The 72089-nt window shown below is 40.3% G+C and overlaps 3 protein-coding genes and 1 pseudogene across 3 annotated transcripts; 2 read left to right on the top strand and 2 right to left on the bottom strand.

Annotated features, from left to right (window-relative positions):
• Window positions 1–20047: 20047 nt before the first annotated feature.
• Window positions 20048–21001, top strand: TAS2R60 (taste 2 receptor member 60). Its single transcript, XM_028167118.2, is given in 1 exon segment — window positions 20048–21001. A coding segment is annotated over 1 exon segment (954 nt).
• Window positions 21002–47385: 26384 nt separating this feature from the next.
• Window positions 47386–51126, top strand: TAS2R41 (taste 2 receptor member 41). The gene is given in 2 exon segments (XM_028167117.1): window positions 47386–47457; window positions 50149–51126. Coding segments are annotated over 2 exon segments (1050 nt in total).
• Window positions 51127–57862: 6736 nt separating this feature from the next.
• On the bottom strand, window positions 57863–60639 carry LOC103000021 (olfactory receptor 2F1-like; annotated as a pseudogene).
• Window positions 60640–64596: 3957 nt separating this feature from the next.
• On the bottom strand, window positions 64597–67578 carry LOC102999746 (olfactory receptor 2F1-like). Its single transcript, XM_028167116.2, is given in 3 exon segments — window positions 64597–65210; window positions 65213–65542; window positions 67548–67578. Coding segments are annotated over 3 exon segments (975 nt in total).
• Window positions 67579–72089: the final 4511 nt, after the last annotated feature.

The following is a 72089-nucleotide window of genomic DNA, read 5'->3' as shown; positions in this document are numbered from 1 at the left end:
GAAGTTGTGGTGGGGGTTTCCTCTGCACTCTTTCCAGGTGGCCCTGGGACAGAACACTGATGCTCTTCTGGAGTCTTACGTGAACCAGGACCGTGCTGAGCACTGCACGCATGTTGCCATTTAACGTTTAGAGGAAACTTGTGTGGTGTGCTCGTTTATAGATGAGAAAGCTGAAAGCCAGGAAATTAACTAGCTCAGGCTAAGTGATGGTAAAGGTGACCTTCAAACCCCGTGGGCCTGACACCAGAACTCACACTCTAAATCACATTTAATGCTTGTCTGTGTAGACACCAGGAATCTTATGTCTGTGAAGAGTTTGTTAGTGACAGCTAGGTTCTGGGGACTCGGGGGTAAAAAATAAAGAAGCAGTAAAGAATGTCACCTAACTGGACGCCTGGAAGGCGGGGAACTCCCATCGGGGTTTGGAGAGAGTGAAGGTGTGTGACCTCTCATAGCACTCTGGTCTTGCCATCAGGGAAGTGTTCTCAGGTGCTCTGGTCCTGACCTATCTGTCTAAGGTGTGTCTAAGGTTGAAGGTTGAAGGAAAGAGCATGCTCCTCTGAGGCAGGAACATTCCCCTGGGCACCGCAGGGCGTGGTGGTGACCTGCGGACACGGGCAGCCACAGTGGGGAGCCCTGCACGGCTGTGTGGGGGTGTGGAGGCCCGGGGGGCTGGGCGTGGGGATCCACAGAGCGAGCAGGCTGGGGCACACACAGCCTAGTGCCACTGTGATGTGTCACCTGTCCTCCAGGCTGCTGGGGCTTGGGGAAAGGACTGTTCCATGCATTCAGATGGATCTGTTATGTTTAGAACATCTTCCTCCAAACTGGGTTGTCTAAATGTACTCTTCTACTGCTATAGCTGCCTTTCCAAAAGGTGATTCCAAGTTTTCTGTTGTATTTAATATGGACAGTAAGCCCAGCGAACTTCAGAGAGGGGGCCCTTTGTGCTGACCATAACCACAAATCATTATGACTTAGTCACATGGCACTGTGGGATCAGGTACCCACTTTCTTTCTCAGAGTACATTGAGCCCTTGATCCTATGGTGGTAGCAGAAGGCCCAGGGGTTCCCGGTAACCCTTCTGTGATGCTCCTATCTCCTTCCTGTCATGGGGCTGGGGTCTCCTCATGCTTCACTGAGTCTTGGTCTGGAACAGAGGGAGGGAGCCCAGTTTGGCTCAGTCCTGTCTTGACGGCTGCATGAAATTGGCCCTACTCTCCTGTGTGTAAAGCCCAAAAGCAAGGAGGCTTACGTAAGGGCCACCTTTATGGCTGATGGTGAAAATACAGCGCTGTTCCCTGGAGTGGCAGACCTTTGAATTGGAAAGCCCATTTCCCACTGGTGTCACGCTCAGTGGAGGGCTCCGCCTGGGCTAGGTGGGGACCCGGGTCAAAGTGTTTTCTATTCCAGTCTCCTGTGCAGGATGCAGGAATCCAGACGTGGCCGACTGTTGCGGAGGGACTGCAGATGGGGCTCAGAGAGCCTTCAGATTGCCTGGCACGGGTGAAGTTCCTCCAGCAGGAGAGCTGGCTCCAGGGGCAGTGGCCTAGCTATGCTCGGGCTGCTCTTGCAGACGGCCTCCCTGAAGTTCAAGCCAAGAACAAGGGAGTGACAACTGTGAGAACCCAAGCATAGCTTTTTTTTTCCAGCAGTTATTTTCAAAATTTTAATTTTAGCAGTTTTTAATTATGTAATGAATACCTGCATATATTCTCTGTACACATTTAAGCATTACAAATAAAGTGGAAATCCACTTTGGCTACCATTCCTGATTCCATCCCCTTGCTATAAGTTTTACAGACTTTCAGATGTTTCCTCCATGCAGTTTTTCCTCTCTATATATGTATATCATCATACATAGTGTGGTTTTGTGTGCATGTATTTTTATTTAATTGGTATTAGCTGTACATACCATATAAATTTCTCTGAAACAGCTTTCTTCACTCAACTATCTGTCTTAACGATTTTTCCATATGAGTATATGCAGATTTAGCTAATTCTTCTAAGTGTTGCAGAGTTTTCCACAATATAATGTATCATATTTTATTATAGATACTCTGTCTGGACCAATGACTCCTTTTTATAAAAACATCGGAGAATACCCCCATACTGTCCTGAAATGAAATTCATAAATAATACAAGTTACTTAAAATATGATTAAAAAATCAATATAATGTTCTAATTGTAATATAAGGATATAAAGAAAAAACATTTATAATAAATTAACATGTACTTTGATATATAAATGATTTGGGCACACTGCAGCAGATGACATCATCAAGTAGACAGATGCTTGTACCAATATAGACTCAAGTGAGTGCTACATTCCCAAATGCAGACAGATCTGGGTGTGATTTGTTGCTGAATTAAATACCCTGGATGACATTGCCATGGACTTCATGATTTTTCTGAGATGATGAACAACTCGTGGTAAAGATTCAAACTAAACAAAGTTCCCATGTGCCTCAGTTTATTTGGTGGTTCCATTCTTAGAAATCAACATATATTAAAACTGTGCAAAATTTGCTTTGTGTTTATATATAGTGGAGTTAAGTTCTTGGCTTAGATGTTTTTCACCGACAGTACTGTGGCAGGACACCCGGAGTCCTTGCTGGATGGGGAAAATTCTTCCTTGTGTGAGATACTTCATGGCCCCCAACCAGTAAATACCAGTGGTAACCCCAAAGATCATGACAATCAACACCTGCATAAATTTCCTAGATATCTCTTGGGGGGTGGCACTGAGAACTAATGATTTAATGAGGACATTTATGCTTTTATTTTTTTCTCTAGATTTTTTGCTATTATAAACAAAGTAGCAAAGAGTATCTTTATATTTGCCTTTTTACGTACATGTCAGAACAGGTCTTGGGGGCAAGATAGATCCCCAAACGATTTCAACTGAGTTGTCCTCACAGGTTGGCTGGGGTGTGAAGTATGACTTCTCTAGAGGATGGCTCTTTCTGTTCCACTTTTTTCTCCTTCCCAGTTAGCTCCCAGACCTGGATCAGAGCTGGTTCTGGTTCACTGGGAAAATTGAGAGCCATGGTCTCCCATCCATCTCCAGGCAGGCAGCTGTCCTCTGGGTCAGCTGCTCTTAACCTGCCCTTCTAATGGAGCTGGCACATTCATGATTTCCAAGAGCTCACCCCACTCTTCCCACGTATCAGGTTCAGAATAGGGCAAAATAATCAGAATTGTTATTATTAGACTGATTTTTGGATTAATGAGGTATCTTAATTGTGCATAGTGAAAATTATGAGTAGCTTTAAGGCATTGGAGAGATGGTGAAGTTGGACTTTTTCCCAGAGACTGATGAAAAAGAAGGAGGTAAAAAGTTTTCCCACAGCGACTGGGAAAGAGAGAAGAGTCAGAAACAGGCACTCTCAGGCTGGCAGAGAACTTTGAGGACATTTAGTCTGAGTCTTTGATGCCCATTCTACAAGAGAGACCCCTTTAGAAAGCATGGGATGAAGCAGGTGCTGCTGAATGTTCTGAGAGAAAGAAGCAGAATTTCAGAACTTTACAAAGAAGCTGTTACAAGATTTGAGATTTATTCATTAGCAAGAAACATAAAAGGCATTTTGTTTTTTAAATGAGGAAAGGTATTGGAGCAGGAATGTTGTGGGAATAAGTTTCCCTTCAGAAAAGGAAAACAATAGACAGAAAACTTGAGCTTGCATTTTGTTTCTTTTGCTTTGTCGGTACCATCTTTTGTGGGTTGTGCCTGTTTTACTCTGTAACTAATATACAGGCCTCAGCAATGGGGACAAAATATTTATATATATATATTGCTTGGTGACAGTTCACAAACTTGCCAAGTTTTTATTGTTAAGTTGTACACACCGAGGTTGAAAAAGAGGAGATTTAATCCTAGGTTACATGTTGAGAAAATGACAAATAAAACCAAGTCCAAGTCTTCTGAAACTTAATTACGTACCCTTTACAACAAACTGGCTCTAAGTTAATTTAAACTTGTAGAATGTTAAGATGAGCATTTATTTTTGTAAATTTCTTTGGAATGTCATATTTTCTTAGATTCTCCCTAATGTTTGCCTGCTTGGGCATATTTATTCATTGCCACCTGGTGGTAAATAAGAAATATTATGGGGAAGAGGAGAAACAGGGAGATGGCAAAAACATTTGTTAGTTTTTCCAAACAGCAATCTTGGTTCAGAAATTTGAGATTCAGACACTGAAAAAATGCAGGTAGGTAGAGCTGGTTTCTTCTGGCCCCACCGGGCAATGGAAAACCCTGTCAAGCCACGTGGCTTCCTGATTTTCCATCAAGGGTAAAGGCAGAGTTGCAGGAGCTTCTTGATATTTTCCTGCAGAAAAAAAACAAAGGCATAGGCAGTGTATCTAATAATAAAGAGCAAAATCTGGAGCACATATGGCATCCTTAAATAAGATTAAATGAGAAAATGCTATATGCAGACGTGGCATCCTTAAATAAGATTAAATGAGAAAATGCTATATGCAGACGTGCTTAGCCTAATGCCAGCCACAAATTAGATTTTCAATGAATGATGGTTCAATTTGAGATTATATTTATTTCCTAGAACTTTCTATTTAATAACTTGTGATTTTAAAAATTATTTCTCGCCTCTTATTTTTATTTTTTGCCCACATGGCTTGCAGGATCTTAGTTCCCAGACCAGGGATTGAACCCATGCTCTCGGCAATGAAAGCGCAGAGTCCTAACCACTGGACTGCCAGGGGATTCCTTTTCCTCTTACTTATATTGCCATGGTCTGATGGGCAAAAACTAACTACTCCGCCAGCCTACCTGCCTGGGAGGCCAGTGCTCATTCCCTACTGGTTCTACACTCACCCAGTGTTCCTGCCACCATTCTGCCATCCTTCCCTATGTTTACCCAGTTGGAAACTACCACTGCAGCCCACCGAAATCCCTCCATTTCCTTCATTTCTGGAGACGCAGACAAAATGATGGGAATTTTCTGTGGGGATTGTCAGGAGGAGCTGGAAAGTTGGGAATGCTTTTTTTTTTTTTTTCTTCCAGGTTTATTGAGATACAATTGATGCACAGCACTATATAAGTTTAGGGTATATAGCATAATGATTAGACATACTTATGTCATGAAATGGTTATCACAGTAAGTTTAGTAAACATCATTTCATATAGATACAAAATTAAAGAAATAGAAAAAATTATTTTCCTTGTGATGAGAACTCTTAGGATTTGCTCTCAACTTTCCTATATAACATATCACAGTGTTAATTGTATTCATTATGTTGTACTTTATATCCCTAGCACTTGTTGATCTTATAAGCGGAACTTTGTACCTTTTGACTGCTTCTGGTAACTACAAATCCTATCTCTTTTTCTATGAGTTTGTTTTTGAAGTATAATTGACTTATAACACTGTGTTAGTTCCTGGTACACAACATAGTGATTCATTATTTCTATACATTTCACAATGATCACCATGATAAGTCTAGTTACCATGTGTCACCACACAAAGATAATATATAATTATTGACTATATTCCCCACACTGTACATTTCATACCTGTGACTCATTTATTTTGTAATCGGAAGTTTGTACCTCTTAATCTCCCTCACCTGTCCTCCCCACCCTGCCCCGCTTCCCCTGGCAACCACCTGTTTGTTCTCTGTATCTGTGACTTTGTTTCTGTTTTGTTATGTTTGTTCATTTGTTTTATTTTTTAGATTTTATATACAAGTGAAATCATACAAGATTTATCTTTCTCTGACTGAGTTATTTCACTTAGCATAATGCCCTCTAGGCCCATCCATGTTGTTGCAAACGGCAACATTCTTTTTAATGGCGGAGTAATATCCCATTATATATATCACATCTTCTTTATCTATTCATCCTTTGATGGGCACCTTGGTTGCTCCCATATCTTGGCTATGTTCTTTTTTAACTCCTTCTCTTCTCCACTGAGTTTAAGAGGAAATCTGTGAACTTCCACATCATTGTGGCAGCACATTGGATGCTATGTTCTTTGTTTGCCTCTTTATTTTATCACCCAATTCCCACTAATAGTGGTATATAGGTCAGCACATTTTGGCCTCATCCCAAGAAGCGTTTCATAATCGGCTACCACCAACACTTCCTTCACCCCTTATGCCTCCAGGAAGCTGTATGATGCTGAGTGGCGGGGGTGACGGTGTTCAAGGGTCTGAGGAGGCACAAGATGGAGGGGTTGGAAGGAAAAAATCAGGAGAAAAATCACCATTTGAAAAATGGAAATCTTAGATTATGATTTTTTGAAGCAAAATGATTAAGCCATTTTAGAAACATGACTCATATTGACTTCTGCCCTTTCTTCCTCCAAATGATTATGAAAAACACATACTTGGAAGATTTTAATAAAATTATGAATAATATTAGATCATTATAATTCCTGTTTATGGAGGACAGCAGTCCAATACTTAATTGCAGAGGAAAATGAATCCGTGCTTCTACGAGGCACTGCCACTTACAAAAACCAAGGAAGAATAACTTGGATATCTTAGTTTATAGCCCTCTACTTGTTGCCTTTTCTCATTTTTCCTTAAAATTTAATCAAAGTTATATATGCATCTAGTTTAAAGAGCCAGATATTTCTACCAGTTTGTTTTGAAAAACAGTGGTTCTTGTTCCCATCTTCTTCCATTCCCCCTTTCCTAAGGCAACTACTTTCACTTCCTTTGATGTGTGCATGTGTGTGTGTGTGTTTCTGTCTTTGTCTCTAAATTATATGCTTGTATTGCTACTTTTGATTTTTCAGTCTCAGGCATTCATTCCACTATGGAATGTGAAAACTTAGTTCTTCCTCACTTCATTTCCATGGCAGACACTTTCATTCCACTTTTCAATATAGTTTAATTGTGATGTTGGCTAGATCAATATTCAGTATTTGAAATATTAGGACTGTGATATGATAAGAAATATACATTTGGTCCCTGCCTTCAGTTCCTGACACGAAACTCCTAAACCCTTGTAATTTCCTGAGTGTTAGGGGTAACAGGAACATCTTTTGTTCTACTATATGGTCTTTGATCCCAATTCCTGACAAAAGAGCTTCTAAGACTCTTGGCTTCTCTGGAGTGGTAGGAGTGCCTTTTTGTATGCTAATGAGATGATTGGGGGGCCCCAGCTTCAGGATGGGGGCAGGTCACCAGAAAGACCCAGGCTTGATTAGAAGGCTGGAACTTTCACCTCCACCACCAACCTTGGGGAGATGAGGGGTCTGAAGATTGAGTTAATCACCAGTGGTCAATGATTTAATTAATCATACCTACATAATAGAGCCTCCATAAAAACCCTAAACAAGGGGATTCAGAGGCCATTGGTGAACACATCCACATGCTGTAAGGGTGGGGAACTGCACTCAGAAGCCTTCTGCACCTTGTCTTGTTAAGAAGAAACAGGCCCCAAGTGGAGTCACTTGTGTTAAGGCCCCATATCAGCAAACCAAGACTTAAATACCTAACCTAATTGCAGTTATAACCTCTCCCAGAAACGTAAACTTTTCCAGTCAACCTTGAATTACCTGATCAGCAATAATGAGATAGTCCACTGGATGGGCCCCTTCTGTTCCCCTTAGGAGGGCAACTTTGCCTAAAAGAATGCATTTTTTTGCTAATACAGTAATTTCCTTTTTCCTCCTCCTCTCCACCTTTAAAAACTTTTCCATTTCTGTAGCTGAGTGGAGCTCCTTTCTATTGCTGGGATAGATGGCATGCTGCCTGATTCCTTCATTGTGCAATAAAGTCAATTAGATGTTAAATTTTACTACGATGAATTTTGTTTTGTAACAGCCCTATGTAGTTTTCCATCTAGCTGTTCATCTGAATCCTTTATAATAAACCCAAAAACCTAAGTTAATTGTTCCCCTGAGTTCTGTGAGTTGTTATAGCAAATTATTAAACCTAAGGTGGTGGTGTGGGAACCCCCAATTTATAGCTGATTGGTCAGAAGTACAGGTGACAAGTGGAAAGCAGTCTTGTGGGACTGAGCCCTTAACCTGTGAGTCTGCACTAGCTTCAAGTAGTCAGTGCCAGAATTCAACTGTAGGCCATCCGGTTGATGACTGGAGACTGGAGAATTTGTTGGTGTGAGACCCTCTCGCCATTTGGTGTCAGAGTCTTGTGAGTGGACAAACAAGTTTTCTTTTATTGAAAATGTAAATGTTATTCATGATGGAACCATTTATTAAACAATATTTTTTCCTTTCCTGTACGGATTTTTGCTTTCTGTTCAGTTAGTAATTGTTTTGTTTGCTTTTGCTCTCAAACTTTTTTTTTTTTTAATAAAACACTTCATTTCTTTTTTTTAATAACTTTTAAAAAATATTTATTTTATTTCTTTATTTGGCTCTGTCGGGTGTTACTTGTGGCACACAGGATCTTTGTTGCGGCATGCAGGATCTTTCATTGTGGTGCGCAGGGTTATCTCTAGTTGTGGCGTGCGGGCTCTAGGGTGTGCAGGCTCAGTGCCGCATGTGGGATCCGCATTGACCAGGGATCGAACCCGCAACCTGCATCCCCTGCATTGGAAGGCGGATTCTTAACCATTGGACCACCAGGGAAGTCCCTCAAGCTCTTTATCAGTGGTTTAAATCTTTCTCAACAATTTTGGTCTCATCAGGTATTCAAAGATTTTGTCTGAGAAAGTCTCTCCTGGAGCCTCTTGTCCTGCTTCTAAATGGACGTGTCCCCATGCTTGGTGCACCTCCCTTCATTTAGAGATCTGCCTTTTCAATCATCCTAGTGATTTGTTTGCGTCTCTCTTATCTTGGATCTTGTATTGTCTGTACCCCATGTCTTCCTTTATCATGGTGTACTCTCTAGCTTTGGAGGAGTAGTTCCCAGAGAAAGTATATAGAAAGTAAAGTATATAGAAGTATATAGAAAGTAAAGTATATAGAAAGTCTTTTATTGAGACTTGGCTTGGCTTGTCTGAATAGTCTTTATTTCCACCTTGCACTTGAGTATCCAGATAGAGGACCTAGGTTAGAGATAATTGTTAACATTGCCTTTTAGCTTCCAAAATTACTTTCAAGAAGACTAAAACCACTCAGTTTCTAATATTTTGCATTTGGTATCCTCCCTCTTTTCCCTCTGTAGAAGCATTGTAGGATCGTCTCTTTATGCTCAGTATTCTGAAATTTTATGATGATGTGCCAGATGCTTGGTGGATCCTTTTAACATGAAAATCCATATCCTCTAGTTCTGGGAATTTTTCTTCATTTATTTTGTTGATGCTTTTCTGCCCTCTATTTATTATATTTCTCTTTTTAGAATTTCTATTACTTGGGTGTTGGATATTGTGGACTGGTGTTCTCTGTTTTTTCACTACATTTTTTTTTGTTTTTGGCTGTATTTTCTGAGATACTTCATAAATTTTATCGTCCAACTTTTCTACTGAGTTTTAAATTTCAGATGTGCTTTTATTTACAAAGAGCTCCCCTTTTGAAAATTTTGAGTGTTGCTTTTAAACAACATTCTCTTATTTTATATAGTTTTGTCATTTTCTCCTAATTCTCTGGGAATATTGATATTGGAGGGTGGGGGGAAGATTTCTTTATCTTGCTTTGTTTTTTCCTCCAAGTAGCTGTTTTATTTCTTTGTTTTGGTCTTTTCTCAGATGTCCCAAACTCCTTGTTGTCTGCTGAGTGAGGGATGGAAAGGCTGCTTGGAAACCAAGCTCATGAATGGGACTTGTTGACCATAGGCTTCACTGTAGAGTGATTGACTGGGCCAATTATTTGAGGACTCTGATATCAGTGTCTTTAGAGGACTCTCTGATGTCTTCCTCTGGGAAAGTTCAAATTCTTGGAAAAAGGCTATTCTTACCTCCTGCCTGGAGGGTGAAGGCCTGGGTGCCAATGTTCTGGACTCGAAGTGAGGGGAAAGCATTTGTCCACCTAATTTCACAGTTTTCAATATACCTTTGCCTCAAATGTATTTAATATGCACCCAGCTCAAAGATCCTGTTTAACCCTCTCCAGAGGATACACCTCCAGTCTTTTCCTGGGGTAGGCAGGAGTGGTTGCTCAGTTATGCGAAAGGGGAGAAGTGATCTGGGAATCTGAACCTTAAACTGACTTTTTGCTAATTTTTACCATTTTTTCTTTGATAGTACCTGGTACCACAAATCCTGAGTAAAAGTCAGGTTATTTTTTGATTTTTCCTTCTGCCTGCACAGAGTTCAGTTTCCTGACCTCTGCTCTGTTTTTACCACTCTTCCATCTACATACTTTCCAGCCTCCCAAATGTTTGTGCTGTCATTGTGAATTGGTGCCTTGAAGATAATTTTTTAAAAATTCCTTTACAGTCAATTTAGAAGAGGTTTGGAAGGGAGTGAAAGAAGAAGCATTGACTCAATCTGTCTTTTTCCCTCTTGATAACTTTTGATCTAGGACAGTAGTTTCAAATTTGTTTTTTCAGTGGAGTTCTGTCTTTAACTTAGATCTTATGCAGAAGCTCAGTCTAGAAAGTAGATATAAACAGAGCTGCTTTGTGTGAAGAGAAGATGAGAAGCTGTGGTTCTACTTTCTCAGTTTTCCTTTGCCCCTTCACTACTAGCAGGAGCCCATGGAAGGCATGGCTTCTAAACCACAGATTTAGAAGTTGTTGAACATGATTTCTCTCTCCAGTAGACATTAGAGTGAACTTTATGGCAGTATGGAAGGAGCATTGATTTATTCTTTAAGAGATTAATTGTATTGCTTCTAATTTGTTTAAATGGTGCAAGACAGAGAAAGAACTATTTAAAAAATTTTTGATTTCAAATAAAATTGGACTCTGGACCTCCTTGCAGGCTAACCTTATCATCATAAAAATGCTATTTTTATTTGAAAGGAAACTGTATAAATTTACCTGAATATTAAAAAATGTTTAACTTGCTTATACATTTTGATAATTGAGGATGTTGGAAATTCCCAATTTAATTTTAGAGAGCTAAAATGCTGTTTTATATTGGATTGCTGTCAGATCCAATGTTTTATCCAAAATTATTTACTTAAATAGAAGAGTGAGAGGAAGTCTGTAGGGCCAAAATATTATTTAGAACTCATTCTGTATGAGCATCATTGAAACTGCATGATTTAGCTTCATATTTATGTGCAGTCTCTCCATTAAAAACATTGTTATTTCCTTCCTTCTCCACCTTTCTATGGCACAGACCATCAGTTACCTGATGAAACCATGGAAGAATATGGAAGTATTTGCACACTGCAGGTCACTCAAAGGTCCAGTGGGGAATGGACACCAAGATTTACAAACCTTGCCAAATAAAATGTGTATTTTCACATGTCTTTAAGATGACTCAGTGAATTTTTGAACGTAATAAGAAAAAATAAAACAAAACGAAGAAGCAAACTAATGAACGGAAACCAAAAAACTCCTTTACAAGTGTCGAGCACCAAAATGAAGGAAGTACAAACAGATCTTTTTGGAATCATACACTTGGAGTCTGGCTTTCTGCTGTTATGTGTTTGACACTAGCATCATTTCATAGAAGACTCAGGCATCATCTTAAAAAAATATTGCCAGTTGTGCTACAGAAAAGGATTTATATGTTTCATTTGCAAGCATGAGACACCTTTAGAAAGGAGAAACACGACCCAAACTCTTGTGAGAATCACCTGGTATTTTTGATTGCTTTTGTGTATTGAAAGGGCTCTTAACAACAACTCAAAGAGTTGCTCTGCCTGTGGCCTCTTTTGGAGGCAGATGATGAATGGGATGTTGACTAAAAACTATTCACAACCTAAAGGTTGAGGGTTATGTTTTATTTGGAGGGAATTTTTAGGTCTTCAAGCCCAGGAGGCAGCATCTCAAGGAACCCTGAGAAAACTGCTCCAAGGAGGCAAGGGGGGGGGGCTAGGGGGAGCAAGCAAGGATATATAGGAGCTTTGCAACAAAGGGCAGGTAGTCTGAACGTCAAAAATTATTGTTAATGAAAGAAAACCAGATATCCCAAGTTAAGGAATTTAGCACTTTTCTATGTATGGGAAGATGCAGGAGTCTGGGCTCACTGAAATCATTCCTTTGAGATGCACTTCAGCTGTCTGGGGCCAGTATCCTGTGTTTTCATATCCTGAGTTTCCTCAAGGCTCACCATGGGGAATGGCTGCAGTCTGATGGCTGCTGGATGGCAGGTATGCTTTTCCTTCCTGAGTTTCCTTAGTCGGCTTGTGGCTGCAATCGCTGTTGACAGTGACATCCTTTGTTTACTGTTATGGCAGGCAATATTCCATTTATTAGGGACATGGGACCTCTCTAAGACATGTCTAGTGGAGCACTGAGAGATGGATGAACAGGTGCCTGAGGAACGGTACTCTTTCAACCTTCTTATAGAAGAGTATCAAAATGGGAGAAAACATTCACTTTGTAGAGCCGTTAACTGTAGAAAAGGAAAAGTCTTGGGAAAGACTCTTTCTGGCAAAGCATATGTTTTGACGACTGTGCAAGTCACATGAAAGTTGCCTGTGAACACACAGGGAACACTTGGTTACATGTGACTACAACAGGGCGTGTGTACCATGGCCTCAACTTACTTCTTGATGACATCATGAAGCTGGCCTTTCACCAAAGGATTCTGAGAAGAGCCAAAATGTTGTGAAACCTGCAGAAACCACGCATTGCTGCTGTCTTTGAGAAGCCAGAGAAAACAGGCAAAGAACTAAATCATGTCACTGAAGCTGTGTTGCAGAACCATTGGTCAGATTGGATTATCTGCTCTTTGATAACCTTTTGAGAAAAATAAAGCAGCTCTTCAAGCTAGTGACATAACCTCTTTCTCCTGAGGTCTCCACTGTAAATAGTTAACCTTGGTTTTATTTATTTTAAATCTTTTACACATAGACTTCTCACCTTTGGAATCTTGAGTGAGACCATGTGAAGTGGGAAGCAAGGCTATTATCTGTGAATGGTCATGGGGGAGGACCCTGACTCCGGGATCTTCCTTGCTTCACCACCTTTACCTCTGTTTTCTTATACCCTCCTCTCTCTTTTCGTTTTCCCCCTTTTTGGTCTGTTTTCACGTTCACAGGCATTCCTGCCTTTTGCAACCCACTTTAGTTGGATCTTTCTTAATGGCTACCTGAGCCTGGGTTGGCTGATCTGAACCAGTGTCCCTTTGCATGGTCGGCAGTGGAGGCAAAATGTAACGTGTGAAATCACTTTATAAATGGCAAGGTGATGTTTTAACAGGTGGGTTGTTATTATCTTAAGCATTATTATAGGAAGTGGTTCATCCCACAGACAATAGTCCCTCCCTGGGGGCTTGTTCTGAGCTTTATTCTTAGCTCTTCTTATCGTCCCACCAACTCTTGCTTCCCCTGGCTCTTGTTGTGATGTCCACTCTGGATCTGATCTCCCTATTTCCATTCTCTGTCTTTCCCTTCTTCTCATTATGATGTATCTATTCTCTCTCATTTCCTCAGAGGCTTTTTGGGAAATGACTAATTTTGGTTTTCTAAGCACATTGAAGCTAAAGTGTTAATGGCTAACAGATTTGATGTTAACACATTAGGGAAACTCACTTTTTAAGTAGAGACTCCTTGAACTCCAATATGGAGCCTGCCAGTGAAATTTTTGGCAGCATGAGCAGTCACTGGAAGGGAAAGGGAGCCTTTTCTTAGTGCTTCCAAGACTTGTGCATATGTATGACTTCTTATTCCACTCATATGTAATACATGCAGGATATGGAATAAAATATTAACTTGGGACATGAAGGGTCAGGGAAGGTTTGTGGTTATGGGAGGCAAACAGGGATAAGGACTTTTTCTAACTTTTAAGGAAAAGTTAGACATAGTATAGTGAGAAATGTAGTGCAAAATATGAGTATTTTCAATCACCCTTGAAACCTCTATTCTGTTACCATTTTCCTACATCTGGCCCTAATGAAGAACAGGCAGATACAGGTTTGGCAAACAGAGGCAGGGTGTCATTGAGCTGGGAGGGATTTGCATGCCCGGGGAAATCACGGGGATCCTCTTTTCAAATCCTGGAGGACCGGCAGGGGTGGGGGTGGGGAGGTGGTGGTGTTTGCTTGTTGCTACGCTTTTGCCTGAATCCAAGGAAAGCCTCTGAATCTATAGTCTCAAGAGAGTGTGGCTTGTCTAGAGAGGCTGTGGATGTCCCCCAGCGCCCCGGAGGAGAAGCCGAGTCTGAGCAGAGCCTCCCTGGAGAAGATGCCCTCCTCACACATGTTGAACTCCATGGTCATCTTTTTCCTGGAGTTGTTGGCTGCCATGCTGCAGAATGGCTTCATAGTTACTGTGTTGATCAGGGAGTGGGTACGATGCCAGACACTGCTTGCAGGCGACATGATTGCAGCGTCCTCCTTGGCCGTCTCCTGGTTCTGTCTGCATGGGATGGCCCTCCAGGACAACCTCGTGGCCGCCTTTGATTTGGGTTCCAAAATTTACTATTTCAGCATCCCCTAGGACTTCATCAACTCTCTCACTTTCTGGCTTACTGCTTGGCTTGCTACATTCTACTGTGTGAAGATCTCATTCTTCTCTCACCCCATCTTCTTTGGGCTGAAGTGGAGGATTTCTCGGTCAGTGCCCAGGCTGCTGCTGGGCTCCCTGATCTTATCTGGTCTGGTAGTCATCCCATTAGACACTGGGAATACAATTCTTGTGCAGATGGTTGCTGCCCAGAGTTCCCATGGAAACAACACCCTGGCTGGTAGAATACAGACTGTCTCTTTGCACTTTTTTCTACCTCATGTAATTATTATGTGGTCAATTCCATTTCTCCCGTTCCTGGTGTCCACCCTCTCACTCGTGTTCTTGCTGTGCCGGCACTTGGGGCAGATGAGGGACCATAGACCTGGCCCCGAGTGATCCCAGCACCCTGGCTCACACCATGGCCCTGAAGTCACTTGCCTTCTCCCTCGTCTTCTACACGTCGTATTACCTGTGCCTGATTATTGTTGTTATAAACATCCTAACCCTCCGGAATCACTGGCGCTGGGCCTGGGAAGTGGTGACCTATGCAGGCACCTGTCTGCACTCCAGCATCTTGGTGCAAAGCAGCCCCGATCTGAGAAAGGCCCTGAAGAAGAGGCTTTGGAGAGGGGCAAGAGGGACAAGGAGCAGTTTTTCTCACCAGTGTCAGTAACAGCCGTCACCGGACAAGCCCATGAGTGGCAAGGACACACAAGGATTGGGTGCTGTCCTTCTCTCTTTTCATTTCCTCCTTTCTTCCCCACTCTTTCTGCACCCCATTAATTCTTTTTCCATCCCTCTCTGTTTCTGCCCTCCCTTCCACTGCTCCTCGTCTCTCGTCTGGGTCCCAAACCACCTTGGACTAGAATGGTGGCCTCATTTCCTCACAGGCCTCTTTCACTCTCTACACAAGCAGCCCTAATAGTATATTCTCCAAGCATCATTTTGGTCTGTATTCCCTTTACAGAGACCTGTAATGGTTGTCAGTTGTTCTGTGGTCAACCTAAAGTTTTTTTTGAATGGTGACATAGGTTGTCTCATACCATCCCACACCATCCCACACACATCAATTGCCCTCCTCAACCTTGCTGTGCTCTCAGAGCTCAGCCTCTCTACTTCAGCCCAGGAAAGCTGCTTTCTGTCTCCCCGCATGCTCTTCCCTGCAGCCTGTGGTCTTTTGGCCCATCTGGAACTTCCTTCTTTCCTTTCTCTGCTGTTTTTTGCCATTCCCTTCTTTTGTGCCCTGCTTAAGACCAGTTCCACCCATGGAGCTTTTTCTTTTGAACAATTGATGTCTGAGGGCATGTATGAGTTTTGTGCCACTATAGGACCTGCCCATGGTTTTGTGTGTTTGGTATATGTTGAATTAAAAGGAATTTTCTGATGTGGAAATGCTTTGGCCAACAGAGGATAGAAAAGGAAAGCAAAGGAAATTTGCTATAGTTTTTAATTTTGAGAATCTTACTCTTCCTGTCCGCTCATCCAGGAGGTGGACCCTGGATGCCGATGTCTAGGATGGTAGTCTCTAAATTAGGGTGTTTGCATCCCGGAGTGTGTGCAAAATGATCCATTGGATGTAGAAAGGAGAGCGTGACAATTTCCATTGCCATTTATTTTTATCTCATCCTTTTAATCCCTATTTCTGATATGTGTTTTATGATGTACATAATGTGTTAGTAGAGTATTACGAGCATATAATTAAAGTAAATAAACATGCATATGGTGGAATTCATGTTCATAATTTTTTTTTTTTAACTGATGGAGTTTACTATAAAAAAGTGTGGAGACCAAGAGACCAGAAGAGATTAGGAAAAACACCATACATGGTTAACAGATTTATATGTCTGAGCTAATCAAGATAGGAGTAATAAACAACAGAACAGAATCGAGTTTACAAAGGATTTTCAAATAAATAACTGCATTTATGATAAGTTGTCCAACAGTCTTGGGAGCTGAGACCCCAAAACATTATGTCATAATGCTAGCTGGAGGCTGAGCTACGGCAAGAAGAGCAAGAAAGAGGAACAGAGATGAGGTAACAGGGTGAGGAGTTTTCACTTGGAAGAAGAAGATTAGGGCTTTAAAAGAGGAGATTCCCAAATTGTAGGAGAGGAGCACAAGGGATTTCCCAAAGAGTAGAGAGAGGGTGAAGCTGGATAGAGGAAACTGTGGAAAGCTGGGACTATCATAAAGAAATTTTTTCTTTTTTCCTTTCTTTTTTTTTTTTGGCAGCAATATGAGTGAGCTGGGAGGGCAATAATAAATTGTGGGGACTGAATTTTGGGGCTTAAGCCACAAGAGGGATGGGTGGAGGCAGCAAAGGCAGGAGCATCAGGGATGTCACCTGGAAGACTGGCTTTCCCTTGGACAGAGCTCCAGAACTTTACTGAATGTCTTGGGTGGGAGGGGAATGGTAGTGCGACTCTCATGTCCTGCAACATTTTCATAGCCTTTTGATTTATGCCAGGGCTAGTGGGCTTATCTCAGGAGTTTTTAATTGGTTGATGTTCTCAACCTCCCTTTCCTAGGCTCTGGCTTATAAGAGCCCATAAACATTTGGTGGCTCCATCTTCACCAAAGACACAGCCTAATATCTCACCCTGACTTTCAGAGCCTTCTGGGATCTCTCGCCAGCCTGCCTTTTCAGCCTGATATGCCACCATTCCCTTATGGAAATCCTCTGCTGTAGTCAAACTTATCTATTTCCTGGACATAATCACACTTCCATCTCCTTTACTGGTGTCATCTCTCTGTCCTTTCAACATACAAGACAGCACCTTTGCTGTCCCCCAGTGAAGGGGCTGCTGATGTTACTGAATGCTTCTCAGAATTCTTGGGATGGAAATAGGATGACACATACATTTAGAACCACAGCCTGGGAGTGCTCCTTTTTTATCCTCCGAGAGAGAGAACTGAGCTAAGTTTCCCACACAGATAATGTACTCAGGATTCCTACCTCTACCACCCTCATGATCATACATACAAAGACTACCTGTGAAAATTTCAAAATTCTCGGACTTGGCTTCCACCAAATAAGAAACTCTGAGAAAGCAAAACGTAACAAACAAAAAGCGCAAACAACAAAAGAATCACCATAAAACATGTTCCATATTAAAATACAAATGATTGTTCACACTTTTGGATTAACTTAATCTGCACATAGTGTATGTCCAGTAAATGTTTGTGGTTTATGATTAGTGCATGAAAGCACTTTGAGGGCAGACACCTAGTTCATTGTTACAGCCCCAGCGCCTTTCACAGGGTCATTATGATATACAGGAGATGCTTATTAATTGTTGTTGGTCAAATTGAGGGTTAACAGCATATTTTTCCCATTATATGAGCCATCAAATATGTAGGAAGTAGATGGGAAAAGATATGAATTTTCCATATTGAGAACTTTGTGGCTGGCCAGACGCCAGAGCTACGAGCTCAAAGTTTGCTTTGTTGCTCCATGTTCCAGGAGCAAACAGCCAAATGTCAGCCAGAGGAACAAGGGCAGGGTAGAGAGCAGCTGGGAACTCTATCCCCTGGAGATTTGTATCTTCTGAGAAAGGCAGAGTGAATTAGTTTCCTTAGTTCACCTCTCCTTTCCCCAAGATCACCGTGTTCACTACAGCAAGGCTTCTGTGTTGGAAGGACAGTTCTATCTGGACCTTTGTCTCAGGTGAACTGGGAACTAGAAAGAGATGCTGAGAGTTCTGGATTCTATTCTGTCTTTGTGGGGTTCTATACATGGAAATAGTAGTCTATGGTGCTGGTCAGAAATGAGTGTTCTATAAAATACTCCCTCGCTCTCATGTTACTTGATCCTGAGCCTTCACTATTGCCCTAGCTGACCCAGAACCATTTCTGCTTGCCTTACTCTCTGTGACACATTAACCTGCTCACACGCACCTGAGTAAGTAAGCACTCACCTGATTGCTTTTTTTTTTTTTTTTGATTCTTTGAGCCTCATTCCTATTGAAAATGTGGCCTTTGCTTACTCCACCTTCCTCTAATTAAAGTAGATATCCAATATTTGGTGCCTTGGACCTCTGTTGCATCCCTGATGCTCTCCTGAATGTTCCTTGGACTACTTGTCCCTCCACAGGGTGGATATCATTATAATAACAATTGTCATCACCACCTTACTTATTTCTTATACAGGTGTAGAGATTTCTAGTTTCCACATATACATCCATATATGTGTGTATATATACATTCACATATATTTGTGATCCATATTTTATAGATGAAGAAAGAGGGGTTCAGAGAGGTTAAACGACTAGTCCAAAGATCCATAGATAGTGACTGTGACAAAACTCAAAACCTGGTCTTCTGACTTCAGCTGGGGATGAAGAAGATAGGAGTACAAGATGTGCTGCTAACCATGCAAAGATTTCTGGTCTTGGAGTCAGTTTGGGTCTTGGTCTTTTCTCCATATAACTGTGACTTTAGGTGGGAGTCTTAATCTATAACTTGAGACTTCATTTATTCATCTATAAAATTATTTAATGCCTTTTTTTGATGTTTCTAATGTTTAAAAAATTTTTTTTTTTATTGGGGTATAGTTGTTTTACAATGTTGTATTAGTTTCTACTGTACAGCGAAGTGGACTTCCATGTGCTATAGCAGGTTCTTATTGGTTATCTATTTTATACATACTAGTGTATATATGTCAATCCATTTAATGTCTTCTTTCACTCTGAAAACTGAGATTCTAGTCCTAGAATCTAGTCTTATCCTGTGAATTAGAACAGATGATACTTTTCACATCTTACGGATGGAGAAACTGAGGCACAGAGGGGCCTACTGACATACCCAGTAACTCACAGTGATGGTGGAACTAGGACTAACACTTGCCTTGATTCCTAGCCCAGAGTTCTTCCTGCCATAGCCCATTAGTGCTATAGCTATCATAGTAGGGTTTCCTATATGAAATGCCCTTTAAAGGTCACTAATAAAATATGGTTAAAAAATTCACTTGCTTGATTATGTATAATTGTCTGCTATGTTCTATTTGATGATAACAGTCACCACAAGTAATAGTATTTGAATTAACCTCTCTCAGTAGAGGTTTTGTTCAGTTTTCTGCCTGTCAAAGGGGTTTTCTAAGGCACTTGCTTCATAGGGTCATTGTGAGAACTAAAGACAATGAAGATCACTTAGAACAATGCCCAGAATATACCAACCAACCAAGGATGTGAGCTCTGACTGTTAGTAGCAGGTGTGCTCACTGGATTTCGTCACAGAGCAGCCAGTAGGTGTGTGGTCATATCTTAGGTGTCAGTTTAGAGAGGTATAAGCTCCCATGTAAGGGATGCCAAATGCAAGGGCTTGATATAGTATCCACACCAGTGTTCATATGGGCAGACAGTAGGCAGAGGAAGGACAGGCAAATTCATGGGCAGGCAGGGGGACTTTTGAAACTGAGCCTTAATGATATTTGCATCTATTCTGAGAAGAAGAAACCTCTTCACCCTCCTCAGATAGCCCACATCCTCTACTTTATCCTCTGTACGTAGGGAAGCTGGAGAGACCAGCATCATACAGGACCTTCCAGAGCCACCCTACAGGAATAGACTTTGAAGTCTTGGGACCCATCTTGTCTGCAGGAGAGATGAGTGGAGAGGACATGGTTCCAGGACCTCAGTTGGCTGATAAGAGAGCCTTTATCTTTGCTATCATTTTATTCCTTTTGTGCTTGGTGGCAGTGGTGGGTAATGGCTTAATCACCGTGGCACTGGGCATGGAGTGGTTGCTGCAGAGAACTTTGTCACCCTGCAATAAGTTATTGGTCAGCCTGGGAGCCTCTAGCTTCTGTCTGTGATGGGTGGTGATGAGTAAGAACGTTTATATTTTCCTGAATCCAATAGCCTTCCCATACAACCCTGTATTCCAGTTCCTAGCCTTTCAGTGGGACTTCTTGAATGCTGTCACGTTATGGTTCTCCACCTGGCTCAGTGTCTTCTACTGTGTGAAAATCGCAACCTTCACCCCCCCTGTCTTCCTCTGGCTAAAGCAGATGGTGTCTGCATTGGTTCCATGGATGCTGCTCAGCTCTGTGGGGCTCTCCAGCTTTAGCGCCATTCTATTTTTCATAGGCAACCAGAGAGTATAGCAGAACTATTTAAAGAGGGCTCTGCAATCTTGGAATGCCACTGGGAATGCTATGAGAACATATGAGAGACTCTACTTCTTCCCTTTGAAAATTGTTACCTGGAGAGTCCCTACTGTTGTCTTCATCGCTGGCACGGCTTTGCTCATTACATCTCTGGGAAGACACACCATGAAGGTCTCCCTGTCCATCTCAGGCTCTCATGATCCCAGCACCCAGGCACACATCAAGGCTCTCCTGGCTCTCATCTCCTTTGCTGTCCTCTTCGTTTCCTATTTTCTGTCACTGGTGCTCAGTGCCTCAGGTGTGTTTCCATCCCTGGAATTCAGGTACTGGGTGTGGCAGGCTGTGATTTATCTGTGCACAGTAGTCCGCCCCATTGTTCTTTTCTTGAGTGACCGCAGGCTGAGAGCTGTGCTAGAGAGGGGCTGCTCCTCAGGGCATGGGGCATCTTGAGTTGGAATTGATGAAAAGCCTCAGAGACTCTACTGCAGAAGGCCTGGGTAGAACGGGACATTGCTTCTTTAAATCTCTTTGCCACATTTAATGCTCTTTTCCTCTTTGATGCATTTCATGATTTCAGTGAAATAGGATTTCAAGGTGAGATGGAATGTACTGAACTAGTGGTCTAGTGTCACTGATTTGCACTCAGCAAGTGCACTGATTCGCACTCAGCACTCAGCTGATATAGTAAATGTTCCCTGTGGGACTTGATGTGGCCAAAGAAGCAGGAAAATTTCATTTCCCTGTGACTAAACTCTTGGTGTTTAAAATTATCCTTCTGGAAACTGGATGCAAGGATCCTGACACATGATTCACTTTTTTTTAAAAAAATTAATTTATTTTATTTTTATTTATTTTTGCCTGTGTTGGGTCTTTGTTGCTGCACGCAGGCTTTCTCTAGTTGCGGCGAGTGGGGGCTACTCTTCATTGCAGCACACGGGCTTCTCATTGCGGTGGTTTCTCTTGTTTTGGAGCACGGGCTCTAGAGCGCAGGCTCAGTAGTTGTGGCGCATGGGCTTAGTTGCTCCGCGGCCTGTGGGATTTTCCCGGACCAGGGCTCGAACCCGTGTCCCCTGCACTGGCAGGCGGATTCTTAACCACTGCACCACAGGGAAGCCCACGATTCACTTTTTATCTGTTGAATCAGACTGGAGAAGATTTTTGGAAACTCAGTTTTCCTGTGGCTTCATCCTGTAAAACCATATTTCCTTTTTCATCCTTAGCTCATTTCTAGCCATCTAGTGCAGTGAAGCTCTCTTTCCTTTCATGCAAGAGTTCCTGGTGTCTGAACTCTCTTTACAGAGCATGGTGTGATTTGTGCATGTGTGCAGCTGTGTGTGTTACCTGGGATTTGTATATTCGCAGATTACCTTTTGAGATCCCCCTGAATTCTAGGGGTTTATGATTTATATATGGTTTATGTCCTCTACAATAGCCCAGTCAGTTAGTCTGTTCTATAAATGTTAAGGTCCATGAACCCAGATGTGACTTCTTTTATGTTGCTATTGGGACCTAGTAAAATTTTTGACATGGAGAGGTTCATCTGTTTCTGATGCATAAGATTTAAGAAGAAGACTCCCGGCTTGGTTTGATGAAGCATGTAGACTGCTTTTCTGCCTTTCACAGATTTTCTCAAACTTTCCTTAAGCTCAGTGACCTCTTGAACCATTCAAACTGAGATCCCTCAATGTCCCTGTATTTGCTTTAAAATCTCTCAGCGTCATTTCCTGTTTTTCCTCCCCCTTCCCTCTGTATTAGAAGACAGGTCCCTGCTTTTGGCTTTTCAAGGCTAACATTCATGCTATCCTAGCGCCATGCTCTCCTGCCTCTTTTCTATCCCTTGCTGAGTCAAGAATTCCCACTTCTACACCAGTCTTCAACCTTTTCCTCTTTACTGTCCTTCCCTTCTTCAATGTGCCTCTTACCTTCTCTCCCTCCAAAAAAATCCCCTCCACTCTTTCACTCCCTCAAGTTATCATCCTACTAATTAGTCACTTGCTGAGAGTCTCCCCATGGGCACTTAAAATCTCCTGCTGCCCTTTCTGTTGAAATGTGTTTATAAAGGACGCACATGAGTTCCTGATCCCTAAACATGGTATTATCCTCAGCCCCCATTTTCATGTGTCTCTGTAATAGTTGCCTCTCTTAATTAAAAATGATTTCTTAAAAAAACGGATTAAAATATTTTACAAAAAGTAATACCTGATTTTGGTAGAAGATTTTAAAGCAGGAAAATAAACATCACCAGTAATTGCTTACCCACATGTCTTCCTAAAAGTCCTTCTCTTGGCCTCTCAGATGCTGCACTAAGTTCTGTTCCCTGCTCTGCGGCTCCTTTCGTGTCTTCCTCACTATCTGTTCATCATCTTGACTCGGTTTTTTCCTTCACCAGCCCTCTTCCTTCCTTGACATGAATCTTCTCCTTTTTCCTTCATGTTTACATCTACTCACATAGTTTCAATTATGACCTTCATGTGAATAATCACCAACGCCTTGACCTTCCTCAAAACTCTAAGCCTATATTTTTTTCTGCTTGCTGAGCATTTCTATCTGATAGTACCATGAGCACTTCAAACTTAGCAAGTTTGTAACAGCTGTCCTTTTTTTCTTCCTCCTCTTTCTTTCCCTCCACCGCCCAGTTGAATCTATTTTTTTCTATTATTGATATCTAATAAATCAGACTTACCAACTCTGAGTTAGTTTTCACTCCTCACTCTCCACTGAACCCTTCTGTCTAATCAGCAACTTGTCTTCAATTGGTATCCTTGTAGTATCTCTATTATCTGTTCCTTTCTTCCTGTTCCTGTAGATCCTACCTTAGATTAGACTGTCCTCTTCTCCCACCTAGACTGCTTATATTTCTTTTTCACCACTTGCTTCATTGCAGTGCCTTCTCTCCCACACTCCCCCGACCCCCAGTCAAAAGTACCATTACCAGATTGATCTCTTGACAATTTCACCCACACCCTTATCACTGTTCAGTGCCTATCAATTAAAGCACATGTCCCTAAATTGGCATTCATGGACCTACACAATGTGGAAATAGTTTTATCTTTCACTGCTTCCATTCTAGTAGAACCAACCCTATTTTGCAGCAAAATTTGGGTTATCATTGTTCTGGACATGCCTGGAACTTCCTCCATGACATGCTGAAATGTGTTCTCTTATCCCACATCTACCTGTCAAAATCCTATTTAATTTTTTTTCCTGTTTAATTTTAAAGGTTAATTCAAATGGCTTCTCTTCAGGGAAGCTTTTCTGGACGCCCCCACACCTCAAGCTTTGATCTCTCACTTCAGAAGACATACAAGTGGGGTGTTGCTCAGTTGTGACATGAATTCTGCCTTGTGGTGGTGTGATCCGTATACTCATTTTATTCTCCTTAGTAGATTTTAAAGTTCTGGCAAGTGTGGGCTGCCTCATAGTCTTCCATGTGTCTCCTGAAGCACTTATAAATACTTGAACAGAATGGTTCTCTTGCATATGGAATCCAGCTGTAAGCACATGTACTTTTGTCTGTATATACATAATCTGGGCTACCCACTACTACCAATTATATTTTTATGGTTATATTTGAGCTGTATGCCATTCATTGTTTGGCCAGCTTATTTTTGGAGGTCAAACATATATTCTGTTTCTCTTGAGTTATGCACAATGTAGGAATAATAAATGGATGAGAGAGTAAAATTTGCTTGATTTTGTGATACCTTTACCTTCCTTCTTTCTTATGCATTTACATGTTGCTAAGCAACTGTGAAGCTCCTTCCTCTGGAAATATAAGGGAAGTGCCATTTCTCCCCTTGGTTACTGACCCAGTGGACCTTTCCTAAGCAAACTATCAACTACTCTTTGTTCCTTCCACTCTATATTATTAGGCTAGGAGATGGAACATCTACCAGAATCTGAATGATCTCCCCACAGGGAGAAATTCCCTTGGAACTTGAACACACAGGGAAATATAAAAGAGAAGTAGGGTTTGTTGTATTTTTAAAATACCTAGTAATTATAAAGCAGAAACTAACACACCATTGTAAAGCAATTATACTCCAATAAAGATGTTAAAAAAATATCTAGTAATATTATTATCATTAATTTTTGCCTATAGTCTAATTTCATCATGCTTTATGATGGTATTAATAACAATCATTTGTGAATGCTTATCTTGTGTGAGGCATGGGGCCAGAAAATTTATTTACTTATATCCTTTATATACTTAATTCTCAAACAAACACTGCAAAGTAGAAACTGAGGTTTAGAGGAGTTTACTGAGGTCTCATGGTCAGTGTATGATAGAACTGTGATACTTTAGTGCTATAATATGTAAAACAGTGTGTTATTGGTGTAGGAATAGGTAAGTACATCAGCAGACAATCCAGATAATAGTTACATGGAAAATTATATTTGATAAGTAAAGCATTTCAAATCAGTGGGGGAAAAGATAGTCATTTAATAGTGTTGCAGCAAATATAGAGCCAACATTTTATCCTAGATCCTACATAGATGATCTTTAATGTAAATGTTATTTAATTTTTTAAAAGCTCCCCTTTCTTGATAATTTAATTTTCTAATATTTTATTCCATAAAATACTGCCTTTATATTTTACAGAAATATTGACTCTTTTCTCCCCACCCTTTTGGGTGTCATCATAGAGTATGTATTACCTTTCAGCTCCTACAATTCTAAACCCCTGTTTTCTTAGGTCTTCTTAAGTCAGACTCAAAATATTGTCATAATGGAAATAATTGGTAAATTTGACTACAGAAAAATTTTAAACTTTTTTAATAACAAATTCTATAAATGTAGGGATCACTGAAGTCCTTTTCAATTTTAAAGGACAAGTAACAGAAAGGTAAATCTAATATCTAATATACAAAGAGCTTCTATAAATCAATAAGAAAAGGACAGACAAACTAATAGAATGTTGATTAATGATGAAAATATATAATAAAGATTGCCAAGTAAACGTGTGAAAATAAGCTTATCATCACTGTTGATCAAGGAAATGCAAACTAAAACAACAATAAGACTTCTGCTATAAACACAGCTGCATGAGTCAATGTTTTTCCCTCTTCTTTCTCTGGAAAACACGTAAAAGCAATAGAAAGTTGAAAAAGACTTTGAAAACTGCATTTTCAGTAAAGCTAAGAGACAGATAATCCAGAAATTTCAAATTATGTGATACCACTACCAATCACAGATGAGATCAGTTAAAGTCAAGAAAGAAGGTAAAAATAAGTATGAAGAGAAGTGAGAGGGCCCAGTGGGGGCAGGGATAATATTCCAGCACAAATACACTTTCTGCAGAAAAGAGACACCTTGAAATGCAAAAGCCTCTTAGTATGAATGTGTTAGTTACCTATTGATGATCTATCTAACAAATTGCCCTGACACTTAGTGGCTTAAAACAAACTTTACTACAAACTCATAACTCCTGTAGGTCAGGAATCCAGGCACATCATAATACAGTTGAGAATTTCAGCTGTATTCTCTGGCTCTGGGTCTCACAGGCTACAGTCATCTCCAGGCTCCACTGTGAAGGAGCCGCTTCCCAAATCACTCACATAGCTGTTGGCAGGATTCAGTTTCTCCTGGGTTGTTGGACTGAGGCATCAGCTCCTTAAGAGCTGTTGGCTGGAGGCCTTCTTAAGTTCCTGGCCACATAGCCTTTTCCATAGATCAGAGTGAATAAATGGGAAGGTGACACAGAAAGTATCAGCAAGAGAGAGTGCCAGCAAGATGGAAGTCACAGACTATTGTAACATAGTTAATTATTTTTTTCATTATTGCTCATAGGTAGTAACCAACAGATTTGATCAAAAGAAGCAGAGGACTAAGAAAATTATATAAAACTATATTTATAAAGGTAAGCACTAGAACAAAAAAACATACTTTCCTTAGAATTAATAGAACCACAAACAAAAATGAAGAAACATGCAACAAATATAAAAATCCTAAAGAAACCCTTTAAAAACAAAACACAAAACATAAAATAATGTGCTAGAACTAAGACTAAGCATATTGGATATATAATTAAATAAAAATGGGCTTTACACCTAAAAGACAACGGTCTTCAGATTGTCTAAAAAGCAAAAACAACTTTATGATATTTCTAAGATCCATAAAAAAGAGTTGAAAATAAAAGAATGAAAAATAACATGTCAAGTAAATGCAAACAAAAGAAATTTAAACCTAAATGATCAATGAGATAACAAGATAAGTTTTTAATGTTGAGGTAAAATGCAAAATTAAGATAGAATTGGTATGAATATATGATAAATAACATAGCCTTATTTATAAAGTACAAATTACAAGAAATATAAACAGAATCACTAAAAGATTTTACCTTTGTCAAATAGAGAAAAAAATAAATATAATCAAATAAATTAGCTTTTATTGATAGATGTCAAACTGTACACACTCAGAAAACACAACTTCTTTGCAAATACCAATGGAATAGTCATGAAAACGAGCCTAACAAACAAACAAAATTAGAAAGCAAAGTCCAGCAGTACGTTAAATTATTATCAAATAGAGTTTAATCTAGGAATTTAAGGATGATTCATTGTTAGCAAATCCATTAATATAAATTATCTTATAAATAAATCTAAATGAAAATTCATAAAATCACCTTCCAAAATGCTGTCATTTGAAAAAATTTAATATGAATTTTGATAAAACACTCAATAATATATGTATTCAATAACAATGCATATATCTATCTCAGCCCAAAACCTGCAGCATATTTAATGAATTTAGACATTCTTACAAGACTCAAGATATTAAAAGAATGAGTACTATCACCACTATTTACATTTTAAAGTGATAATACCTAATGTAATCAAGAGAAAGAAATTAGTTATAGACATTGGAAATGGGAGGCAAAATATATGTTTGCATAGTTGAAAAATCCAAATAATCAACGTAAAAACTACTATAGAACAGTAAGAATTTTGTAAAATAGTGGGGAGAAAAATAAATGCACAGAAATCAAAATTTTCTAATATATACAAATAGTCACCAGTTAGAAGATAGAATGAAAGAAAAGATTCCATTTGCACTAACAACAAAAAGACAAAATACTTTGAAATAAATTTTATGAGAAATATGTAAGACCTACATGAAGGAAGCTTTAAAGCACTCAGGAAAACATGGAAGAAGATATGAATCAATGGAATACAATACCATGTGCTTGGATGAGAAGGCTCAGTACTGTAAAGATGTCAGCTACTCTTAAGTTAATTTCTTAATTTAATGTAAGACCTATAAAAATGCCAACTTTACCCCTCTTTATAAACCTATTTAAAAAAGGGCTAACATTTAATGCTATTATGGAAGCTGGAAGGAACATCCCCCCCCAAAAAAAAGGTAGATAAGCTCTGTCATACATTAAAAACCATGGTGTGATTTGTGGTATGAACCTCAAAATTTTAAGAGTGTGTGACTATACAACAGTAGAATAGAGTCTATGCTCCGCAGCGAGAGAGGGCACCACGGTGAGAAGCCCGCACACCGCAATGAAGAGTAGCCCCGCTTGCTGCAACTGGAGAAAGCCCGCGCACAGCAGTGAAGACCCAATGCAACCAAAAATAAATAAATAAATATATGAAAAAACCCAAAAAAACCCAATAGAGTTACTGGAAAAAAGTGAGAGGATGAAGATTCTTTTAAAACCTTGGTGTGTGGAAAATCTTTTAAGCTCATAAAAGATTGATTAATTAAAATGAAAAAGTTCTGCATGGTAAAAATTCATAAGAAATTTACAAAAAAATATAACAAGCTGGGAAATTATCTGCATTCTTAGCCAAAGCCTAATCTCTAATATATAAAGAGCTCTTAGAATCTTTAGGGAAAAGATCAACAACCCAAAAGAAAAAGAAAAGACAAATAATATGAATATGTAATTCACAGAGAAAGAAATACAAACGGTTCTTAAACACAGCAAAGATTGTCAAACTAATTTATAACAAGAGACATGCAAATTAAAACTATACTGAGATACCCTTTTTTAACTATCCATTTGGCAAAATTCCTAAACTTTGGAAATACTTTTTTGTCAAGTTATTGGAGAAATATGTTTTCTTACACATTGCTGATGGGTGTATAAATTAGTTAATATGGAGGGCAATTTGTCAATATCTATCAAATTTACTAATGTGTACACCCTTTGATCAGCAATCCCCCCCGCCCCCCGCCAGGATTTTGGTGTGTATTACCTTCTTACTGGTCACATTTTCTGTCTTACACTCTTGGGCATGCTGGGACTTGAGTCTGGTTGTAGTTCTAGAAGCAATGAGGGGAGATAGAGTGGGTTACTAGTAGGATCAGTAACGCCTTGCAAGGACACTACCACAGGGGCATCCATGATGGGCTCTGCAGGGAAGGAGTGACCAATTTCCTCAGATAAGGGGGGAAGAGTTCCCTCTATTGATAAAGAAGATTTGACAGAATTTAAAGGTTCAAGTGTCTAGCAATCTATACTCCAGATCTCACTATAGTATCAAACCAAGACTAGATTAACGCTCAAACCACTTTTTTTTTTTTTTTTGTCAAGCTTCTTCCCCTGCCCTATCTTTTTTTTCTTCTTAATATCTTTATGGAAATATAATTGCTTTAAAATGGTGTGTTAGTTTCTGGTTTATAAGAAAGTGAATCAGCTGTATGTATTCATATATCCCCATATCCCCTCCCTCTTGCGTCTCCCTCCCAGCCTCCCTATCCCACCCCTCTAGGTGGACACAAAGCACCAAGCTGATCTCCCTGTGCTATGTGGCTGCTTCCCACTAGCCATCTATTTTACATTTGGTAGCGTATATATGTCCATGCCACTCTCACACTTCGTCCCAGCTTCCCCTTCCCCCTCCCTGTGTCCTCAAGTCCATTCTCTACATCTGCGTCTTTATTCCTGTCCTGCCCCTAGGTTCTTCATAACCTTTTTTTTTTTTTTTTTTTTAGATCTCATATATATGTGTTAACATACAGTATTTGTTTTTCTGACTTACTTCACTCTGTATGACAGACTCTAGGTCCATCCACTTCACTACAAATAACTCAATTTCGTTTCTTTTTATGGCTGAGTAATATTCCATTGTATATATGTACCACATTTTCTTTATCCATTCATCTGTCGATGGACACTTAGGTTGCTTCCATGTCCTGTCTATTGTAAATAGAGCTGCAATGAACATTGTGCTACATGACTCTTTTTGAATTATGGTTTTCTCAGGGTATATGCCCAGTAGTGGGATTGCTGGGTCATATGGTAGTTCTATTCTTAGTTTTTTAAGGAACCTCCATACTGTTCTCCATAGTGGCTGTATCAATTTACATTCCCACCAGCAGTCCCTGCCCTATCTTGTGTCTCTTAATTTTCTATAGGTTTCTTCCTCAAAAAAATCACTTGCACAAGAACCTCCATTATAGGCTCTGATTCTAGAGAGCTTGATCTAAGTGGTCTGATCTTCAGATTGTATCTCTCTGATCTACATTTGTATAACGCTTCTTGAAAGTCTACATGGATGTATAACAGGCATTTCAAAGTTAACATATGCAAAACTGAACCCCTGATATCTTCTCACTTCAGTATGCTTCTGTTACTATTTTTCATGTTTCAGGATGCGGCCATTCTTCTAGTTGCTCTGGACAAAACATTTTACATTCCAATCATGCAGCAATTCTAATGCTAAGCCATATGACCTGTAGCTAAACCATTTTTTTTTTTAAACTTTTTATTTTATATTGGAGTGTAGCTGATTGACAATGTTGTGATAGTTTCGGGTGCACAGCAAATTGACTCAGCCATACTATACACGTATCCATTCTCCCCCAAACTCCCCTCCCATTCAGGCTGCCACATAACATTGAGCAGCGTTCCCTGTGCTATACAGTAGGTCCTTGTTGGTTATCTATTTTAAATATAGCAGTGTATACATGTCAGTCCCAAACTTCCTAACTATCCCTTCCCCCCACCCTTCCCCCCTGGTAACCATAAGTTTGCTCTCTAAGTCTGTGAGTCTGTCTCTGTTTTGTAAATAAGTTCATTTGTATCATTTCTTTTTAGATTCTGCATATAAGTGATATTATTTGATATTTCTCTTTTTCTGTCTGACTGACTTCACTTAGTATGACAATCTCTAGGTCCATCCATGTTGCTGCAAATGGCATTATTTCATTCCTTTTAATGGTTGAGTAATATCCCATTGTATATATGTACCACATCTTCTTTATCCATTCTCTGTCAATGGACATTTAGGTTGCTTCCATGTCTGGCTATTGTAAACAGTGCTGCAGTGAACACTGGGGTGCATGTATCCTTTAGGACCATGTTTTTCTCTGGATATATGCCCAAGAGTGGGATTGCAGAATCATATGGTAGTTCTATTTTTAGTTTTGTAAGGAACCTCCATACTGTTCTCCATAGTGGCTGCCCCAATTTACATTCCCACCAACAGTGTAGGAGGGTTCCCTTCTCTCCACACCCTCTCCAGCATTTATTATTTGTGGATTTTTTCATTAAACCATTTTTAGATAAACTGCTTTTGGGTTGGGGTTTCATATGCAACAAGCATCTCCTTCACTGCAATCTATTAAAAGTCAGCCCTTGACACAAGGGTTTGAAAAAATTAGGGTTAGAGTTGTTAACTCAGCTTTCCAAATGAACTTGTAATTCTACCACTTACCACCACCTTCATTGCTACCACTCAGTGCAAGCCGCTATTACCTCTTTCTTGGTTTACTGCAATGGTGTCCTAATGGGTTTTGCAGCTTCTGCTTTTGTTTGCCTTTGGTCTGTTTTCAATACAGCAGCTAACAGGATCCTTTAAAAATATGTCACATCTCTTTCATGATTCTCCACCTGCTTTTCAACCTAGAGTAAAAAGCCCAAGTTTTCATGACGAACGAAAATGCCCTTTTTGATTTTGTCCTCCACCTCATACCTCTGAAGCTGTCTCCTGCAATTCTGCCGTCCTCTCACACTGCCCTAGCCACTTTGGCTTCCTTGATGTTCCTTGACTGCTAGGCAGATGCTTCCCCAGAGCCTCTGCCTTTGGTGATCTCTGGTTGGAATGCTCTTCCCCAGATACGGGCATGGCTCACTCCCTCTCTTATCTCTGGCATTGTCATTGCCACTCCAGTTGCAATCCTCCATAAGACTATTCCTTGCTCTGCTTTATCTCTTTAACGTTATTATTATTTTACTTATTTTTTTATCATTTGTTTCCCTCAATCTAATGTAAACTTCATAAGGAGAGGGATTTGTGTCTATTTTGTTCCCCACTGGCAAATGGTAAACAATAAATATTTGTTGAACACATGAATGCCTTATTTTATTATAATTACCTAGATTACTTTATTAATGCAAAGTTTCATTATTTCTATGCCTGTAGAAGTAACTATGGCTGCTAGAGAATGGATCATCAATGGACATTCTCTTATAAATTCAGACACTTTAGTGATTTTTGCTGGTTCACTAATATAATACTCAGTCTTCATATTTTCTGCAGTTGTTATAGGTAATTGCTGCCATGCTTCCTTTACATTTGAACAAGAATTTATTGACCATCTAGACATGGATTTCTAGGTATAGATCTCCTTGCTAAGTGCAATGGGGATATGAAAGCAGGATTTAAACGTTCAAGAAGTCTACCATGTAGCATACTAAACCAGTTAGAGGAATATAGAACAGTTAAGAGCTAGTGACCATTGTCAAGTACTAATAGTTCATATAGTAAAGAGAGAGAGAGTGAGTTTTCAGTAGAGAGAATTCTAAAATGGAAATTAATCAGACACAGTTGTCTAACATTATCTAAAATGTTTTCGCAGCAAATTTTATATGTCTCAAATACACGATATTGGGGAGTTTCCATCTATCTTTGATAATAGTCTGATTTTTATTTTAATAAATAAATTTATTTATTTATTTATTTTTGGCTGTGTTGGGTCTTCGTTTCTGTGCAAGGGCTTTCTCCAGTTGCGGTGAGCGGGGGCCTCTCACTGTCGTGGCCTCTCCCATTGCGGAGCACAGGCTCCAGACGCGCAGGCTCAGTAGTTGTGGCTCACGGGCCTAGCCGCTCCGCGGCATGTGGGATCTTCCCAGACCAGGGTTCAAACCCGTGTCCCCTGCATTGGCAGGCGGATTCCTAACCACTGCGCCACCAGGGAAGCCCAGTCTGTTTGATTTTGACATTTCTTAATATCACCAATGGCCTCCTTTTCTGAATTCCTGTAGAATTATAGCCTGTGTCATTGGCCACTCTTGTGTGATTCACTCAGGTGAAGGGCAATAATCTTGATATTTAAAACACTCACAAGAACAAGGGCCCACATGGGAGGAGAGTTGTGAGGGGAAATGAATCCTGAAATCAGATCAGAGTTGTGAAGCAGGAGTGAGCCAGGATGTGGCTTCTGGTGGCTGCTCATGGGGCTGGCCTCTGTCACAGGCTTATAATGAATCTAAGTTCCAGTGGTTTGGATGGTTGGCCTTAGTAACAGATAAAAGCTTTTGAAGCTGGGCTTTAGCAGTGGGCAGCTGAATGCCTTTTGAACTTCAGTAGGCTAAGCTGACTGACACATCTTTTAACTATAAATAATACTTGTCCTGGACTACAGTGATGGAAACTCAAGGCCAGGGTGTGGGTGGTGGCAGTTTTTTTTTTTAAGGACTTTTATTTTTCTTTCAATAAAATTAAACTATTTTTAAGAAGAGGTTGAATTAACTATTTAAGATATACTATTTACATAATAGTATTCATTCTCTGTTTTTCTCAAGACGGTTTTTTTTTTAAATGACTCCTGTGTCATCAGATTGTTATATCACATCAGAACTAAAGTGCAACAATTTTTGAGAGCAACATGGAAATTCTGCCTTCAGGGAGAACTATAGTTTTCATAAGATAAGGGATTAATACTACGTTTTTGAGGTTGGTAGCTTCCTACCCTGCTGACAAACTCGTTGGGAGCCCTGAGGTTTGGGTCAGCACCAAAGGTAGGATCCATTCAATCCTGTAGGGATCAGATTCAAGGAGACTGTTGATCTTACTGCGGGAAAGTTTCAAATGGAGAAGGAAAAGATCTGGTTCAAAGATTTAGAATTGGAAAGCATTTACATTCAGACTCCTCTGTACTGAATAGAGAAATCCATGAGGAAGCTAGGGGGAAAGCTGCATTTCTCAAGTTAAAGCCAATGACTGTATTTATGTGAGTGAATAACATACTTTACCTTATCTGTGTTTGAAATTTTTTGTTACATGTATTACTGTGGTTGAGTTTTTACTCATCTGTTATTTTTGGGGAAAATCATCACCAACCTTTAGTAGCAAGACCAGACTTTCAGGGCTCTAACAAGTAATACTGAAAACATTTTTGTATGTACAGCATACATGTTTCTTCTCAGCATTTCCAAGCTAGATATAAGCATTACTGCTTCTATTATCACAGCATTTATATAAAGTCTTGCTAACTCAGTTCTCCTCAAAGAACCAAATATTGAAAACATCTGTAACAAAATGTGTCAGTAATGCAATTTGTACAAGGGTGACACAAAGATTATTTTAAAAAGGAGAAGCAATCAAGCTCATTCAACAGATATTTCCTTAGTGGCCACTGTGTGGGAGGTGTGGGCGTTGGAGAAGACAGTCTTTGTTCTTTAAGGGAACAGCATACTTTCTAGTAGACCGAGAGCAACGTCTGACATTGAAGCACAAATTTAAAAGATTAAGACCTATGCTTCACTTTGTTATAAAGCAGAAACTAACACACCATTGTAAAGCAATTATACTCCAATAAAGATGTTTAAAAAAAAAAAAAAAAGACCTATGCCGTGCCCAGAAAATATTCTTTGAGAAAATACTTTTTTTTTATTATGGTAAAATATATATAACATAAAATTTGCCCTTTCAACCATTTTAAAGTATACAGTTCTGTGGCATTAAGTACATTCCCATTGTTATGCTGCCATTGTCACCATCCATTCCCAAGAACTTTTTCATCCTCTCCAACTGAAACTCTGTATCCATTAAACAATAACTCCCCATTTCCCTCTCCCTCCCAGCCCCTGGCAACCACCATTCTACTTTCTGTTTCTATGAATTTGATTACTTTAGGTACCTCCCATAAGTGGAATCATATAGTATTTGTCCTTTTGTGATTGGCTAATATCACTTAGCCAGATGTCGTCAAGGTTCCTCCATGTTGTAACATGTGTCAGAATTTTCTTCTTTATCAAGGTGGAACAATATTCCATTGCCTGTATATGCCACATTTTGTTTATCCATTCATTTTTTGATGGATGCTTGGATTGCTTCCACCTTTTGGCCATTGTTCATAGGAGAATAATAATTCTATGAACAAAGCAACGGTAAGCCAGTCTTCAGAAGATTAATATACAACTCTGCATAATAATGAGACCTTGAATACTGCTACCAGTTCTATCCTACCTTACCTTCCCCTGCCCTATGCCAGGTCAATCAATTCTTACTAGTTTCAAATCAAAGGGTCTTGTAGGCCAAGGTTAATGTTGAAGACAAAGTATAGTTATTTAGTCTCCCTTACTTAAATATATCACAAATGGTTTATTAGTTTTAAAACGTTAATATTCTTTTTTGATAATTTATGATTATTGTAGGAAACTTGGAAAATATAGACTATTGTAAAGAAGTTTCAAAATCACTCAAACTTTCATTATCTGAAGATAACCACCATTATCACTCATTATTTCTTACAGACATTTTTTTCTCATATAAAATTGTATTTATATATATATATGCGTCCACAGAAATAAATAATGCTAATATCTCAGACATTTAAATGATTTTTTATAAAATTGGGATAATAATTTATATTTTTATGTATTATGAATACATCCCTTTTCTGCAATTACAGACATAAGCCTTTAAATAAGTATTGAAAGAGGCTTTGAAACTTATAAGTGAAAAAGCATGCAAAATATAAAATGATGAATAATGAGCAAAATAATCATTAATTTCTCATAAGGAATCATCATTTCTTTTCATACATGGCAGTTTTCTAGGATACCCAAATATTTCGTGGAAAGTATGGCATGAAACATGAAAAAAAATAAAGCTTAGGAGTAAAAATATTTTGTTCAATAACTTAGCCAAATAAGCATGTTTTTTTTTTTTTAGAAATTCACGTTCGTTTATTTATTTATTTATTTATTTATTTATTTATTTATTTATGACTGTGTTGGGTCTTCGTTTCTGTGCGAGGGCTTTCTCTAGTTGTGGCAAGTGGGGACCACTCTTCATCGCGGTGCGCGGGCCTCTCACCATCGCGACCTCTCTTGTGGAGCACAGGCTCCAGACGCGCAGGCTCAGTAATTGTGGCTCATGGGCCCAGTTGCTCCGTGGCATGTGGGATCTTCCCAGACCAGGGCTTGAACCCGTGTCCCCTGCATTGGCAGGCAGACTCTCAACCACTGCACCACCAGGGAAGCCCAGCATGTTTTTATTATAAATCTTTTACAGTGATTTTAAATGGAACTAGGACACAATAAACTTGGTGATGTTGTTTCATAATTATTCCATCACAGTGGTGCTCTCACTTCCTAGAACACAGCAGGACAGTCTGAAAAGGCAAAGATTCTGAATATTTTATTGCAGGAAATATTATTATATCTTTTGTTCATTGTTTTGCAATCTACATTGTGATGAAATTTTAAATGTTCCATTTCCTTTCTTCAGAGAGGGAATCATGGGTCAGTTCTACCTAGAATCTCAGCCAGTGTTTTTTGGCATTATACTTTTATGCCCCAAGGAGCATGCTTTCATGTGTCTTGACTTCACATTTACTATTTTTAGCCACTATAGACAAATGTTATATTCTCTGAGACTGTCCTAGAGACCATATTTGCTGACTCTGCCACTTTGGGGATATTTATTCTGACTATTCTATTTTGCATCAAAAGTATCATTGGTTCTCTCCCTCTCTTTCTTATAATTGCAAATTATGTGTTTATTTATCCTTGTTTCCATTCATCCTGTCATAGACATATATATTTGAATGGTAATATAATAGTTAAAAAACATCATATTGTGTTCTGCCCTTCTTAGTTAACATTCATAGTTATTTTTTGATTGACTCCAGTCTTTTTTTCAGCTTTATTGAGGTATAATTGAGAAATAAAATTATTTTATATATATATATATATATATATATATATATAGTGTACAACATGATGATTTGATATACATATACACTGTGAAAGGATTCCCATAATCAAGTTAATTAACACGTCTCGCACTTCATATTTACCTTTTTTTATGAGAATACTTAAGTTCTACTCTCAGCAAATTTCAATTATACAATGCAGTGTTATTGACTGTAATCACCGTGTTTTATGTTATAGAACTTATTAATTTTATACTGGAAAGTCTGTACTCTTATCAACCTCTACCCATTTAACCCACCCCCCAACCCCTGGCAACTACCATTCTACTCTCTGTTTCTACAAATTCAACCTTTTTTTTAAAGATGTGCAGTTGTTAAATGGTCACGCAAGCACTCCCCCAGCTATCTCTGGGCTCAGGGCACAGGGAGCCTTTTCAATAAGTGGTGTTGTGAAAACTGGATAGACAAATGCAAAAGAATTAAACTGGATCCCTATCTTACACCATCCACAAAAGTCAACCCACTGAGCCCACGTGCTGCAACTACTGAAGCCCACACGCCTCTGAGATCACACATATGAGATCACACAGTATTTGTCCCTTTCTGTCTGGCTTATTTCAGTTAGCAAAATGCCCTTCAGTTTCATCCATGTTGTTGCAAATAGCAGGATTTCTTTTTTTAAAAGGCTGAATAATATTCCATTGTGTATTTATGTATATATATACATGTATATATATATATATCTTTATATCTATATCATATTTTCTTTATTCATTCATCCATCAACAGATGCTCAGGTTGTTTCCATACCTTGGCTATTGTGAATAGCCTGCAATGAACATGAGAGTATGGGTATCTCTTCGAGTCAATGATTTAATTTACTTTGGATATATACCCAGAAGTGGGATTGCTGGATCATGTGGTAGTCCTATTTTTAAATTCTTGAGGAATCTACATACTGTTTTTCATAGTGGCTGTGTCAGTTTCCACCAACAATGTACGGGGGTTCCCTTTTCTCCACATCCTTGCCAGCATTTGTCATCTCTCTCTCTCTTTTTTTTTTTTTTGGCTGCGTTGGGTCTTCGTTGCTGTGCGCGGGCTTTCTCTAGTTGTGGCGAGCAGGGGCTACTCTTCGCTGTGGTGCGCGGGCTTCTCATTGCGGTGGCTTCTCTTGTTGCGGAGCACGGGCTCTAAGTGCGAGGACTTAAGTAGCTGCAGCACGCGGGCTCAGTGTGTTGACTTTTGTGTGTGGTGTGAGATAGGGGTCCAGTTTAATTCTTTTGCATGTGTCTATCTAGTTTTCACAGCACCATTTATTTATTTATTTATGGCTGTGTTGGGTCTTAGTTCCTGTGAGAGGGCTTTCTCCAGTTGCGGCAAGCGGAGGCCACTCTTCATCACGGTGCGTGGGCCTCTCACTGTCGTGGCCTCTCTTGTTGCGGAGCACAGGCTCCAGATGCGCAGGCTCAGCAATTGTGGCTCACAGGCCTAGTCGCTCCGCGGCATGTGGGATCTTCCCGGACCAGGGCTCGAACCCGTGTCCCCTGCATTGGCAGGCAGATTCTCAACCACTGCGCCACCACGGAAGCCCCAGCACCATTTATTGAAAAGGCTCCCTCTGCCCTGAGCCCAGAGAGAGCTGTGGGGAGTGCTTGTGTGACCATATAACAAGTGCCTTGTTTGCTGCTGTCCTGTGGGACTTATGAATGCAAGTCACAGTAGCCCTCAGAACCAGGTGATTTGGGGAGGGGCTGTGCCTCAGATGGCAGCCTTAAAAGTTGGAGTACTAGATGTCTGTTCCAAACCCTTTGTTCCTTTGGGGGAAGCTGGTAGTTGGGGTCTCCCTCCTGATTACAAGGCACTATGCCAAGGGTGGGGTTTATGATGAGAGAGTGTCTCAGCCTTCTGAACCCATTTCGATATGGGTATTTTCTCAGTTGCCCAATGTGTAGGAGTCATTCAACTAGTTTCTGGATTTCTTTCAGAGGGAATCGGTCCATATGTAGCTGTATATTTGGTGTATCTATGGGAGGAAGGAAAGTCAGGAACCTTCTATGTCATCATCTTGGTGATGTCACCTTGGTTTCTCTCTTTTACTCTCAAAGCCATACACACACAGTGGTGGTTGATTAGATGACAGCAGAGTGTAGAGAACAGGGCATAGAACTCAGAGTGAGAAAATCTAACTCATTAGAAAATCTTCCTCTAGTGACCTTGAAGCAGTCACTTAAATTCTTTTAAAAAATTTACTTACTTAGGGGCTTCCCTGGTGGCACAGTGGTTAAGAATCTGCCTGCCAATTCAGGGGACATGGTTCGATCTCTGGTCTGGGAAGATCCCACATGTCGCAGAGCAACTAAGCCTGTGCGCCACAACTACTGAGCCTGCACTCTAAAGCCCGTGAGCCACAACTACTGAAGCCCGCACGCCTAGAGGCCATGCTCCGCAACAAGAGAAGCCAAGACAATGAGAAGCCCATGTACCGCAGCAAAGAGTAGCCCCTGCTCACCGCAACTAGAGAAAGCCCGTGTGCAGCAACGAAGACCCAACACAGCCAAAAAAACCCCCAAACAAACAAATAAATAAATAAAATTTAAAAATTTACTTAAAAAATTTAATTTTGGTAAAATATACATAAATAAAATTTACCATTTTAACTGTTTTTAAGTGTACAGTTCAGTAGTATTAAATATATTCACATTGTCATGCAGCTAATCTCCAAAACTCTTTCATCCTGCAAAATTGAAACTCTGTAACAATTAAACAACAAATCTTCATTTCACACCCCTCTACCGCTGAGCCCCTGGTAACCACCATACTATTGATACTTTCTGTTTTTATGAATTTAATTACTTTAGGTACCTAACATAAGTTAGTTACACATTATTTGTTTTCTTGTGACTTGCTTATTTCACTTAGGATGTTCTCAAGGTTCGTTCATGTTTGGCATGTGTCACAATTTTCTTCCTTTTAAAAGCTGAATAATATTCCATTGTACGTATATGCAACATTTTGTTTATCCATTCATCTGTCCATTGATGCTTGGATGTTCCAACTTTTGAGCTTTCGTGAATGATGCTGCCCTGAGCAGGGGAGAACAAAAATCTTTTGAGATCCTGCTTTCAATTCTTTTGGGTGTATGCTCAGAAGTGGAATTGCTGGATCATATGGTAATTCTATTTTTAATTTTTTAAGGAACAGTCTTACAGTTTTCCACAGTGGCTGCACCATTTTATACTCCCCTCAGCAGAGCACATAGGTTCCAGTTTCTCCCCATTCTCATCAATATTTGTTATTTTCTGTTGTTTTTTTTTTTTAACATCTGTATTGGAGTATAATTGCTTTACAATGGTGTGTTAGTTTCTGCTTTATAACAAAGTGAATCAGTTATACATATACATATGTCCCCATATCTCTTCCCTCTTGCATCTCCCTCCCTCCCACCCTCCCTATCCCACCCCTCTAGGTGGTCACAAAGCACCGAGCTGATCTCCCTGTGCTATGCGGCTGCTTCCCACTAGCTATCTATTTTAACGTTTGGTAGTGTATATATGTCCATGCCACTCTCTCACTTTGTCACAGCTTACCCTTCCCCCTCCCCATATCCATCATCGGATGAATGGATAAAGAAGATGTGGCACATATATACAATGGAATATTACTCAGCCATAAAAAGAAATGAAATTGAGATATTTGTAGTGAGGTGGATGGACCTAGAGTCTGTCATACAGAGTGAAGTAAGTCAGAAAGAGAAAAACAAATATTTTCTGTTTTTTTGCTAATAGCCATTCTAGTGAGTGTGAGGTGGCATTTCATTGTGGTTTTGATTTGCATTTTCCTAATGATAAGTGGCGTTGAGCATCTTTTCATGTGGTTGTTAGCCATATACCACTGTTAGTATATTATCTTTGGGAAAATACCTATTCAAGTCCTTGCCCATTTTTTCTTCCAGTTTTATTGAGATATAATCAATATACAGCATTGTATAAGTTTGAGGTGTACCGCATAATGATTTGACTTACATACATCATGAAATGATGACCATAATAAGTTTAGTAAACATCTATTATCTTATATAGATACAAAATTAAATAGAAAAAAAAAATTTTCCTTGTGATGAGAACTCTTAGAGTTTTCTCTCTTAACAACTTTCATATATAATGTAGCATTGTTAATCATATTTATCGTGTTGTATATTACGTCCCTAGTACTTATTTATCTTATAACTGGAAATTTGTACCTTTTGACTGCCTTCCTACAATTGCCCCTCCTGTCATCCCTTGCCTTTGGTAACCACCAATCTGATCTCCTTTTCTATGAGTTTAAGTTTTTGTTTGTTTGTTTTTGAAGTATAATTGACCTATAACGATGTTAGTACACAACCTAGTGATTTGAGATTTCTGTAAATTTCAAAATGATCACGAGAAGTCAGGAGTTTTTAAAAATATATTCTGGATATTAACCCCTTATAAGATATATGATTTGCAAATATTTTTTCCCATTGTGTAGGTTACCTTTCACTTTGTTGATTGTGTCCTTTGATGGACAGAAGTTTTTAAATTTTGATATAGTCCAATTTATCTGTTTTTACTTTTGTTGCCTGTGCTTTTGGTGTCATGTCAAAGAAATCGTTGTTAAATCCAATATCATGAAATTTTTCATCATCATAAATTTTGAGCATAAATTTTATTATATATAAAGTTATTATGATAATTCCTATCTCATTATTTCTTATGAGAATAAAATGTGATAATCAAGATTAAATGCTTAGCATGGTGCTCAATGAACATAATAGGTGTTCTACAAATGTTACTAAAATTTAAATGAGAGTGAGATTTCAAAATTTATATACCTGTGCCAATATTATATTCAAGCATCCACATAACAAAAATATCTGTAATTTTTTAACCTAAATATTGGGGAATAATACAGAGACAACCATTCCTACAATTAATAGACCATGATGCTTGGAATAGTCTGGGAAATTATAAGCAGAACTGGTAGGTCTAGCCTTGAGAAATATATGATTTTAAAATGAACTGTTGTTAATTGTTGTTGCCGAAATTGGAATGGTGACTGCGCCACCACTGATTTCTGAGCCTCAGTCCCCCTGCCCTCTATTCTACTGCAGTGTGTTTCTCCAATTCTGGGTAGAGGGGTGAAATTTCCAGTGGTCAGTATCTCATGTTTCCATGCAACAAGTATTGCATAGCATGCTTAACATGCTTCTCCTTTTCAGTTCTGCCTTTCTTTTTGGTACCCATGCCTGTGAAGCTGCCCAAGGAGCCTCTATGGCTCAGGCCCCTTGTGAGACCACCAACATCCATATCAAAGGGGCTGTCCCTCATTGCATCCAAGTCACCAATTTCCAGGGTACCAGAGCAATGCTGACTCTGTACAGAGCTGACAAAACACTTTCCACCTCTTAACTGGGCCCAAAGTGTCCCATCCATGACTTTGTGTAGGGAGTCACAAAGACAAAGAAGTGTGCTCCAAAGCAGAATTTTCTTCCTTTTACTGATCAAGTTTTCAAAAATGGTTTCCTGTAAACTTCAGTATAGAGTCCAAGAACATGATAATGACATATCAGGAGCTTTGTGATCTCTGGCCCTTGCCTACCTTTCTGACATCACTTTTGACATCTGCTCCCTTCTTTCCCTATTTACATAAATAACGTTTCTTCAAACTCCTGTCGTTCTGAACTGGCTTCAGCTAGCTCTCCCTGCCTGTACTTTTTCCTATCATGATCTTTTAGCCTTAGCCTACCTCCTTCCTTTTTCCATTCTCAGCTGCCTTGCTGAATCCTATGTGAAATTCAGACTTCAAGTCAAGCCTTGTATCTTTTTGCAAGGCCTCCCCAAGATCCACCTGTTTTTCACCTTTCCCCTCCACATCCCACTAGATTTTATGCAGTTTTTAATGCTTTCAGAGCAGACACCAGGTTCTATATTGGTGAAGAATACAAGCTGCATAGCTAGACTGCCTGAATTGAAATTCTAGCTCTGCCACTTACTATAGCTGTAACTAGGAGATGTTACTTCTCATGTACCTGTGCTTCCTTATCTGTAAAATGAGGGTAACTATAGTACCTATCTCATTGGATTTCTTTTATCTGCATTATTTTTAATTTCAATGCTGAAATTTTCCCAATGGAACACTCTGGAGGCAGGCTTCTTGTGTCTTTTGGATATGTCCATCAATTTTTTAAAACAACTTTACTGAGATACTATACAATTCACCCATCAGTACTTCATTTCTTTTTATTGCCAAATAATATTCTACTTAATGGATATATCCCATTGTGCTTCTCCATCAGTTGCTATACATTTGGGTTTTTTCTATTTTGGGGCTATTGTGAACAAAGCTGCTATGAATATGTATATACTAGTTTCTGTGTGAACATATATTTTAATTTTTCTTGGGTGTGTACTTAGGGATAGAATTTTTGGATCATATGGTAACTATGTTTTACATTTTAAGGAGCTGCACTCAAGCAGTTTTTCAAAGCAGCAGCCCCATTTTTGTAATCCTACTAGCAATGTTTGAGGGGTTCAAGTTCTTCCTATTCTTGTCAACACTTGCTATGACAAATCAAAACCATGTGAAGTAGCATCATGGTTTTGATTTGCATTTCAATAATGACTTACAATATGGAACATCTTTTCGTGTGTTTCTTGGCCATTTGTCTATCATCTTTGAAGGAATGTCTATTCTAATCCTCTGGCCATTTTAAAATTTGGTTACTTGTCTTTTTATTGTTGAGCTGTTAAGTATTCTTTATATATTCTGGATGCAAACTACTTATCAGATATATGATTTGCAAATATTTTTTCCCATTATGTGATTTTCTTTTTACTGTGTAGATGGTATCATTTGAAGCACAAAAGTTTTGATTTTTATTTTTATGAAATCCAATTTATCTATTTTTTCTTCAGTCACTTATACTCTTTCAATGTCATGTCTAAGAAGGCTTTGTCTAACCAAAATCATGAAGATTTACTCTTGTGTTTTCCTCTAAGTGTTTTATAGTTTTACTCTTATATTTGAGTTAATTTTTTAGTATGGTATGAGGAAGGGGTCCAGTATGTTCTTTTGTATGTGGAACCTAGATGTCCCAGCACCATTTTTGAAACTCATTGAGTTTTTATGAGTTTCAAAAAATTAATATCTGTAAAGCACTTAGAACAGGACATGGGGATGCTAGCAGAACTGAGTGAACAGTAGTTGTTATTATCCTAACATTGATTGTGCTAAATCATCATCATATGTCTGCTTGTCTTTCTCTCTCAAGACCACCTTAATCTTTGTACCTACGTGCTTGGCCTAGCACCTGACAGACAGTACATGCTACATGCTGAATAGATTTTGTTGAATGCATGAATGATAAATAGGGCTTCTCTGCTGATGCAATCAGTGGGTAAAGCACAGGACAGATACCAATTTCAACACTGACATTCTGTGCTAACCTTGGGTCCGAACCAAAGGGCCTCTCAAACTTAGAACATGTCTGCCCTAGGGCATCTCCCCAGAGAGCATAGCACAAAACCCCTGGGTTCAGATCACCCTTGACACTAGAATCTCTTCAGCATGTTTATCATTCCCACGTTGCCCTCCCCACTTGTTTGTTTCCTTCTCCCCTTGTCCCTGAACATGAACTCAGGGAATGGAATCCCTCCCTAATACTTGTTTCAGCGAAATCTCCTCTGCTAGATCCTTTGGCTTTCAACCCCTAAAAGTTGAAGAGTGCAAGGCTTACTCCCAGCACCTTAACTATTTCCGTCTACATTCTTTCCCCACATGATCTCATCTGGTTTAATGACTTTAAATACCATGTAAGTGCTGATGACTCCCAAACCTGTTATTCCAGCCGTAAATCTTCACTGAGATCCAGACATATTTCAATTGTCTCCTTCACGTCTCTTCTCAGATCTCTAACAGGCATCTCAAATTTAACATAAACATAACAAGAGTTTCCCCACATCTCTCAGTCTTCCTCATCTGAGGAAGTAAATGGCTCCATAAAATTCTCCTGGTTGCTGATATAAAAAATTTAGGATTTGTCCTTGATTTCTTTCTCTCATCTTCATATCAAGCAAATTCTATTGGATCTGCCTTCAAAATATGCCAGCATCGTATGCCCATTCACCACCTCCCGCGCTTCCACTTGAGGACAAGCCCTCTGCTTGTACTCAGTTTAATGAAGTAGCCTCTGACTGCTCTCTTCCACTCCTGCCTCTTTCAATTCCATTCTTTACATAATAGCCAGAGGATCTGTTTGAAAACATAAATTAGATTATCCTACTCCTCTCTTTAAACCCCTCTAATGGTTTCAGTTACATTGGAATAATGTCCAAATTTCTTACCATGACCAGCAAGACTTTCTTTTTTTTTTTTTTTTGATGTGGACCATTTTTAAAGTCTTTACTGAATTTGTTACAATATTGCTTTTGTTTTATGTTTTTTGGCCTCGAGGCATGTGGGATCTTAGCTCCCTGACCAGGGATCAAACCCATACCCCACTGTGTTGGAAGACGAAGTCTTAACCACTGGACTGCCAGGGAAATCCTCAACAAGACTTTCTTGATCTTGTCCTTTAAGTAACAGGATGTTAAAGGTTGAAATTTCTACCAGGTGCAAAGATTTAATAATACGAGATTTCAAACTGAGTTGCCAGTTCACAATATGCAGGTGTTCAAAGGAAATGGACATAAACTTTTCATAACTCTTGAAACCCTTTGATAAAATAAGAGTTGAAACAGTAGAAGAGAGAGGATTTTGTGAGAAATAAATACTTAGAAAAAGCTACATTATGAGTCCCATTCCATATTCTACCAAGGAGGACTAGGAATGCCTCCCCCTCAGCTCAAACCTGGTGGTGGTCAAGAGCTTCCATTGGGCCACTTGCAAAGCTTATAGGGTTATTTCTTCTGTTGGGAGGCACAGTGGACTAAGGTCTTTCTTCTGCCTGAGAGATTAAGAGAATGAGAGACAGACTGACTGGGTAATTTTGGGGTCAGAATCAGGAGAACGTGGCTACATCATCAGGACTGTGGAGGCAGGGTTAGGGGCCAGCTGTGGGCCACAAGGGAGGGAGCATGTGTGTGAGGGGGTCTTGAGAGCTGACTAACAGGGCTGTCCGGTGGGGTGTGGAAACTCCAGCAGCAACTATTTGGTGGTGAATGCCTAGGGACTGAGGAAGGAGTCCTGAGGGAGCACTCAAAATAGAAGTGCTTTTGCCCCATCACAGGGAACTGCAGAGAGAGGGCTCATTAGGAAACCTCCAGAGCCCTGAAAGTTCCCATGAGGAGGAGAGTCAGCATTAAACGTCTGCCAGGCCTGGGAAGTGCAAAGCCAGGTTACTTTGGTTGTAGCCCAGATAAGACCCTTCCTGCTCCTTTTCCAGTCTCCCTGTGCGTCAGCCAATCTCAGAAGGGTTGAAGCTGCAGTTATCTAGCTTTCATGTACTGAACTGAAATGTCCAATTTCTGGTTTGAGGCTGTTTTGTGACTTGAAGTGATCTTGGAACAACCTGTTTGACAAGAGTGAAAAGTGAAGTCATATGACATGCTGCAGTTCTTTATCTCTGGCTGGAGAAGTTTCCCTTGCTAAATAAATTTGGAAGAAAAAGTAGAAAGGAATGAATAAAATTATGGTTTAATAGTATCATAAGTACAGCCAGTTACACATGGCGAAGGCTCTACTTGCTCAGCCCCTTAAGCCACATTATCCCCTGAGAAAGCCTTCCCCAGCCTGCAAGTCTAAAGCAGCAACATTTTTTTCTCCACCTGTTCCTCAGCAATTTTACTCTTGTTTTTTCTTCAAAGCACTGAGGACAGTATGAAAGTATCTTGTTCAAGTGTTTGCTTATTGTCAGTTACGTTCCTCTGGATTATAAATTCCATAAAAGCAAGAATCCTTCCTCTTTGGCTCACTGCTATATCCCCACTGACTACAACAGGTGCCCTGTGTATATAAGTGCTCAATAAGTATTTTTTGAGTGAATGAATGAATGAATGAGTAAAAACTGTATAAGGAACATAGATCTAAGAGTGAGAAAAATGCGTATTTGCCCAACTTTAATGGGGTTTTTCTTTTTATTGCGGATTTTTATTTTCATACAATTATACATTCATGTGTGGTGGTAACAACTGTCACATTATTTGTATGACTAATTTTTTTTTTTTTAAAGGTTGTAAGTTTCATCTTTTTTTTTTTTAATTATTAGCACCTTTAATTATTTATTTATTTATTTATTTATTTATTTATTTGGCTGTGTTGAGTCTTCGTTTCTGTGCGAGGGCTTCCTCTAGTTGTGGCAAGCGGGGGCCATTCTTCATCGCGGTGTGCGGGCCTCTCATTATCGCGGCCTCTCTTGTTGCGGAGCACAGGCTCCAGACGCGCAGGCTCAGTAGTTGTGGCTCACGGGCCTAGTTGCTCTGCGGCATGTGGGATCTTCCCAGACCAGGGCTCGAACCCGTGTGCCCTGCATTGGCAGGCAGATTCTCAACCACTGCGCCACCAGGGAAGCCCTGTATGACTAATTTTTTTAGTTGACTCTTTCATGACAAAGTCACATTATGAAAGGATACACATTAAAAAAGTTTTAAACAAACATGGAGGAAGGACAAATTTGAAGTATTAAACTGAAAACATTTGACTGTGGATGAACTTGAATATATTTTTATTCAAGAATATATTTTTACTTTTCAACATGGTCTCACAGGTATCTCTCATTAATGTTGCTGTTGGAGAACACGACTCACATATTCCTAGTAAAGCTAAGGTATCTCAGTGTGGTGGACAGACTCTAAGTTGGCCCCCCAGGACCCTCAGCCCTGGTAAGTGCACCTTTGTGGAACCCCCTTCCTTTGAGTGTCAATGGGGACTGCAACTTGCTTCTATCCAGTAGAATATGGTAAAGGTGATAGGATGTCACTCCTTTGATTATGTTATGATAGCTAACCCGCATCTTTCTAGTCGACTCTCTCTTAGGGACTCTCTTTGCTGGCTTGAGCTGCCATGTTGAAACAGTCCACTTGGTAAAGACTCAGGGCGGCCACTAGGACCTGAGAGCAGCCTCCAACTGACACCCAGCAAGAAGCAGATACCCTCAGTTGCACAACCACAAAGAAATGAATTCTCTCATTGGAAACATAAACTCCATTTAAACCATTATCAATCATTAACACCTCAAGGTCCATGAAGGATTTAATAAGAGGTTTGGTAGAAAGGTGGACCAAAGTATCTGACCTTGAAAGGGACGACTGCTCATAGGTGCAGATGGATGCGTAACAGGAAAACTCAGCTGGAGATAGATTCCTCTAGCATCACTACTTTGCCTAGGTCTTGGCCATATGCATGTCTCCCTACACTTATTGCCTATATATTTAATGTCTCGAGAATGATCTGATGGGGAGAAGTGTGTTTGTAGTGCCCAAAGGTGGAATAATAAGGATGGAATTGTCAACAGAAATAATCAATAAACAGTCTGTCATAGGAGTTGAAAATTTTATTTGAGCCAAACTGAGGACTATAGCCCAGGAGACACAGATTCAAGAAGCACTTAAATTATGTTCCTCTGGACTAAAAAATGGGGGAGGCTTTTATACAGGTAAAAGGAAAGTTACATAAATTGTTTGTCAAGAATTAGGATTGGAGCTGGCAAGTAAGTGTGACTGTTAAACAAAAATGGGTTGGGGTCTGAAATGGTTGCATAGTTGCAAGGGGAAACCTTGAGACCATAAGATTGCAGATGGCAGTTGTTAGCAGATATTGTTTTGAAAACAGCTGTTGATGTCCTTTGAGTTTGATATAGTTCAGAAAATTCAAGTTCTCAGCAACACAGGAACTTTTTTTTAACATCTTTATTGGAGTATAATTGTTTTGCAATGTTGTGTTAGTTTCTGCTGTATAACAAAGTGAATCAGCTGTACGTACACATATATCCCCATATCCCCTCCCTCTTGTGTCTCCCTCCCACCCTCCCTATCCCACCCCTCTAGGTGGTCAGAAAGCACAGAGCTGATCTCCCTGTGTTATGCGGCTGCTTCCCACTAGCTAGCTATTTTACATTTGGTAGTGTATATATGTCAATGCTACTCTCTCACTTCATTCCAGCTTACCCTTCCCCCTCCCTGTGTCCTCAAGTCCATTCTCTACATCTGCGTCTTTATTCCTGTCCTGCCCCTAGGTTCTTCAGAACCATTTTTAAAATATTTTTTTATTTTTTTAGATTCCACATATATGCGTTAGCATACGGTATTTGTTTTTCTCTTTCTGACTTACTTCACTCTGTATGACAGACTCTAGGTCCATCCACCTCACTACAGGAACATGTTTGAAACCACATCCACGGTGGCCACCCAGCTCCATTTTGGATGCCTGAATCACAGTTTTATATCTCGTCAGAACAAAGAACAAACATCAGACATGACGGGGGTACATTCCTTCAAGCTTTCAGAAGAGGAAGATTAGCACGTACACAGTGAGTCAGCGTGACCTTGGTACCTCAGAAGGGAACCTCATCTTTGAAGGAGTACTAGCATTGGCATCATCGGAGGGGGCAGGGCATTTATTCCTATCTTCAAAGTGGACATTCTAAACAATCTGGTAAATGCATTTTTTTTTTGTATAAATTTATTTATTTATTTATTTTTTATTTTTGGCTGTGTTGGATCTTTATTGCTGTGTGCGGGCTTTCTCTAGTTGCAGCGAGCGGGGGCTACTCCTTGTTGTGGTGCGCGGGCTTCTCATTGCGGTGGCTTCTCTTGTTGAGGAGCACGGGCTCTAGGCGCATGGGCTTCAGTAGTTGTGGCTCGCAGGCTCTAGAGCGCAGGCTCAGTAGTTGTGGTGCACGGGCTTAGTTGCTCCGCAGCATGTGGGGTCTTCACGGACCAGGGCTTGAACCCATGTCCCCTGCATTGGCAGGCGGATTCTTAACCACTGCGCCACCAAGGAAGCCCACATTCTTATAAAAAAATGGTTAAAGCAGATGTACCACACATGTCTGACAGGTCCGCGATTCTTAACCACTGCGCCACCAAGGAAGCCCACATTCTTTTAAAAAAATGGTTAAAGCAGATGTATCACACGTGTCTGACAGGTCCTGAGACAGGTTGTTCTCGTTAGTATAAATTTCAACCCAAATCATGTATAAGCCGGAATGACTTCCCCATAGCTCAATACATGAAAATTTCCTCTGTCAGAACTCAGTCACAGACACCCTGAACAGCCCTCTTCACTGACACTAGCCATGGTAGTGTACAGGCAAAACCCGAGAAGGCAAATCAGGGGTAGTCGGTAAGCCTAATGGTAACTGAGCCCATGGGAAATTTGCACCCTCACTGAGCTGAGCTCGCCTTCCTCTGTAGCCTGAGCGTTCTCCTCCTAAGTGAGCTCTGGCTCAGATGCAGAGCCTGAGCGTTCTTCTCATATCCCCAGGAGAGACTGAAAGAGGGACTGTGGACGGGGGTAGGCAGGAGGCCAGGCACCAAGGCACAGGGTGGTGACCGGAGGAGGGACCAGCCTGCACCCAGCATTCGCAGTCCTCTTCGTGCTGCTCTTTGTTCTGCTCTGTGTGCTGGGACTCCTGGCCAGTGGCTTCATTGTGCTGGTGCTGAGCAGAGAATGGGTGTGACCAGGGAGGCTGCTCCCCTCCAGCGTGATCCTCTTTAGCTTGGGTGTCTCCTGCTTCTGCCTGCAGTGGGTTGGAATGGCGAACAACTTCTACTACTTTCTCCATCTGGTCGAGTACCGCGGGGGTCCCGCCTGGCAGTTCTTTGGTCTACGCTGAGACTTCCTGAACTCGTTCACCTTCTGGTTTGGCTCCTGGCTCAGCGACCTCTTCTTCATGAAGATTGCTAACTTCACCCACCCCACCTTCCTCTGGCTGAAGTACAGGTTCCCAGGGTTAGTGCCCTGGCTTCTGCTGGGCTCTCTCCTCATCTCCCTCATCATCACCCTGTTGTTCTTTTGGGGGAACCACGATTTGTATAAAGGTTTCCTTATTAGAAAATTTTCTGGTAACCTGACCTACAATCAGCGGAGCAGGAGGCTGGAAATTCACCATTTTCTACCCCTGAAACTGGTCACCCTTTCAATTCCTTGCTCTCTTTTTCTGGTCTCGATGGCTGTGTTGATGAACTCTCTGAGGAGACACATGTGGAGGATGCGGCACAGTGCCCACAGCCTGCAGGAGCCCAGCGCCCAGGCTCACACCAGAGCTCCGAAGTCACTCATCTCCTTCCTCGTTCTTTATGCTCTGTCCTTCATGTCCCTGATCATCGATGCTGCAGGGTTCTACTCCTCAGAAAGTGACTGGTACTGGCCATGGCAGATTTTAATCTACTCGTGCACATCCATCCATCCCTTTATCCTCATCCTCAGCAACCTCAGGCTTCGAGCGGTGTTCAGGCAGCTAATTTTGTTGGCCAGGGGCTTCTGGGTGGCCTAAGTGGCATGATCCCCTTACCCAAACCATGAGAAGAGACTCAAGTGAGGGTGACAAAGCTACAGTCCACTTACATGGAAACATCTTCACAGGCAGAAATCTTCTGGATCGTGTCGTGGGGTTTCTCCTTTGGGAAGGAGAGGAGGGGAGTAAAATCTGGGAACTCTCTGGCACATGATTTCTTCCTGAGACACTATTAAAATGTGGCCCCAGGGGTCCCAGAGAGCCAGTATTGTCCAGAAGTTCGGATTATAAAATTCTGTGCTACTCTCTCTGTTTGTATCCACTCTGCTATGTGGAAGCCTTCGGTTAAAAAGTCTTGATTAACTGTACTGTCTTATCTCAACTGCCTACTGGGAAATTAAGAAAAACTGTGTCTATTACTGAACTAGGGTGTGGATGGGGAAGCAGAGACCTTCCTAAGGAGAATGTAATAGTCACTACGTGAGCCCCAAGGGGCAGTAGTTGTGGTGGACAGTGGCCTGGGCTGTGAGGTTTAATAGCCCTTCTTTCTATGGAGATTCTTTTTCTCTCACCAAACTTAGATAATTTGATTTTAATTTTATTAAAACTACTAGAAGGTTTCTTTACACCACCCCATTTATTTTCTCTTTAATATTTCTGTTGTGTGGTCTTGATTTTCTCTAAGTGGCAGCCAGACTTTTTCCATGTTTATTCTTCCTTTAGAATCACACGTTGTGATTTTTCTCCTTTTTCAGATTGTTTCAAACTTTTTCCTAATGTGAATGCCTCAGTCACATGTGAATTAAATAAACATGTACTTTTTGTTCTTAAAAAAAAAAAAGCAAGAATTTCATTTAGTTTGTGTTCAAAACTGTTTAACCTCTAATTTAAAAAAAAGAATAAGAATTAAATCTTATGTTTAAATATTGTCTTAAAACAGTTTGTTCCAATTACTATGCAAAAGTTTTTAGAAATAATTTTGGAGAAAATTTTAATTAGAGTGGGGTGCCTCTAAGGCAGGCTTAAAAGTTTTTGCTAAAAGGTATCAATGTGCAAATTTCAGAGACTAACTTTCAGCTGGATTCCTGATATTTTAATCTTCTCTGAGAGTAAAAATAATTTCCCTTCTGATTAGGGTATATGCTGCTGAGTGGATGTACACTCATGAACTAAAATCTTTGGGCAAATTATTCTACATTTTTACTTTAAATATTTTTTTAATAGGTAATACGTTTGCATGGTTAAAAATTCAAAATATACTAAAGAGTATATATAAAAAATCTCTCTCCTACCTTCCCCTTCTGAGGCATTCTTATCATTTCATGTCTGTCCTTCTAGACATATTTTATTCTATGACAAAAAGCCACTAATACCTAACTAACAAACCAGTCAACTAACTTACTTATGTACTGCTATATTCCATATCAGTAGCTAACTAACCAACGGCCTTATTATCTATCTTTTCCCTGTGGCCTTCACACAAATGATTGTACAGTATTCATGCTGCTCTACACCTTGCTGTTTCTGCTTAACAATATGTGTATCTTGGAGATCTAGGCATGTGGACGCACATAGCTTTTCCTCACTTTTTTTAGGTGTACCACAGTTTTTAAACTTGTCACCTGTTTGTGGTCAGTTAAGTTGCTTCTTGTCTTTTGCTATTACAATAATAATGGTGCAATGTTGACTGTCTCTTCTACATATGTAATCTTGCACCTGTGCAAATTAACTATAGGATAAATTCCATGAAATGGAGTTACTGGGTCAAATGGCATGTGCATTTCTAATTTTGATAAGTGTTGCCCTCTATAGGTTTGGATTAATTTACTTTCCCACTAGCAATTTATGAGTATGCTGGTTTTCACACTTTTCATTTTTTGGCCAATCCGGTAAAAAGTGGCATATTAGTGTAGTTGTAATTTGCACGACTCTTATTTTGAGTAAGGTTTATCATTATTTTATATGTTTAGAGCCATTCGTGTTTATTTTCTGTGAACAGTCTATATCTCTGCTTAATTTTGGATTTGGATTTTGGCTTTTTTCTTATTGGTTTGTAAGAACTCTTTATATCTTAGAGAAATTAGCGCTTTATTTTTGATACGAGTGGCAAAACAGTCCTCCACCCTCGGTGTTTTTATTTTAATTTTTCTTGATTCTAATATTAAATTTTTAAAGCTTCTTTATTTTGGAATAATTATAGACTCACAGGAAGTTGCAAAAATAGTACAGAGTCCTATGTACTGTTCAGCCAGTTTCCGCCAATGATGGCATCTTACATAGCTATAGTACAATATTGAAAATGTTAATGGTTCAGTTTTCACTAATTTTTTTAACCTGCATTCATGTGTGTATGTGATTCAATGCATTTTAACCCCATGTATAGGTTTGTGTAACCACAGTTAAGACACAAACCATTCCATCATCACAAAAGAACTCCTTCGTGCTGTGACTATGCATCTGTACCTGCCCCTCACCATACCCTTTGTGGTTTTTTTGTTCTGTTTTGCTTTTGTTTATGCTTCTTACTTTTATAATAGCAGCTTGTGCCACGCAGAGTTTTTTTATCCAAAACAATTTTAGTAAATGTTGAGATTTTTGTCTCAGAAGGCATTCCTCACATTGATATCATAAAAAAACTGCCTTTTGGTTTCTTCTAGCACTTTCATGCTTTCATTTTTATATTTAAATATTTGACCGCTATGGAATTTATTCTTATATAAATTATCACGTATAGATAAATTTTACTTTTTTTCCAGATTATTAGCTTGTTTCCCTAACACTATTTATTGCTCTTTTTCTTCACTAATTTAAAATGCTACCTTTTATCATTACTAAATTCCTGTATATATTGGTTTATTTCCAGACTTTCTATTATGTTTCACTGCCTTGGTGTAATCATGTGCCACCACCATGGCATTTTGACTATTTTAGGTTTATGATGTTTGAATAACTAGTACACTAGTCTTTCTTCATTAATCTTCCTTTTCAGAAATTTCTTGGCTATTATTTTTAAAATAATAGTGTCTGGTCTCAAACAAAAATTTCTTTTTTATTATATAAAGTTGATCCTGTTAAACATATAATTTACCATAAGGAGACATACACATCCACAATATTGAGTCTTCTATTCAAGAATATGGTATGCATTTCCATTTGTTCAAGATTTCTTTTATTACTTTCAGTAGTGTTTTAATTTTTTAAAATATAGATCTTCTGCATTTTTTGTGATGTGAATTCCTAGGTATAGTTAACCCTTTATGCCTTAGTTTCCTGGTATATTAAATTTGGTAATAGTAACTGTCTTAGAATAATTGTGAAGATTGAAATGTGTAATATATGTGCGTGACATATAAGTAGTACTCACCATAACTTGTTAATAGTATTATAGTAATGCATAGTTAATATTATTTTTTCAAATTATTTTCTGTGTCTGAGTCAGATGAAGAGAGTAGGGGAACCAGGGTGTGGCAAGGACTTTTCTAGCCACAAGGAAAGACCAGTTTTTCTTTTTCTTTCTCTGACTCTTGTTTTTTTCAATGTTTTGAATTGCCAAACAGGGCAAATATACTAAGTGTGACTGAGATAAAGAAAAACCACTTGTGGTGGATAAGAAACCACTGAGAAGGAAGTTTGATGCTAAAGAAGGATATTGGAAGTTCACTAGAGGGTGTGACTGAGAGAATAATTTACTTAAGTAGCATTTTGACATCAGCTGAGGGAAGTGAAAAAAGCTAGGAGTTGTTTTTTGTTTTGTTTTTTCCTTTGAAGAAATAAAGGGGAAAAGATGAAATTATGATAGGAATAATAAGAGTGTTACTAAACATTATGTAGCTATTATCTTTAAACTAAATTCTTTATTGTATTTTGTAAGGTTGCTGTTATGCTGTTATATTGAAGAAAGAAATGAAAACACTAAGAAAATGTATTAGAAATCAGATTAGATCAATGGGAAATCAGGTTGACTGTGGACACTGGACCACATGCTCTCTTTGGGCAGTATTTTTTAATGGTAAGTCCAATTCTATACCATCAGGGAAGCTTATCTAAAACCCCCATCTTATCAATCAGTGGCAAATATCACAGCTCTCTAGTAAAGGTTTTATAAAACACATTTTCTAAAATTTAAAAACACGTTAATACAAACCAATACATAAATCGGGACGTGTTAACCTTTTGTGGGGGCCACAGATTGTTTGAGAATGTATTCAGTTAGCAAATATTTTTTGAGTGCTTCCATGTAGACAACGCCCTGAGCTGGGGATAAAGTAGTATCACAGAAAAACCTTCTACCGCCGTGGAATTTACAGCCTGTGGGGAGTCAGGAATAAAGTGTCTAGTCATACGAGTGAGCATGTCGTTACAAACTGGGACAGGTGTGAGGATGGGAAAGCATGGAGGCCTGTGAGTTTGTGTAACAGGAGGACGAGGCAGAGAGCTGGGGTGGGGGAGGGCCACTAGCAGAAGGACTTCCTCAGGAAGTGATAAAAATTGGCTGAGATACCACTTTAGCACACAATTCCAGAGGGGTCATAGACCCAAACCTGTCAGTGAGCTCCAGGCTAACAACCCCTGCTCTCCAGTGGTGTTCCTGGTCTCGATTGTGTGAAGTAGAGAATGCTGTAGGGGAGATTTTGTTCTGGATGGAAGAGATTGGATTTGTGCCTGAAGAGCAGGGACGTTCTGCAGTCAGGGAACCTCTGTCATGGGAATTCCCAGGTGTGCTCAGATCCATGTTGCGTCACACCTATTTGCTCCCTCCCTTGTCTCTAAGTGATTGTAAAATGCTCTCCTAATCTAGTTCCCATCTTGGACCCTGAGTTTTGTCTCCTGTGCTTCGTGCACTGATTTATTCTCCATTAAAAAAATAAATTTGAAGGCTTTCCCAGGCTAGTGCCTTGGTGAGACTCAGACTCATTTTGTGAACCTGTATTAGAAAAGCAAACTCCAAATCCCTCCCGACAGGGGTGGGACCTGTCTAACCAGGGCGTTGCTGCTTGAGATGTGACATAAGACAGAAAAACAGGGTCATTATCAGAGCTAACACTTAAAGAAAACACCAAATAAGCTCTGCTTATTTTTTTTTTTTTAACATCTTTATTGGAGTATAATTGCTTTACAATGGTGTGTTAGCTGCTTTATAACAAACTGAATCAGTTATACATATACATATGTTCCCATATCTCTTCCCTCTTGCGTCTCCCTTCCTTCTGCTTATTTTTGTTTGGTCTTCAGATATTACTCAGATGGCATGGTTATCTTCTCAATTAAAAAAAAAGGAAAATAGAAGGTGCTTTATCTATAGTTATACCCTCTGTTCGATTCTCAATTTCAAGATCTGATCATTCATTTTTACTTCTAACATTTCCCTGTATTCTAAATAACTTCTGGTCTATATCCACTAGCTTCCCAATTCTTGGTCTTTCAACCTTACCTTAAACTCTGCCTGGTCTATGAAGTTTGCCCTGATTAGAGGAAGTTGAATTATAAATAGTTGATTCACTTACTCCTACTAGTGAAGCATGAAATAGAGAGTTTTTTGGACTAAAAGAAGAAAAAAGTTTGTCCTATTTATTTTTGTCTCAATTAGTCTAACAGTGGTGGTGGAGAAGAAGAGGATAACTTCTAGAACATCATATATTAGATGTGCTATTTCCCACATCAAAAACTGTGCTATCTTGCTATTGCCTCTAATGCAAATTCCATGGCCTTGTTTTCAAAGCCCTACTATGCACACCATCCCCACTTTCCAGCCTTACCTCCTCCGCAGGACTCCTCAAAATGAAATCTTTGCTGTAACCAAACTGGTTTGCCCACTCTTTCCCAGACAGACCTTGGTGTTTTTTATCTCCTCACCTGGCTTACGTCATTCCCCCATGAGCCAAGAATAAACCTCTCTCTCTCTACTCCCTCATCTATCCAAGTTCTACCATCTTCTATGGCCATTTTAATTTTTCCTTCCCCTTCAATTCCTTTGCAAACCACCCAGTTTTTTCCCCTTCATGGGGGAATTTTGTGAATCCCATGGGCTTTTAATTTCTATCTCATATTTGGCAATTAACCAAATGTTGCCTAATTGTACTTTTCCATTGCTGGATTATGCTGCAATTTCTTTTTTGGTATTTATCTCTTATCTTTCCAAGTAATCCCCGGGTTATGGGGAAGGACCTCATATTAGACTCGGTGTGTCTCTTGCAGCACCTGGCATGGTATATTGAACACAGTGGAGCTTGATACAAATGTGTTTACTGGTTGATATTTCTTTCCAAGTCCTGCATTTTGTCCAGGGCACCATGATGCTCTCAACACTAGGAGGGAGTTATGATGATAGCTGTGGTGATGAAGGGAGTCAAGGTGAGCACAGAAGAGAGGTTCATTAAATGTGCTATCTGACTGACTGACTAGATGCTGAAGTTGACATTTAGGACAATGATGAAAGTGGTTGTGGGAATTATTCTGATGATCACTCAGTCAACAAATATTTAACATTTCTGATTGGTGTAAACTGCTTTTGAATTTCGGTGGAAAAAAGCAGAGTTACAAAGAAGATTCCAGAGCTTAAGTCATTATTTGTCGATACCTTCAAAAACAAAGAGTACATCTTTCACACACACATGTACTTGTGTGTATACAGTTGCACAAACACTTTATCCCTTAGTACAAGCTTCTCTGTTCTCAGGGGAAGCCCTGCTATTTCTGTTTCTGAGTTCTTCTGTATTTCTCTGTTTCTACAACTGAATTCCTACCCAGCATTCAGCTCAAGGCGCCAGCAACACAACTACACTAGAGTCCACCAGGACACCCTAGTGTGTGTGACATCCACACAAGCAACATGATTCAGCACATGGTGCCCACAGCTGGGCAGGTGCATGTTGATTGCCATCTCCACTACAAAATTAGCCATGCCCACAAGCCAAGAGACCACTATCAGCCTCGGGCTGACTGCTGCCATGTAGTGCAGGGGGTCACCCACCATATAATGGTCATAGGCCATTGCTATCAGCAGCAGGAACTCAGTCCCCTCCAGAGCCAGAGAGAAGAAGAGCTGGGCCCCACATTGAGTAAATGGTCTTCTTCTCCAGGAAGAAGTGCACCAGCATCTGGGTGACCCCACTGGAGGTGTAGCAGATGTCCACTATGGAGAGGTTGCCGAGGAAGAAGAACATGGGCGGGTGGAGGCGGGCGTCCAGCCTGATCAGGAGGATGATGAGCCCTTTGCCCAGCGGGGTCAGCAGATAGGCGGCCCCAAACAGGACGGAGTTCAGCCTGATTCTGCCTGTCCCTGGGGAGGCCCGTTAGGACACACTCACTCACCCAGGTCAGGGTATCCCTCCCATGGAGCAGGTGGGCCAGGCTGCAGGAGGAGGTGCTGGGTTAGGGAGGCCAGAATCAGAATCAGAATCCACAGTCTGGGTTTGAACAAAGGACTTTAAGTAGGACTGCAAGTACTTGTATTTTTCCTCCATTAGACTCTGAGCTTCTTGAAGTCAGGGACCTTTTCTGATTTTTCTTTTCATACAAAGATTTCTAACAAATGTTTCACAATAAAAAAATTTTGTTGGGTAAATGAATAGAAGGAGTTTAAAGTAGTAGTCTTGAGGATTATTATCTGATCCCAAGAGGTAGGACTTGTATTCTGAATCTCCCCCTTGTCCTTGTTACTCATGCTGGAGCGGGTGGTTTTCCTGCTTCTCCCATTATCCAGGCTGGGTCAGTGACAGAGAAAAAATCCCTCATTTGGTTCTCAGTGTACTGATTAATCAGGCTTAATCCTAGGATGATAAGATCAAGGCATCATTGTAGAACATTATACCAACTATAATTATGTCCCAGCTTCTTGTGATTTTGCTATTTCCTTGGTGAAATGCTGGCATTTATTTGAATGCTAAACTAAGTGATTAATGTAAGATGAATGCACACATCACCTACTTGCAATGACAACGTTTGGAAACTGATGGTGCCCACTGATGAAGTCAGTAAGGGAGTGCCTCTAAAACCCTTGGAGCTTTGTTATGTGTAAATCCTTCTGTCATAGCAAAGACATGTTTGCCCTTGGAACACCGCCCTATTTACTTTGCTTGTCTTTAGCCTCTATCAAAGGAAAAAGATGTCTTTTTTTTTTTTCTTAGTAAAAAGGTGTAGTAATAAGCAATTTTATAGTCTTTATTTCTCTATTAATAACAAGACCCTCTAGTCCCATTTCAATGTTCACCTTATGTGTCTTTACAACACGTCGGGAGAAGGTAGTGCTATTGGCTAGTATGAGAATAAGTAGAGACCACAGAGACACATAGAAGAGTCTGACTGCTGGGAAAGCCCTTTTGGATGTCCATTAGGGAAAGTTTGAGAGGGAAGGAAAAAACTCCAGGTTAAAGGGTTTGCCTGTGAAAATCCCACAGGACCCAAGGTGGAAACCAGAGCAGTGCTTTCCACATTGGCTACACATTAGAATCACCTAGGGTACTTTGAAAACTCCAGAAGCCCAGACCACACTCCAGAGTAATTAAATCAGAACCTCAGGAGGGTGAAACCCAGACATTAGTATGTTAGTAACTTTTAATATTTCCTGGTAACTAAAATGTAAAAGAATCACTGCTTTAGAGGGAACTTTTAACCTTATTTTTGAAAACTTAAGACGTAGAATTTTTGAGAGAGGAATATGTTTAGAGATAAAACCAGTAGAGTTTTTGAGGAGGAAAAATCTTTGACCTAAACTTCTCATTCTTTGTTTGAAGAAGTTGAGGCCAAATCCCACTGAATAGTGAAAAAGTGATCCTGGATTTCTTGCCGTTTGTGTGCTGGGTCTCCCCTTAGCTTTAGCCTTCTGAGGTCTGGTCCAAAACAAATGTTTTAGAATATCTTAGATCCAGGGAAGAACTAGTTAGTATCAAATGAGACAATGTGTGAGAAAGCCCTTCATAACTTCAGAGCATTATCTAAATAAAAAGGGTTTGTATTAAAGATATGAGAGATGGGTCACAGAATCCAATGAAATGGAAATGAAAACAATTCAACCCAAGTCTTTCTAACAGGGTTTGAAGATAGGGCTGTGGTTGGATGGGGGTGAAGAGGGCAGAGCAGCTGGATGCTATCCTCTGTCTTTCCTAGCTAGTTGGAACTTACCAGCTTTCTTCTTTCAGTCCTTTTGTGGCTGGAAGGTGTCACTGTAGAAAATGCCCAAAATAGAAACTGGCTTTGGCACAATACCCAGCTGAGTTTCTGAACCCTGCACCTGGGATGGGAGCCCCTAGCTTTCCACAGAGCCTATTTCTTGTGTCAGTGCAATAGGTAACCAAGCTATAGTCCCCGAATGTGGCTTATGAGTGCCAAGAACAGCAACTGAAATTCTCACCATTGAAGAGACTAAAATGCAAAGTGAGAGTCACAGAGAAGAATGTAGGCTGGAAGGAAATTCTAGGATCACCATTTCAACCTCATCGTTTTACAAATGAGGAAACTGAGGCTCAGAAAGCAGAAGTGGTTTGCTCAAGATCATTCTGACAGTTGGAAGCAAAGCTGGAACTGAATCTGAAATCTGAGGACCACAATCCCCATGTTCTTCTTGCTACATCACATTATGTTACCACTTGGAGCATGAAGAGTGTATCACAGCGGCTAGTAGGGAGCAGCATCCCCACAGAATGAAATGTAGCACAGGTTTGATTTATGGGGGGGAGGGGAGTGTCAGAAAAGGTGTGGTGTTTGGATGCCGCTCCTGGGGAGCCAGGTGGAAACTTTGAACTGCCACAATGTAACGCAGGAAAACAGGCTGAAGAGTAGTTTGGACAGATCAGTGGACGGGTGGTCCAGTTCGTCAAGTACCAGCTGACCTCTTTCCATTTTATCTGTAAAAGGGAAACATCCACCCCATAGTGTAATGGGGGGTTAGAGCCCACATACCTTGACTCTTAACTTATTCTGAAGCCAGGAGGTGGAACTGGAAAACCCCCTCCACTAAGCCCAGCTCTTTCACTCCCCTTTTCTGACTTCTAACAAGCAAATTGCTTGAAGGGTAGAGAGGGTATTTTTTCTTTTTATTGTGCCCTTTCTAGTTCTAACAGAGACTGGCATATAGAGCCGGTGGACTGAATGAGTGAACATCATATCGAGGAGTGGTTTCTTTAAAATTCATCCTCTCATCTAGGAGCTCAGTGTAGAAGCTTATCACTGATGTTTTCAGAGTCCGCTCTGTGATACTGGCTCAAGAATGACTCTAATCGGAAGGGTCTTTTGAGGGACCAAACAGTTGTTTCCTCCTGATTAGTAAGTACCCTTTAAATACATTGAGTCTCTCTTTAAAGAGGCAAGGGCCAAGAAAAATTTCTAAATTCTAAAACTCAAACAATGGGATAAGTAGGAAAATATTTTGGACATTTCCCCCCTCTTTTCTAACCTACAACCTAATGAGCTGATGTCTTCTTTGGATAAACTAGATGTATGCACTACTGCTGCAGACAATACAATCTAAATTTTATTTTATATATAAAAGACATTTTAATTATTTGGATTAGAAGGTGTCAATAGATTATTGTCCCAACTACGTCATAATTTAATGAAGGATTATAGCTCAACAAGTATAGAACCAACATCAGTTGACCCCTTCCAACTTTTAACTGGTTTTATCAAACCTCATACACAAAGTTTGTTCATTCAACTACTTGATGAGCATTTCTGTAGCCAGGTTATGTTAGAAGGTGTACTAGGATACCACACTCCTCAAAGCTGGATGTTCCATAGACATGTGATGAGGGTAAAGGAAAATACATCAAGGTATAAGCCCTGTCGGTTTGTTCTCTCTCACTAAGGAGGAAGAACTCCTGAGGTTTCTTTGCTATAGAAATCACAGACACTGGGTAAAGGGCGGGCAAATGCCTAAGTGTGGAGGCTTTGGTTTGGGGGAGAGAACTTTGAGAAGGAATAGAGAAAGGAAAAGGTAATCTGTTGATCTGAGGGGAGAAATTAATAGTCTAAAAATGAGAAGTCTAAAAATGAGAGTTAAAATATGTTTCTCAGGGGATGGAGCTGAGTGCCTCAGATGGGAGTGGGAGCAGTAGGGGAAAGGACCAGGGAGGGGATTAAGAGGAGGATGGAGGCTGGTGGTCATGGTCCTAGGGGGAGAGGGAGGCAGGAAGGGGCTGAGGGAGTGAGTGAAAGGGAGGGAAGGGAAGGGGAGGTCTTCAATAAAATTAAAAACAAAAGTTTTGATGGACATTTCTCCAAAGAAGATATACAAATGGCCAACACACACATGAAAAGATGCTCAACATCATTAGTCATTAGGGATGTGCAAATTAAAAACACAATAACATATCACTTCATACCCACTGGGATGGCTACAATCAAAGAATCAGAACTTAAGTGTTGTCGAGGAAGTAGAGAAATTGGAACCCTCATTCATTGCTAGTGAGAATGTAGAACAGTTCAGCTATGGTGGAGAACAATTTGACATTTCCTTAAAAAGTTAAACATAGAGTTACTGTATGACCCAGCAGTTCCGCTCCAGGGTATGTACCCAAAAGAATTAAAGACAGTTTTTCAAACAAAAACTTGTACATGAAAGTTTATAGCAGTACTATTCACAATAGCCCAAAGTTGGAAACAACCCAGATATCCATCACCTGATGAATGGATCAACAAAATGTGGTTATTTCCCTACAAGGGAACATTATTCAGCCATAAAAAGGAATGAAGCCCTGCTACATGCAACAATATGGATAGACCTCAAAAACATTATGCTAAATGAAAGAAGCCAGATGCAAAAGATCACATATCGTACGATTCCATTTATATGAAGTATACAGAACAGGCAAATCCATAAAGACAGAATGCAGACTAGTGGCTGTAGGGGCCTGGGAGGGGGGATGAATGGGGAGTGAGTGCTTAAAGGATATGAGGTGCACTTCAGGGGTGATGAAAATGTTATGGAACTAGATAGGCATGAGGTTCCGCAACATTGTGAATATACTAAGTGCCACTGAATTGCACATTGTAAATGTTTAAAATCGTGAATTGTTATGTGATGTGAATTTTACCTCAATTTAAAAAAAGTTTTGCTAGGAGTTTTCAAAGATACTTCATTTTCTCCTCCTCAATCTTTTGACATTTTCTCAACAGACTGATTAAGTTTGAATTGTTCTCAATTTATATTTTGTATATTTGCTTGTGGGTAAAACAAACCAGAAATCTGTAATATTTAGCTAGGAGATGCTTCATTCTGATTTTTTTTTTAATTTTTTATTTATTTATTTATTTATTTTTGGCTGTGTTGGGTCTTCGTTTCTGTGCGAGGGCTTTCTCCAGTTGTGGCAAGCAGGGGCCACTCTTCATAGCGGTGCGCGGGCCTCTCACTATCGCGGCCTCTCTTGTTGCGGAGCACAGGCTCCAGTCACGCAGGCTCAGTAGTTGTGGCTCACGGGCCCAGCTGCTCCGCGGCATGTGGGATCCTCCCAGACCAGGGCTCGAACCCGTGTCCCCTGCATTGGCAGGCAGATTCTCAACCACTGCGCCACCAGGGAAGCCCCATTCTGATTTTTAAAAGTTGTTTTAAACATTTTTCTGGATAAAATATCATTGCCTCACTTTATTCTCACTTTACATTCTAGGATGTTTAGAGTTCAATCATTAACTGGGGGTTAGAAGAGTAGAGTGAAATTATCACTAACAGGGAGTTGTAATTCTTTCTTTTTTAAGTAGCTTGGCTTATCTCTAATGGTACGTGGCACAATTCTTAGTCAAGCATGTGTTCTGAATACATCCTTCAGTTTTCATAAGAGCATATCCTTAGACCTGATTATGTAGAAAGATATTTGTTTGAGGTTATGAATATTTCACTTTTTGGCCAGCCACTTGCCACCCACTGCAAGTCTGAAAGGGAAGTGAGCAGAGTGATACCCATGTGATTCACACTGTGTCCAGTCCTGCTTATCAAGGGTGTTGGGATTATTACTATGACTTTGGCTCCAAGTCCCCATGTGAATACCCCACCCTACTGAGCTGAGCTGGACCACGTGTGATCACATGATGACCTTTGTACCTCTGGCCTAAGACCTGTTTGATCCCATGGGCACGGTGAATCTTGTAACTCACAGCTTGTCCCCTCTTTTTTCCCTGATTTCAGAAAAGCTTAGACATATGGTTGTAGAATTTAGGAAATAGACTTTCTTGGCATAAATTTTGTGTACTGCTCGAGCTTCTGATTTAGTCTTCCTTTCTAATTCATATGTGCCAGTATATCTTTTTTTTTCCATTTAATTTTCTGTAGGCTGTATGTATTTCTAAGTTGTTGTAATTCACATTTTTTAGACTAAGTCAGGAACCAAAAATAGTGCCCAGAGATAATATTCCATTTCTCTATTATTTCAAAAGATAGTATGGATTGTGGCCTCTCTCACCTGCTCCCTTACAGACACGTGCACACACATGCCCACACATGCACATGCACACAGTATGCGGAGGGTACGCTCCAGTGCCCACCGTCTTCAGAGTGAGGCCCTCTTATGACAAGGTCACATTCTAATGTTTCGATTCAGAGCACCTCATCAGAGCCTGACTCAGAGCAGCCTTCATCTCCTTGCTCCTCAGACTGTAGATGAGTGGATTCAACATGGGGGTCACCACAGCGTAAAAGAGCACCACCACCTTGTCCTGCTTGCCTGAGGCCGTGGAGCCAGGCTGCATGTAGGTAACCAGGGCCGGCCCGTAAGACACGGAGACCACAGTGAAGTGGGAGGCGCAGGTCCCGAAGGCTTTGTGGTGGCCCCCGCTGGAGCGGATCCGCAGGATGGTGGCCACAATGTGGGTGCTGGACAATGCGACCAGGCAGCCGGGCGCCAGCAGCACCACCATGCTGGAGGCCACTGTGACCGCCTGGTTGAGGGTGATGTCCACGCACGCCAACCTGATGAGTGCCAGTGTCTCACAGGCCACATGGTTCAGCACGTGGTGCCCACAGGGGGGCAGACGCACTGTGACCGCAGTCTCCACTGAAGCATTAGCCAGACCCACGAGCCAGGAGACCACTGCCAGCCCTGCACAGAGCCTTGGCCGCATCACTGCCACGTAGAGCAGGGGGTCGCAGACGGCCACGTAGCGATCACAGGCCATTGCTGCCAGCAGCAGGAACTCAGGGCCAGGGAGAAGAAGAGCTGGGTTCCACGTTGGGTGAAGGAGATGGTCTTCTCCAGGAGGAAGTGCACCAGCATCTGGGTGACCCCACTGGAGGTGTAGCAGATGTCCACAATGGAGAGGTTGACGAGGAAGAAGTACGTGGGAAGGTGGAGGCGGGCGTCCAGCCCGATCAGGAGGGTGATGAGTCCGTGGCCCAGCAGGGTCAGCAGATGGGCGGCCCCAAACAGGACAGAGGGCCCAGCCTGCGTCTGCCTGTCCCTGGAGAGGCCCATGAGGACACACTCACTCCCCCAGGTCGGGTTGTCCCTCCTCGTGGAGCAGGTGGGCCAGGCTGAAGGGGAGGAGCAGAGGCAGGGAGGGGCAAGTAAAGGTCTCACTTCAGGAGTCAGGGAGTAAGTCGTGGGCCAGGACTGGAGCACCTCCCCTCAGGTTCCTTATCCTAGGTGCTTAGGAGAGAATGCAATGAAGGTGGTGGGGAAAAGGACATTTGAGTTCTCACACTAGACTCAAGGATGAAGACCCTGTTCTGGTCATCCTTTTACATCTAGGATCCAGCAGTTACAATTATATAGGATATAAGCTATTGGTATAGAAGGAAAGATAGAGGGAAAAAGTGGTGGAGAAAGAATGATAGGAAAGAAAAAAGGAAGGTAAAAGAGAAAGGAAAACTAAGGAAGGAAGGTAGGAAAACAAAAAGGAGGGAAGTGAAGTAGAAGATAGGGAAGAAAGGAAGGAGTCTCCACTGTGGGGTGGCTGTGGGAAAAGCATTACAAGCAGATACTTGAGACCAAGAGGAGTGCCTAGGGGTCCATCCCTAAAAGACTGAATTCATTTGCTTAGTATGTTTCTTCTGGGGTCCAGGTCTGGGTCACTGCCTAGAAAGGAGTCCTCTCACATCATTCTCGTGCCCATCAGTCTGGATGAAGTTTAAATACTTGAAATCAGTATAGGTTAAGCCCCTGCTGTGTGCCAGGGACTGTGCTAGACATCAGACACATGGCAGTGGACCGGAAACACAGAAGCACGAGTCTTGCTCCTTGGTTCTTATAATTTAATCGGGGACATAGAGATTAAATTAATGATTACAAAAATTAATTAAGTATAATTGTGCTAAGTGCTATGAAGGAGAAGAACAAGGTTACTAGTTGGTTAATTAAATTTGCAGCTGTAATTAAATTATGACTGCACTTATGCCTTATTTCTCAATAATATGCAATTTATATAGTAAGTTGCAGGCATTTATTTAGATGTTTAAATAAATGATAAAAAAAATATAATGAGAGCATCTGGAAACCAATGATACTTACATGTTACTACTGAGAATGAAATGACTGACATCCACTGATTCTTTTCAAGGGGAGTGAATTCTTTCTTAGCTAAGTTTGCACTGGGTCATTTTCCTTCCAACATGTTGACCAGTCTTCTATAAACATAGAATTAAATGCCATCAGTTTTTCTTAATAGAAATGTAATATCAAGGTATATTTCCTGCTCTTAAAATATGAATAATTAGTACATTAATTAACTCAATTATTTAAGAATATTTACTGAGCATATGAGGCACTATGCTTTCAACCAACCTCTAGGAAATACTGCCTTTCAATGTTAGGAATTTGTTTTAGAAAATCAGCAGTGCCACAGAATCAAATAAGAAATTTAAAAATATTGGGTCTTGGTAAAATCTATGAGAATCAAATGAGACAGGGTAACAAAGGACAAAAGCAATATATCAGTGTTAAGAAAACCAGAGTGGAGCCACATAATCAAATACAACAGAATTGAAAAGCATAATCCAATTCAGATTCTCTCTAGCTGGGAAGGGGGTCTGGGCGCTGATTGGTGGAGGGAGAGAGCCGAGAACCTGGATGGATCAGGCATCTCTTGCCTTCCACTCAGCCCTGGTCCTGCAGTGGCCAGCAGGTGTCAGTGTAGAAACTGCTAAGAATAGAAACTGGCTTTAGATTCTCAGGATTGGAGACCAGGTTCTGGGGCCTGAGTGCAGTAGTTGGTGGTTGGGATTCTCAGCGCTGCCCCAGGGAGCCTGTGGCTACCCACAGAACCTCGCCCTTGTAACAGCAGAGAAAGCAACTCAGCTCTGATCTACTACAATCCGGAGGCTGTGACAGCATCCAGAATCCTCACCTTTAGAGTTGCTGTCATGAATCCAGATTCCCTTCAGAAGGGCCCTGTTACTATATAAGAAAATTTTTAAAAATGTTAGACATGAAAAGAATCAGAGAGATCATGTATTTTATCCATTTAATTCTACACACACAAAAACCAAGGAACAGGGGTAAGGTGATTGACCCAGGTGTCAGATCTACCTGGGAACCAACCTGGAACCAGGTTTAAGACTGTGGTGCACATTCTCAGTTCTCACTGAACCTGTTAGTGAGGGACGGGAAGGGGTTCTAAAAGGATATGGTCTAGGAAGGGAGGCACCTAAAGAATCTTAGATTGGAGGCCCAAGACAGCTATCTTGCCATGCAGAGAAATGCTGTGTGGTGAGTGGGAAAATCTTTGAATGAGAAGTCAAGGGACCTAAGTTCTTGTCTGCCTCTTCCATTAGCGTGCTATGTGCCCTGGGCAAGTTACTTGTCCTCTCTGAGCCTCAGTTTCTCCATTTGAAATGTGGGAATAATAATAATGCCTAGCTCACAATATTTTGAGTAAGATCAGATGAAGAAATTAATATGGATGGGCTTTGTAAAGTACTAAGTAAACACAAGTGGCTATTGTTATTATACTCAACAGGTGAGGTCAATTTGCGTGGTGATAGGGGGACAAGAAACAATATGAATTTGTGCTATAAAGGCCAGAAATTTAACAGAATGTGGGCCATAAAGCCCCTCTGCAATTCATCTTATTGCCTGAATCACTTAATTAAAAAGACCCTGTTACTCAATACTATATAATAACCTATATGGGAAAAGAATCTGAAAAAGAATAGGTATATGTCTGTGTATAACTAAATCACTTTGCTGTACGCCTGAAACTAACACAATGTTGTAAATCAACTATACTCCAATATAAAATAAAAATTAAAAAATAAAGAAATAAAAAGACCCTGCTTAAATAAAGTGAAGAATAAAGTAGAGTCTGTTTATACCAGGTGGGTAGTACCATGCTCTACACACAGTATAAGTGCAATATATTTTTTTCCAATAAAAATTTGATGCTGTTTTTAGATGATGATAAAAACATTGATTTTTATTAATAGATGGCCTTGTTCTCAGTTTTGGGGGATAGTTAGAGAATTTCTTTCCATTTAGCTTGACTTAGTAAACATTTACTGAGCACTGAGTAGAACCTGGTCCAGTGGCAAGTGCTGGGGTGAGAAGGATCAATACAGTCTGGTCTCCATCTCTAGCAACTCGGCCTGGCAGGAGGATGGAGAGGATGAGTTATCATGATCTTATCAGAGTTTTCAGAGGAAGCTTGAGTATCAAGTCTGGTAACAGGAGACATAGAGTCGGACTGTGTAAATAGCCAGGAAGATATGTAGAAATACTAAAGTAGAAGCAAAGAAACAAGTGCATTTGCATCTTGAAAAAGTAGATGTGGTTTACAGCGTATGTAGATTGGTGGTAAGGAGACATGGTTTTCAACCTGTATCAATAAACCATCTAGGTATGGTTGTAGGTCACTACCTTTCTGAGCCATAGTTTCTTCATCTGCAGAATGAATAAGTTAGGTAAACACCAAGATTTCTACCAGCTGTAAAGATCTGCAGTAAGTGAATATACATAAGCTGTAGTTTAAAGCAGTATAAAAAGAGGGGAAAAAATCTTTGATCTTTGATTACTCTAAGTATGCATAGCTAGTGGGACTGTAGGAAATAAGATATGAGTTTCTGGGGTTGGGGATCAAAGCATTCATATCACACATAACTGTTTGGGGAAGTGCCAATGAGTGAGACCAGGTTGGCTTGAAAACCAGAGGCTAAGGAAATAGGGACGGCACCATACAAATAGAAATGGGTCAAGGCTGAAAGACCTGTAGGCTTTTGACACATGAACTTCTTTCCAAAATTGGACCCAGATATTTCTTACATAGTGGGGTAATCCATAACAACACTAGATTAGGGACCAAACCTGAGAAAAGGAGGGGTCCATGTCTATCTTCCGTTCTTATACCAATCCCACCTTCTCCATTCCTCTTTTTATCTCCAGTATAATGCAAATGCCTCGAAGCTAAGAAAAGAGCCTTATCTCTCTTTATCGCCACTCTTCAGCTCTTTGAATGTATGTCTGTATATACTAAGCACTTCAGTTTATACTGTTGATTGGATGACTGACCAAGACCGAGGACTTTATTGAGTGGGAAGAATCAAAGCGCCTCCAACTGCAACCAGCGAGAAAAACCAAGCAGAGGATCCTAGGACAGTCCTGGCTGCTTCCAGGGGTTTGGGCTCTATTGTCTCACCCTCCTCCTATTGTTCCCTGTGGAGGACGCACCGAGGCTGAGTCCTCACCTTATGCACAGAACTCACTTTGGATGGGGAGGCAGCACATCTTTCAGGAAGTCCTTGAAGCAGTGGTCCATCCTCTTCTTGGGGATGGAGGTTTACTTTGTCAGTCTTAGCTGATAGCTTTCCAGAACCTAAGAATCCCCAGAGGGCAATTACTTGCTCTTGCTGTGTTTCTTTTTTTTTAAATCATCACCTTTTTTGACCAGGATTCTTTATTTATGGCTGTGTTGGGTCTTCGTTTCTGTGAGAGGGCTTTCTCTAGTTGCGGCAAGTGGGGGCCACTCTTCATCGCGGTGCGTGGGCCTCTCATTATCGCGGCCTCTCTTGTTGCGGAGCACAGGCTCCAGACGCGCAGGCTCAGTAATTGTGGCTCACAGGCCTAGCTGCTCCGTGGCATGTGGGATCTTCCCAAACCAGGGCTCGAACCCGTGTCCCCTGCACCGGCAGGCAGATTCTCAACCACTGCACCACCAGGGACGCCCTTGCTGTGTTTCTTTACTCATTCTCTCCCCAAGCTTCTTCTCAGCAACCACAGCTCCCTACTCTTCTAAGTTCCCAATGGGATAAACATTTTGAAAATGTTTTATCTCAACTTTTAATTGTCTTTCTAGTTCTCAGAGTAATGAGCCCTTCCCTGACTTTTTTTGAGTCTTTCACTGCTTTTCAAGGCTATGGCATTATTGGAGACTTTTGACAGGAGTCAGGAGACAAGAATATTTACACCTCTGACCTGATGGGAAGGGACTGAGATTGATTGAGAAGGGACTGAGATTAATTGGGAAGGAGAAGTGGAACTAAAATCCAAGTTTGACCTCCTTTCTAAGAGAAGATGAATGCGTCTTCTCCCCTCCCTCCACATATCTAGTTTTAGCGACCAGGGAGTGGGGAGTAAAGTAGAAATTGCCAAGTAGAACCATCATGTTCATGTCCTGGAAGTCATCGAGAAGTCCCAAGTTCACAGTCATTAAAATATTCCCACAGGCTCCTTGGTGGTCTCCAATATCACATAGCTGTTGAGTTGTGTATTCTCACACTATCAGAAGTTTTTCGGGCTTTCCCTAAGCTTGATCTCCCAGTTCTTGATCATCTTCCATGAAAGTTTTAATCTCTTCACTGGAATTACTAGAAGGAGCAGAGAAAACGGTGGGTTGGGATTCGATTTTGTTCCTATTTACTTATCCGTTTCTGTGATAATAGAACACAGTCTTTGGTAAGATGGAAACAGATACATTGTTAGCAAGTAACCCATTAGAGTTTTTCTATAATAATTGGTCAATATTAGCAAGATAAAATTAAATTATCTTGAAGATTTGCCAGTTTAATGACAATGGACTGGGGAACGGTAGTTTCACTTCATGCTTTTCCCTTTGTGCAGGACCTGTAATCTCAGGTTCACCTCTGTTCCTTCTACCATCCAGCTATGCCCAGGACCCAAAGGACCTGAAGCTCTCCCAACCTCAAGCATTGAAAACTGATGGGGCCTTTTGACAGAGTTGGAGCCAAAAGTTGAGGGGAGGGCAGAAGTAAAAAGAAGTCTGAGGGTACCATGAGGGAGAAGAGGGAGAGAGATTGACACCTGAGAGGTGGGACTCCGGAAGTACATCAAAGATAGACTTAGTATAAATTAATATAGGTGACTCAAGTGTAAAATAACTGCTGGGTGCCATCTTGCAGACAACATAGTGTGTGGTCTTCTAATAAAAATATTTCCTTGCTGTTAAAACAAAAATGCAACTTTCCTACTTTTCCAGACACTAAGGTTACAGATAATATGTAACTGGGTGAAGACAATAGGTTAGAAAATAGTAGGTTCAGTACAATCGTAAATTGAAAAGAAAATATACACACAGATATGCATAAAGACAGAAACACAAAGAAAGAACTGAAAGGATAATCATAAAATGTCAATAGATTATCTCTGGTAATAAGTTTATAGGTATTTTTATTTTCTTCTTTTTGAAAAATGTCTATAATAAACATTTTTCTAATATGAGCCCAAATTAAAATTTAAAAATTATTATTGAGATAGATATGTCACATTGAGATAGGGATGCTGGGAAATCAACTTGCTGGCTTAATGTCCCACACTACTGAATGGTCTTTGGAAAACATGGGTGAGTGTTATGGGGTGGAGGGAAGGTATAATTAAAATCCTGCCTCAGCAAAGTAGGTATGACTACAGGTTTTAAATCATTTATACCATGAAAGGTGAATCTGTAAATATTCTATGGTGGCAAACACTCTGCACTAGGGACAAGATAACTGGTGTTTGCTCGGGCTTTGGTGTAAATAGCTCTTTGCCTTTGGGCATGCCGTTTAATCTCCTTGGGTCTCAGTTTCCACACTTGTGAAACAGAGATTCAGTGAGACTCTAAGGATCCTGCAGCTCTGGAAGTCTATGTTTTCC

This window comes from Balaenoptera acutorostrata, chromosome 7 (assembly GCF_949987535.1).
Source record: "Balaenoptera acutorostrata chromosome 7, mBalAcu1.1, whole genome shotgun sequence".
Classification (NCBI taxonomy): domain Eukaryota; kingdom Metazoa; phylum Chordata; class Mammalia; order Artiodactyla; family Balaenopteridae; genus Balaenoptera; species Balaenoptera acutorostrata.
Note: the sequence above shows the minus strand (reverse complement) of the source record. Positions and strands in the feature narration are given on the sequence as shown.